This window comes from Gopherus flavomarginatus, chromosome 10, assembly GCF_025201925.1.
Source record: "Gopherus flavomarginatus isolate rGopFla2 chromosome 10, rGopFla2.mat.asm, whole genome shotgun sequence".
NCBI lineage: Eukaryota > Metazoa > Chordata > Testudines > Testudinidae > Gopherus > Gopherus flavomarginatus.
In genome coordinates this window covers 68745797-68804762 of record NC_066626.1, presented here as the reverse complement: position 1 = coordinate 68804762, position 58966 = coordinate 68745797, and the positions used below count along the sequence as shown (strand labels likewise).

The window sequence follows — 58966 nt, the reverse complement described above, 5'->3', positions numbered from 1 at the left end:
ACAAAAGTTGTTAGCATCCATTACTTCCAGTAGCCACTGTGAAATGGGTTACAGGTCTCTGTTCAATTCCTTACGGAATGGTCAGCCCATCACAAGAAAAGGCCACCACAGTTGGTACTCTGGTTTGTGGTCTTAGCAGAGGCCCTGACTAAATGGGTACGGAGATTGAACTAACATCTGATCAAAGGTGATTTCCCCATGGCAATGTGAGCTAGTTTGTACTGATTTTGCTTGTGCTCTCAGTCATTGTGGGGATAATGAGGACTTTACTTACCAGGGCTATCAACCTGTCATCTCTCACCAGCTCTAAATTAAACTATAAAACAAACAGAACTATAGTCTTTATCTTGAGTTGCTTTGATTTTAAATCAGCCTGAGGTTTACTGTCTGATGGATGGTGGAATGAATGGACCCTCCTGCAGAAGAAACAGATCCAGGACTTGTATGAGTCACAATAGTTGGGAAGGGATAGCTGCAATGGGAGAGGGCAGAGCCGGGGAATTTCTCACGGAGGGAGAAATGGCATCAGGGAGTGGAGGTTAGATGTTGACATGGGAAGATGGCTGCAGTGGGAGCAAAGAGGAAGTTTGAATGAGAAGGAATCGCCAGCATGAGCAGTGGTGCCTGGCTGAATAAATTCTCAGTTATAGCTAGTCAGCTGGATACAAAAACAGTCTTCAACTGTCCTAATTTTTACAATTAAAACTGTACTTTATTCGCTTAAAATACCTTTTGCAAATCTTGCTTGTGCAGGCATCTGAATTTTCCAGAGACAATTTTGTTACCTCCTGACAGTGATGCTGCTTTTCTATTTGTTAAGAAAAAATGGCTGGCATGGATATTTATAATGGGTATGTTAAATGCTCCCAATTGTTATGGGCTTAGACCCCTTCCTAGGGGAACTCTTTACCCTCTGTGAGTTATTTTGTTCTAGAGGAGATTTGCAAGTATAGAATGTAGAAGGATGAATGTTCCTTGTTTGGTTTTGTGGGCATTCAGCACACTACCTTACAATTAGTTCATTCGAAAAAATATGTGCAGTAACCGTTAGCATGTAGCACTTGTCACTGGTCTAGAACAGCTCTGGATTCTTGTCCTACTGGGCAAGGAGTAGGGAAACTGATTTCAGGCCTTGAGGAAGAGGGATCATTAAAGGGTGGGAATGTGATTATAGGACATGCTGTACTTGTCCATGCTTGGTCACATCAATAAGAAAATACATGGCTCTCTTTGAAGTTAGTGGCAGCAGGATTGCTATAAACACTTAGGCTGTGTCTACACAGGCAGAGTTTTTTCTCAGAGAGTTTGGTCGCTGATAAAAAAAAAAGCACTTAAAGAAAATTGCTGTTGTGTTCACATTGTCTTCCACTGGTGGCATAGGGCATTCACACTTGTGGCACTTGCATCGGCTATGAGAGCAGTACACTGTGCAGCTCTCCCTCTTCTGCTGCTAGGTCTTGTGGGAAGGCACAGGGGATCATGGCGCATCATGGGTCTGGGCTCAGTGCCCTGTGATGCACTGTTTTCCATCCCAGCATTCCATGTGCTTCTGTTGTCAGTTTGCGGCATTTTTCAATGCTCCTTGTGTGACATTGCACCCCATAATGCTTTATAGAAATATGCTTATGAGTGTAAATGTGATGTATGAAATATGTAGCAAGTGTGTCTGGCACAACCAGGCAGGGCACTGAAGTCCCAAGCTGCCAGGGAAAATGGGCTTAGAGGTAGTCTCAGCACATCAGTTGGCAGTTTCTGTGATTCACCCATCACATCTTGTTTTCTGCTAGCCCTGCCACATCTATCTGCAGGAATGGATTCTGTGCTGATCTCCACTGCTCTGCTAGCTCTTACTAGCACATCGCGAATAGCGGTGAAGTTATTCTTGGAGTTACGAAGGCAATGGCAGTCACAGTTGCCTGACGCAGTGTCCAACATGGAAAGCAGCAACATTAGATTGCTTTTGGCATTCATGGAACAGCTAATCAGAGTAGAACATCGCTTTTAGGCTCTGGAAACTAGCACAGAGTGGAGGGATTGCATCGTTATGCAGGTCTGGGTTGACGAGCAGTGGCTGCAGAACTTTTGGATGCAGAAAGCCACCTTCCTGGAACTGTGTGCTGAGCTCGCCCCGGCATGTGACACAAGGACTCCCAAATGAGAGCTGTCCTCTCAGTGGAGAAGCGCATGGCGATTGCAGTGTGGAAGCTGGCGACTGTTGATCGTGAACCAGTTTGGAGTGTGGAAATCGACTGTTGGGGCTGTGTTTAATGCAAGGGTGCAAGGCCATTAATCGCATCCTGCTGCGAAAGACCCATGACTCTTGGCAATATGTGTGAAATTGTGGATGGGTTTGCAGAAATGGGTTTCCCTGACTGCGGAGGGGCGACAAGGGGTTCTCACAACAAATCCTTTGGCCTCACCATGTGGCCACCAACTCTCACTGGTGGCTGCACTGACACTTTTTTCCTAAAATACTTAATTAACTTTAGGAAAAATAATTGAATATGAACAGATTCACATCCAGATCTTTTGTAATGTATATTTGTAGGGTTTTTTGGGAGACTCAATAACAAAAATAATGCTACCTCCTCCATCCAGGGCTTAGGGGGTCCTGGGGCTTGCTGTGAAAAGTGATATATGTATATTTGTTAATATCACAGCACACTTAGTAGCTACCTATCAGGCTGTGATAAGTGATATTAACAAACATACAATATCACTTTTCACAGATAGCTTGTAAATCTGCTGTGAAAAGTGATACTTGCATATTTGTTAATATCACTTTTCTCAGCAAGCTTCAGGACTCATTAAGCCCTGGATGCGGGGGCAGAAGGGGAAGGCAGCAGAGGCCAGCGGCAATGGTGGGATGGATGCACTGCTGGGGAGGTAGCGGTGACCTGGGGCAATGGGGGTGGGCGATGAGCCCCACAGTTGCGTGCCCAGAGCCAGTGCCTGGTATCTGCTGCCATGCGGCCAAGGCTGGGGCTTAGTATCCGTGGCCAGAACCCAGAGCTGGGGTTGGGAACTGCCTGGCTGGACTGAGGGATTGGAGCCCACTGCCACACAGCTGGAGCTGTGGGTCAGCACCCAGGGCTAGTGCCTGCCACTGCATGGCCAGAGCCGGGTGCTGGAGCTCAAGAGTGCATGGCTGGAGCCAGAAGGCAGCACTTGCCACTACGTGGCTGGAGCCAGTGCTCATTGCTGTGTGGCCAGAGCCAGGGGTCGGCACCATGTCCGTGTGGCCGGAGCCTGGGAACAGAGCTATGGGTTGGCGCCTGCTGCCATGTAGCTGGGGCAGGGGATCAGCACCAGGGGCTTAGGCCATGTGGCTGGAGCCCGGGGCCAGTGCCTGTCACTGCACAGCCAGAACTGGGGGCAAGAGGCCGACTGAAGCTCCGCGGCCAGAGCCGGGGGTCAGCAGCTGCTGCCCTGCAGCCAGAGCCAGGGATTGGTGCCCTAAGCCTCCTGTTTGGAGCCTTCTGCCCTGCAGCTGGGGCTGGGGTGTCAGCGCCTGCCACTGCACAGCTGGAGCCCGAGATTGGAGCCGGGAGCCAGCGCCTGCTGCCACGTAGCTGCAGCCAGGGGCTGGAGGCTGAAGCCCTGCAGCTGGAGGCCAGGGCCATTTGGCCAGAGCCAGGGTGTGTGGTCAGTATCCGCTGCCCTGCGGTCGGAGCCTGGGGCCACGTGGCCAGGTTCCTGAAGTCCCGCGTCTGGAGCCTGCCGCCCAAACCCCATTTCCCCAGTGTGGGTCAAAAACTCACTTTACGCCTGCAGCCTTGTGCCCCCACCTCTCTCCAGAGGCAGTGCAGGCGGTGCATCCAGGAGCAACAAGGCGGGAGGGGGAAGGGCCAATGCTTTGCCACCTCTCTCTTCCCCCACCCCCTTCTCGCCCAGGAGGTTGCATGAAAATCCCCTGGTGGCTGCATGCTGTCATGGTGGCCGCATTTCAGAAACATTGCAATAGATGGCAGGCATATTCCAATTCTGGCACCAAATCACCTTGAAACAGAGTACATCGATTGGAAGGAGTATTTCTCCATGGTTTTACAGGCACTTGTGGATCACCCTGGGCATTTCACTGACATCAACATGGTCCGGAAATGTGCATGACACCCGTATCTTTGGGAACATTGGCCTGTACAGAAAGCTGCAAGCAGGGACTTTCTTTCCAGACCAGAAGATCACCATAGGGGAATTTGAAATGCCCAGGGATCCTGGGAGACCTGGCGTACCTCTTAATGCTATGGCTCATGAAGCCGTACATAGGAAACCTAGATAACAGTAAGGTGCAGTTCAACAACAGCCTGAGTTAGGTGCAGAATGACTGTTGAATGTGCATTTGGCCGATTAAAGATGCGCTGGCGATGCCTGTATGGCAGGTTAGACCTTAATGAGCCGCATGTTGCACACTGCATAATATTTGTGAAGGGAAGGGTGAAAAATTTACTCAGGATGAACTGCCAAGGGCTATTAGAGGGGTGCAATGTGGGGCAATAAGAATAAGGGATGCCTTGAGGCAACACTTTGAAGATAAAAACCAGTAACATTTGTTGCTATGATTGGGACTGCAATGATTAATTAAATTTGATATGCTAGGAAGCAGTTGTGATTGTTAAGGCCTAGGATTCAATGTAAGGAACTGATAAAAGTGCCTGTTGATTTGCAGGTGCCATCTGTTATCATGGAAACAAAGAGTGCTTATAATTGAAAGAACTTTTCTTTTATTGCCAAATAAACAACAACCCAACACCATACACACAGACACACACAGATTCTTAGTGGGGGAGAAGGTACTGGGGTGTGTGTGACTTTCAGAGCTGAGCATAAGTCCAGCTTTTGTTTGAAACACTGTCTACAGAGGGTGGAGTTTAGAGGAGAGTGCAAAGTCTCAGAAAGCAGGAAGGAATGCCCCAGGAGAAGTCTGAATGTGCTGAAGGGGAGGGTGAGCACGCATCTGCTGAGTCTGGACCATTACAGGAGACTGAAGCAGGCCAGTTTGATGCTCCAAAATCTTTATCAGCCTCTCCGTCGTGTCCCTATTGTACAGCATCATTTTCTTTTCTTTCCTGCTTGTTGCTTTCCCTCCACTTCTTGCGTTCTGTCTTTTCTGCCTCTGACTGCAGCAGCACCTCCCAGAACATATCTTCCTTGCTCCATCTCAGGCATTTTCTTATCTGGCGCAGATGCTCTCCTGCTGTTGGAGGGGGTTCTCAAGGTCATGTCTAGAGAGGCATAATTAACAGTAAACAGAAACACTATTGTCAACTACATACCTATCACTTTCTCGGTGACCCTAAGCAAGCACACATGCCGGAGAACACCCCAAGAATGGAGAGTGAACCCAGAAAAGCAATGTGAAAGGGTCGCGGGGTATTTATGGGGGTCAACACTTTAAACTCTCCTACCGTTTTCCACAGGTGGGGGTGACTATGGAAAAAATCTCACTCCTGAGGAAGGAAGCAAAGGTGCATCTGCTGCATGCTTGCAACTTCTGCCCTGGTCCCTTCGTTGCTTGCCTGTGTGCAGCTTTGGTCCTTGCCCAAATAATTGAAGAGTGGTGCAGGAAAGTGTCTCTCAATGGGGGAAGGAACAAAGCAGCTCTGCCAAGGAACCTCTGGCAGAGAATCGCTGAGTACCTCCAGAAAAGTTTTTCTCTGGAGGAGTCTTGTGAAATCCTGGAGTGCATCAACTCCCTGTTCCGTCATTCTGCCTAGCTGCGTGTGGAAATGCCTAACACACAAACACAGCCAGCCTTGTACATTTCTCTGCCCTCAACCCGCTTCAGAACTTCACAAAGCAAAACCACTTATCAGGGGTCTCCAGGCTTGCCAGAGAGCGACTGCTGAGACTGGTGATCCACCACTGGAGTGAAGAACAGCTTCTGACTGGATGCACCCCCTGCCGTGGGCTCCACATCTTCAGCCTCCTCTTCATCAATGACTTCCTCCTCTGGGTTAGGACCACTTTCCACTGGCTCCAGACCTGACAAAGTATCCATGGTGCTCTTAGGGGTGGAGGCTGGGTCGCCACCTAGGGTAGAGTCCAACTCCTTATAAAAATGGAAGGTCTGGGGCACAGCACTGGAGCGATGGTTTGCCTCCCTTGTCTTGTGGTACGCGTTCCTCAGCTCCTTCATCTTTGCACTGCACTGCAGCTTGTCCCGATCATAGCCCTTTTTACGCAATCTGCACGCAATCTGGCCATAGATATTGAAATTCCTACAGCTGGTGCACTGCTGGGACTGGACAGCCTCCCCTCCCCACTCATCAGATTCAGTAGCTCTGCAGTAGTCAAAATGGGAGATGGTTTGCTGCGTGAAGCCTTATTGGAAAAACCTGGGAGGTGGGTGCAAGCCCGCCCATGTCTAAAGGCCCCTCTCCCAGCCCCGTGGGAGGGAGCACTGGACCCGGGTTCCAATGAGTACTTGGGACAACTAATGAAAAACGGGTAGGACTGTGGAGCCGCAGTGGTCACCAGGGAGGATGTGATGTGAGCTCCGCATGCTGAGCAAACAGGAAGGGGAATTTCAAAATTCCTAGGGCTTTAAAGGGGGAGGGGCAGAAGGTTTGGAACTGCTGACCAGAGTGATCAGCATGGGCATTGTGGGACACCTTCCGGAGGCCAAATACAGCACTAAAATCAGGCATGGTGTCTACACTGGCACTACGGCGATAAAGCCTTGGTGCAAAAAAGCCTTATGATTCTTGTCAACGTGGGTTTTTTTACAGCGCTGCAACTGAGGAGTGTCGGTGCAAAAAAGTGGCTTTGCAATGCATACACCTCTGCTGCCTTTTCGTGAACAAACTTGGCAGTGTAGACCAGCATTTAAATTACATACAAATGCAAAAGTTGTGTGTCTGTCTACACTGGCTTTATGGCTTATAACAACAATCTATAACCCACTAAAAGCTGCCCCCCCAGTTGTTGCCCCCCCCTTTCCTCCCTAGGACTGGAGGTGTTAATAGGCCACTTCACCTTGAATGGTCTTTTACAATATGTGTTAACTACTTAACGCTAAACAGTCTGTTTCACCTCGTATTTAGCTGTGACACTCGGTATCTATCCTGTCCAATGCAGCTGCGCCACTGTAAGATCTCTAGTATAGCTGCTCTGTGCCGACAATGCAAGAAAGCTCTCGCGTCGGCATAATTAATCCACCACCAAGGTGTGGCAGTGGGGTGTATTTTATTCACATCCCTGCGTGACATAAGTTACACGACATAAGTGGTAGTGTAGACATAGCCTACATTTCCCAGACCTGAAGAAGAGCTTGGTGTGGCTTCAAAGCGTGTGTCCAAAAATATATTACCTCGCCCACCTTGCCCCTCTTTATATATTGTCTGGCAGTGTTTCAAGGAGAGCTCTGCTTTTCTTTGAGACCGGATTTTTTCCCCATTATTTCTTTTTGCTGGACTTCTGCACAGAGACCTGCCAATTATGAATGAGCCTAGTAAAGAGGGGCAGGAGAGGTGAGACTTCTTTTTGCAGCTCTTTGTGGCACTGGACTGGTTGTTTCCTACCTTAGACAAGGTAACTTGTCAAGCCTTCCCTTTTCTGGCTCAATCCATTCAGTCCTTCCTTGTGCTTTTCTTCTTTTCCCTTCTTGCCCCCACCCCCCGCCCATGTCTTCACTGCAGCAGGTTTTCATGGATGCAGCATTTGCTGTACAGCTGGGACAGCAAAGGCTCACTCTAGTGGTGCACAACTCTTTTTTGCACCTATTAAGGGATGTGTGCCCTTCCCGAAACAGAAGGTATGTCCCAGCCATGACCTGAATGAGGAGAGTGTCAAAGGATCCTTCTGAAACAGGTACTCAGAAAATCGCGCATAACAAAACCCTGTCCACTTCTTGGTTTAAACATAGAGTTGTGTGCAATGAGTGGGGAGAACTATAACAAAGCCCAAGAGCTACTCGTGTGATGTATCTTTGTCTGAAGAGAAAGCCAGCAGGTGTCAGCACAGCCTGTTCTTCAATATTCCAACGCCTGCATGAGCAAGGAAATAGTTAGCATTTGTGAAGAACAGTTCTCTGTGAACTAGTTTTAACTTGCAGAGCCTGTGCTAGCTCTCTGGGGCCAAGCGCTGACGCTTTCCCTGCAGACAGTGTTGCATTTTAAATTGAAGTCAAAACGATGGTGTCAAATTGTAAATTTCTTCTGTTAGATTAAGAGCATCCTTTGCATAGCCAGTTCCAGCGTGTCTAAACCTTTGCACAGCCTGGATGTTAATCTCCCCATATCATTCATTTGGTGCGTTGTCTAGAAAATACCAGTTTTAATTTTCTGAGGCGTATTTATCTAGCTTTAAAATAAGCTGGTCTTAACTTCAAGGTGAAGCACCCAGAGCAAACACAAACATACGTGCAAAATCCATCACTAAATCTTCAGCAATACAACATAAACCAGAACAAACACATCATCTTAATGCCCTCCACCCTACTGTCCTGTTAGTCCCCGCTGTGCAGCGAAAAAAGAGGAATCTTGCATTGTGGCTTCCAGGCCATCACATCTGAGCTTTGATCAACTCAGGTGGGATGTGAATTCCGGTGCACAGAGGTGACAGGCTGCAGTGTTGTGAATTGATTCACTCAACTATGATGGCTGAAGTTCACATAGATTATGCCCAGATAATGGGCGACAAGTGGTGTATAAGGGAGTGTAATGGACTTCCTTACATTTAGTCTCCCATCTATCTACATGCATTAACTTACCAGTCAGGGGTGGCTCCAGGCCCCAGCACGCCAAGCGCATGCTTGGAGCGGCATGCCGTGGGGGGTGCTCTGCTGGTCACCAGGAGGGCGGCAGGCGGGCAGCCTTCGGCAGCATGCCTGCAGAGGGTCTGCTGTTCCCGCGGCTCCGGTGGAGCTGTGGGACCGGCAACCGGCAGAGCACCCCCCACGGCATGCCGCTATGCTTGGGGTGGCGAAATGTCTAGAGCCGCCCCTGTTACCAGTGCAAGGCTGGCTACAGAGGAGATGAAAGAAAGTAAAGTTGAAGTGTGGGTGTGGGCTGGCCTGTCTGATGTTTTTTCCTTAAATCTTCCAGTTTTGTTTCCCTTGCTTTATTCCTCTCTTCTGCCCTCATACTGTGGAAATTACACCAGAGATTTTCAACCTTTTTTGTGCATAAGCAAAAAATTGTCCTAGGCCCCCAGAATATCAGTTCAATAATCCACATGCCATTTAGTTCCCATTAGTGATGCATACTAAATTGTCAAATTTCATTTATATCCATCACCCCTAATCCACAAATGAGGTAGTAGGGGAATGTAGTGGGTGGGTTGCTGGTGGTGCCAATGGGGCGGTGAGGAGGATGGGGGAGTGTTCTCTATTTCCCCAGCAGCAGACTTGCTTCAAGAGTGTTGTGGGCCTGGCCCTGTTGGCATGTGAAACACAGCTCTCCCAAGAGCTGGGAAGGAAGAAAGAAGACTGAGGAGCAGATGTGAGATTGGGTTAGGGATAGAGCAAGAGGGACAGCAGGAAAAGTGAACTTTTGATACCTTCTTACACCCTCTGTTGCACCCTAGAACCCACGATTTTGTTTCACCCCACCTGCAATCCATGGGGTGCAGCCCAGCAGGCATCCCCTCATGATTCATTGGTGGGCTGAATCTTATGGCAAGTCCTGATTTACAGAAACCAATTCCTGTATAATGTAGAGGCCAAATTCAGAGGGGTGGAGGTAGGAACAGGGGCGGCTCTAGGTATTTTGCCGCCCCAAGCACGGCAGGAAGGCAGCCTTCGGCAGCTTGCCTGCGGGAGGTCCCCGGTCCTGCGGATTCGGTGGCACGCCTGCGGGAGGTCTACTGAAGCCGCAGGACCAGCGGACCCTTCGCAGGCATGCTTCCAAAGGCAACCTGCCTGCCACCCTCACGGTGACCGGCAGGGCACCCCCCGTGGCTTGCTGCCCCAGGCACGTGCTTGGTGTGCTGACGCCTGGAGCCGCTCCTGGGAAGGAGTGTAAATTGGATGCAAATCTAAGTTGGTTGTGGCTACACTGAAAAGACCAGAAGAAGGTGCACAGTATATCAACTTAGACTCACCTCTGCATTTGTCCCTAGGCCTCACATTCTGCCAGTGCGGCATGTAGTGCTGCACAGCTGAAAGTTTCCCTATAATCTGAGAGCTGCTTGTAGGCTCTCATTTCACATCACACTTGGGTCTCATTCTGCCAACGTTGTTATCCGCACCTATGGGGTCTATAGGGATGAGGGTGCAAATGGGCTGGGAAAACATGCCCAAGGCATCTATATTTCTCCTGCTCTATAGTCCATGTGTGCTGCTTAAGAGGCCAGATCAGGAAGCTACTTTGCTTCAATGGCCTTAACTTTAAAATGTCAAGTATTGGGCTATTTCCACATTGGTGTGCAGTCAAGCCTCAGGCTCAACGACCATCTAGCTGGCATGAACTGAATCGGATCCATGGTCTTTAATCAGTGACTTCATATAGAGTTAAACAAGTGGTGCAGAGAGGAAGGCCCTCCTATAAATCATTAGTATTAGCTGAGCCTCTGATTTTCTTTTTCCATTTTATCAGGGGGAAGATCTGGCTTAGCAGAAAGCAAATTTGGTTCTCTTCTAGCATCTGCTTTCCTACTGCTGCCTCTAGAGTACTGACTGATACATCTATTTAAGAGCAAATATTTGATAGTAGATGACTCTTTAATCCAGGAGAAAGAGGCATAACAGCTGATTTTGACTGGAAGTTGAAGCTAAATAAACTCAAATCAGAGGCAAACACAAATATTTTTAACAGTGAGGGTCACTAACCAGTGGAACAGCTGGACGTGGTAGATCCTCCATCACTTGCTGTCCTTAAATCAAGAGTGGACGTCTGTCTAAGACAGATGCTCTAGGTCAATTCCAAGCCATTGGGTTGTTGCAGGAATCACCAAATTACATGGTCAGTACTACACAGGTCAAGTTAGATTGTCATAATGATCCTTGCCAGCCCTACAACTATGAAAAGTGATTCATTTGCTCCATGAACAAGAACAGCAAATAAGGTTATATTGTACATCATGTTTAATTTAAATTATCTGGCTCTGAGTTTCACATACGTTCTTGGCAGTGGGAAACTAGTCTGTATAGGAGTTCTTAAAAACTGTCACTCACTAAACAATACATTGAACCAAACCTCCCTAGTGTAACAAATCCATTGTTTCAAAGCTAAGGCATGATCTACAGATTCCACTAACTTGATGCATGAAATTTTGGGATACAGAATACACAAACAGTGACAAAATGTTCAGATGTAACAGCTAGTGGACCTGTGCTAGTCTTCTTGGTGACTTGGAGAGATTTTATGAAATACACCTTATAGCAGTTTTCAAGCAATTGCGTGCCCCTTAAGATTTAACCATAGTTTGATAAATCACTTTGTAAGTAAATCCCTGAAGAGCGGGAGACCAAACACATTGCTAAAAGCCTTGTATAATAAGGAAAGTGTCAGAGAGCTGTACTTGCAGAGGCTAAACTTTAGCACAGGAATTTAAATTAACTCATTAAAATCAATTTACAAATTAGCTCATTAAAATGCAACACTGTGGATCTAGAAGTGGTAGATCTGTTATCCCACTTCCTTGAGGTAGTGACTAAAGCAGTGGCTCTCAAACTTTTTTACTGGTGACCCCTTTCACATAGCAAGCCTCTGAGTGCGCCTCCCCTTATAAATTAAAAACACTTTAAAATATATTTAACACCACTATAAATACTGGAGCAAAGAGGGGTTTGGGGTGGAGGTTGACAGCTCGCAACCCTCTCGTAATAACCTCGCAACCCCAAGGGGTCCCGACCCCCAGTTTGAGAACCCCTGGACTAAACGAACTGAGGCCAAAGAGGCAGTGTGAAAGATTGCATCTTTCCACTCTCATTAAACTCATCCATTGTCTCCTTTTTTAGCTCTATATTAAGGCAACTTTTTGCTTACTGAATTAAGCTCTGCTATTCCTGAGGTGCTACAGCTTGTACAATATCCATGGTCAGCACCCACAGAAGCCTATGTAATTAAACATCTATTACAGCTGTATCTAATGCAAATATGTGGAATATTCCCTCCTAGACTCATATGACACAGAACTGACACGTCTATCAGAACATTGATCCTTCTAGGTAGTATCTTCTCCCATCACAATAGCAAATACCAGCTGCTTACGTTAGTGTGTTTTGTTTCTCACATTTAAATCCTGGACAATCACGTCACTTTATCGATAGCTTTATTTAATAGAAAGATACTTTAGATTAACATGGAATTGTCTATAGAAAAAGAGACAGCACACAAGAATGAGTGAGTAACGATGCCATTATACAGGCACAGTCATTCTATCTTTATAGAGCTATAATTGTAAGACTAAGAGGGCAATGATGAAAGAGGATTAAAACTGGTCCTGTTCTCACAGCTTTGCAATAGCTTCTTATACCCCAAAGTAAGCAAAACAGAAAATAAAAATACAAACAGCTTGCCATTTCAGCTATAAATCTTGCAACAAAATATACAAACACCAAGTACAAAATAATAACAGTAACAAGGAAATGTTTAAGCTAACATTCCTCCATCCCCTAGCTACATCAAATAATGCAATGGGGAAAGAAGTTAAAAAGGCAAAGAGCATTTCCAAAGTTTTCTTTACACATTTTAAAAAATATTATTTCTACAAAGTCAGAATAAATTATTCAAAATTTTAGTATCAAGGATTTAGAATACAGACCCCAAAGAGTAGAGCCATTCTGAAAGTTGCATGAGTTAGGACTTAGGTTCTGTAGGTAGAAAAATTGGTCCCAGGGTAGTCAATTTTATTTTTTGTCAAGGTCCAAATTTCTTGATCAAGGTATAGGCAACATCCAGACTCCAAAGAAAATAATAAGAAACTCAACAATAACAATAATATGTCAATACAAATATTTTGGGATTTAATCAAAAGTGACAGGTGGTCCAGATTTGGCCCATGGCCCACCTATTGACTACCCTTGATCTACAGGTTCAGCCCTACCACTTCTTGTTCCATGAGTGGTCCTGTTGATGTCAAACCCTGTCTCTCAGTGCAAAAGTTATCTTGATATAAAAAAAAGGTTTTTTTGGTTTTTTTTAAAACACACACTGAAGACAAAGCCTAAGGCTCATGCAACTTTCTCTCCCCCTCCTCTTTTTTTGCTAACAGTGTAACAGTCTACCAGGTTGCCTGCTGCAGAGGAGTGAGAGGAAGCACAGATGTGAGAAGCATCAGAATCAGGATTCTTTACCTTAGCCAGAAAATGTGAAAACTAGTGATTTTATGTTGGTTTTGCCTGATGATGAAATACAGCAGGAGGCTGGAATGAGTAAGTGGACTGAATTCAAATTCACTTCCAGGAGTTAAATTGAAGTGGATGGAATTACACCAGAGGTGATTTTGGCTCAGACCTCTCGCAGAAGCTGTAATTTGCCATTCAGTTGCACATATTACTGTCAAATCTATCTGCTTTGTGAGTAACGTTAGCAGATAATGATCTGGGCATGGAGGGGTTCTCGATAATTCTCCCTGCCCTGTAAGGCACAACAGGGACACACAATAACTCCCTTCTTCTTGAAGGATTTATTATGTGATTGTGAAATCCAGCACACTGACTCGTCTTGATTTCCTTGTATTCATTAGGAAGATATGGTGTTTTGAGATTCCAGGGTGACTCTTACACAACAGCAGAAATACCTGAACATCATCGGGGGACTATTAGTAGCAGCTTGTAAGTCTTACTCTCTCCAACAGTTTAAGGCTGAACAGCAAGTTCTGATCAGCAGCAACTTTTAAAAATTCTCTGGTGATTCAGGTATTGACACCTGTCTTCAAGGCACTGTCCAACAGCAACTTGTGTACTTTACTCCATTGTAGGAAACAAGGTTATTACAACCAGATCCTAATATCTTACTTTGTTGTCATTCTTCTGTTTCCTCTTGATTCTCCTTTTTAAAGGATCTGTTGTAAAGCATGGCAATCGTTGTAGACAGACAAGTTGTAATCTCTATGGGTCAAAGACCGTGGATTTGTATGTGTTGTAAAGCCTCTATGACATTGGTTTGTTTTCAATCAAGAATGGTGTATTAATTTAGACTGTGGACAGTCTGAACAATTGTTGTGTTAAAGAAAAATGAATATCTCATTCTGATTCTCCACTGCCTTGCACAGAGTGTGGGCATCATTCACTCCTGTGCTAAGTAAGTGAGAAGTTCTGCCAAATGATGCTAGTATTTTTATTTTGCGTGTGCATAGGCATCTAGCTAAGCAATGGCATTTTCAGTGGCGTGATGCAGTTCTTCTAGGACACCGTTGACTTGACAACGTACGACATTGTCTGTGTTGTGCTGCAGCTGCACAAAGGGCTGTCACAAAGGCCCCAGTGATACTGGTTGGCTGCACAGAGACCTTGCCTGGTCCGGAACCTGTTCAACAGGGACCATTGGTGACGGGGCAGGTCAAAACCAAGCAAGCAAATTGAGGGGTTGGCGACGAGGGACTGGTTGGGGATTATAACAGATATCCATTTCTCTCGCCAGAATGTTTCCGCCCTAACATCCTGATGTGGCAGATGAGACCATAATGGATGATGTGATGGCAAACATGCAGCTGGTGGTTTAAAAAGGTCATTGTGCAGCGGCAGGCTTAAGTTGGCATGTACTTTCTCCAGTAACCTGCCAGTGGCAACCTCTCGTCTGATAGGAGGAGGAGCAATATTGCTCAGAACTGGAAACCGTGGGAGTGGAGTCGGACGCAGGGTGCCAGAGATGATACACATGGAGGCATGTAACAGCGTATGATGCTAGTGTATGATACTCACTTTGTAACTGAGTAAATGACTCTTGAAGGTGCAAGGTACTGGAGAATCAGGCCCATAATGTGTAGCTGTGTTGGTGTCCATTCCATGACTGAGACTTGGTCAGAGACAGATGAGTTTTAGCCTTTGTGAGAATGTTCACAGCTGTAAAGTCCCATTTTTTGGAGGTTCTGGATCTGTCACAGAGAGGGCAGACGTGTCATTGCTGGTGGTGAAACAAATACACCTGATAGTTGTTGTTGTAGATGTAGTTGGACACGTTGATTTGAGTTTAATAAGCGTAGTTTCAAACAGCGTTGCCCCATTATTCACTGCTAATTCAGCTGGCAGCTGTCATTCCCCCAGTGCCCAGAGTCAATATCGTGAAGCTGCGAGTCCTTTTGGAGCTTATCTTTACACACCTTCCATTAGGGGATGCACTGAACTTTGGTTTCACATCGCTGAGAACGTGTGATCGCAATGACCACTGCGGATTACACTAAGGTGTAAATGCACTTCAGGCACGGCGCTGTCTTCAAAATCTATTATAACTTTTGGAAATAAATCAACTCTTCCAACTGTACACATATGCACATGCATCGCCCACATCTACAAGATCAAAAAATGCACTGTTCACATTTGAGAAAGTAGTGACTACTGAGATGTGCCATCCAATTTGTTGTGTCCAGGGGTCAGGTTTGGAAGCAAATCCCACCGTTCTCCAAGTCACTGGATGTTTCTGCTATAGCGGCAGGAGTTAAGTAGTTTATGTTGAGATTTATACTGTCCTCATCCAGCTTCCCATGTGGAACAACCCCAGGGACTGCTCACGCTGCTTAGAACTATTGTTTTGGTTTAGCAGCAGAGTCAGATGGTCCATCAGGTCACATGCTGAAGGATTTCTTCATAATCATATGGGATACAAATTGTCCCCCCTGCTATTTAAAAAAGAGAGCAGCTGGGGCCCCAGCAGAGAAGCAGTACAGAGTACCACCAGCTACTATCTCAATTGACCAATATGACCTATAGAATTCCATTTGTTTTCTACATATATTTACAGCTGCTCTCTCAAATGTCATGATGATTTTTAAGGCAACAATCATGCTAGCAAATCAGCAATATATTTTAAATATTACTGCATAAACTAATTTAACAGTAACTGATTTTCTAAAGTCACCAACTATGAGTATCAACCCACAAGGCAATTATACCAAACATACACAATTATGAAAAACCTCAAGAAATCTTCATAGTGCTTTGAAATTCTCCATCATGAGAGAAGGCTTTGCTACACATTACTGGAACTTTCTCCACTTGAATATTCACCAGTTGCACTGGGCAGTGTGAATTTCATGTACCTTCCCTTTTCCCAGCCGTTCCGAATGCGCCGCAGTCTTTGGTGGATACAGGGCAAATGAAAGAATATTTTCGCTAAGATCACAGTACATGGCACTAGTAGTGTGAGTGTGTAACTTGGCGGCAGATAGAATTTGTATTGGTTTTCATCAAAGGCCCTTGTCCATCCAAAGGTGAGGGTGTGTAGGGTGCTGACTACCAGGGCAATAAATCCAAGGGTAGACTACAAGGAAAAGAGAAAAATGCTATTTACTGAGGTGCCACACTTCTCACAGTAGTAATACTTAGCGTAAATAAAGCCCTGAACACTTACATGGCGCTTTACTAAAGTAAGACATTCCCTGTCTGCAGGGCATAATAGCTAAAGATTCAAAATACCTTCCCACTGAAGTCAATGGGGGATTGGCCATTGGCATCGCTGTGAGCAGGACCGAGCTCTAGACAAGGCATGCATCTTCGATGCGCAGTATAACCATTAACAAACTCTCACCACCTCTGAATACGTGCTATCCTCCAGTTAGTGGTGGGGAAACTGGTGTACAGAGAGTGAGTGAATAATTGAAACAGAAACAAGCTGGTGTAAATGATGGCCTGCAGTGGTTTCCCTGTCTCCCTCTGGGTTTGTGCAGGTCCCACTGATAGCTGCAACTGGGACAAATCCCAAGTGTATGCTATGGTGGAAGCACACATTAAATGGCTCGTTTTTAAGAGGCCTGCACAGCCAGCATCTGCTGCAGAGCCACTTATTGAGGAGCCTAAATATTGACTTAGGCGCTTAACTTTAGCCCCCCAAAATCTTGATCAATGCTTCTTGTTAATCATAGCCAAGAAACACTGTCTTCCAGAAGCCAAGCTGGGTGATTGGGGAGTGCGCGGGAGGAGGGCAGCAGGAATGATGGGGTGGAGTAAAGATCAAATCATCCTATTTGGGAAACAAAAATCAGCTGGGAAACTGCTGCTTCTAAAATGTTTCCTCCTGGTTTGTGAATGTTAGTCGACAGTTATACCAGATTTCTCAAAAGTAACCTGGTTAATAATGACAAACAGACCAACTGTACCTGTTCCTCAGTGTAATTAACTGGGCATTTAAAAGGATTGGGAGGTGGAGTCTACTTCCCTATAAGTGGTATATAGCTAGCTAGTTAAATGACCCACATCATTCTGAGCACCTTAGAGGCATTACTGGATTTCATCCTTACAACACCATTATGATTTAGGTAAATATTATCCCCACATTACAGATGGGGAACGTATCCATGGTTCTACAGGAAGTCTGTGGCAGAGTTAGGACTCAAACATGGGTTTGCTGAATGCCATTGCAGCACTGTACCCCTAGAGCATCCTTCACACCAAACCCAGCCTTCCTTCCTACACAAAGTCTCATCAAATTCCTAAGCCTAAGCGATAACAACCCCCCCTCCCAACTAGATGAGGAGAGGTTCATCTTATTTGGAAAATTAAGAATGATAACTAGCCGGAATGTGCCCTGATTGCAGTTGTAAGAGACAGTGCTCCTAACAGCAGCAATCGAGTCATCATGGCTCATACATCATTTATTTGCTGTTAGCTCTCACCGGCAGCCAAAATTCCCTGGGTGAAAAGTGGCAGGAAGTACCAGCTTATGACTAATCTTTCAGAGAAAAGATTTAAAATGGGGAGGAAAAATATGTACCAAGTGAAGCAATAACATTCCGCATTAGGCAAGGTGTTCTTTTGGAGAGTTAATCCAAAAGGGTTTTCACATAACTTATGGCACTTGAGGCTGAAGTTAATTTTTCCCCCCCTTCAGTTTCTTTTTAAACAACTGCTGGTAGAAGTGAAGCAGAAGCAAAAGTTAGAACAAAAGGAGACAAAGTATCACAGTGGATCAGTTAGTATTAAATGAAAAAAAGCCTACCTTTAAATCACCCAAACCAAAACACTAATAGGCAAGGAATTCCTAGATAAGGCTGTAACTCAGTCCAGAAGCATAGAAGTTCCTTAGAATGCAACAGTGGGCTAATTCATTAGTTATACAAATGAGCGTCTATATAATAATATGATGTTTGAGCCTGATCCAACTTCCACAGCAATCAATGGGCATCTTTGATGGTCATGGGAGTTGTATTGGGCCCTCTGTCCTCCTGCAATATGTGTGTGTGTTGTGTGCTACTGCCCTCCACTGGCTAAAGTGTCAGTATGTGGGATCAGCACTGCCAAGTGGCTAAAACATGCACATAAGCTGAGACACCAAGTCATTCTAGGGTACATCACACAGCAACAGAAGACCTGTGGCAGTGAGTCTTAGAGCCTAAGTCAACTGACCGGGGCTTGCAGGGCTCTTGCTGCAGGACTAAATAGAGCAGTGTAGACATTTAGGCTCGGGCTGGAGCCTGGGCTCTGAAATCTGGCAAGCAGAGAGTGTCTCGGAGCACAGGCTCCAGCCTGAGCCCTAATGTCTACACAGCTGTTTTTAGCCCCACAGTGCAAGACCTGTGAGGATGAGTCATTTGACTCCAGCTCTGAGACTTGCTGCCATGTTCGTTTGCTTTGCTGTGCAGACGTATCCCTAGTAGGGTGACCAGATAGCAAGTGTGAAAAATCGGGACGGGGGTAGGGGGTAACTGGCAACTATAAAAGAAAAAGCCCCAAATATCAGCACTGTCCTACAAAATTGGGACATCTGGTCACCCTAATCCCTAGAGGCTGCTAAATGAATGCATAAGGTTGAAAGACTCACAGGTTACTGGCCTAATAGGATGAAGACACTGTCAAGCATCCTGGAAACACTTGTACTAGTTTGCCAGTGTTTCTAGCCTTGATAAAATATAGGATCTTGAAGTCATGTAATTCTTGCTCTCTTTCTCAGTTCAGTTTCTAGCTAGACACTATTTGATTAGCAATACAGCTTTTTATGCTGTTACCATATGGGTTTACTGCCCATGTAGGAGACCATTAAAACAACGTATGTTGAAGTACTCTAAAAAGTGCTATGTAAAAATAGTACCTCCTTACTCAATCAATCTGCTTCCCACGTGTCTTCTATTGTAGATAGGTTCTTATACCATCCTCATATCCATAGTACCTGGAGCTTTCCAGTAATGAGGCATCAATGACCATGGCTAACATCTGTCCCATGTGGCTTGTTTAGACTTGTCCGTACGCTGCAGTGTTCAGATTGATCTTTTGCTTCCTGATAAATCTACTACTTTTACTCCCATTAGCACTGTAGAGTCAATAGAGCAATGGGGGAGTGAGCTGGATTCCATTCTGGCTCTCTCATCATCAACGAAATGGTTAAAGAACTTCTGATAGCAGAGTCTTGATTTCTGGTGATGCATGAGCCAGAAAGAAGCCAGGTCAGACTGACCTTCAGATTCCAGGAGGGCTCTGCAGGGCTAGAAGTTAATAGGCAAAGACCCCCCGCCCACCTCCATACACACCCCTTGTTCAATCTGGAAGTCATTCCATGATGACAAAAATGGAAGCTCTGGGTGCCATTTGAGTCACAGTTTTTAAACTGAAACACCCTGGGGAAAACAAAACATACGGGAAGATGGAAAATGTCTCCACTTAAGTCAGGTTACACACATGTACCATTGTTAAAATAAAATGCAATGTCTATATCATGTATAGTTCCCATTAATCTTAAATATTGAGATATGCAAGGACTACTGTAAAATTGAACATTTAAAATATAAATCCTCTGGGTTTGTGCAGCAGCACAAGCGTAGTGTTGCTACTTTAAGGTTGCACATGCAAGCGAGTTTTTGGCCAGTTAAGCACCAAAAGCATATTTTAACAGAGTAGAGAGATCAAACACTACAAATATACGGTGCTCACACTACTGAATGAGGCCTGAAATGATCCAGATGAGAATTGGATACAAATAATGCCTGGATTTGTATTTTTAAAAATTGCTGATGGATAGAACTCTCAAAAGACCCTTGGCCAATTTTATTTGCCTCAAAGCAGGCAAATAAAGAGCACTGAACTTGGAATTTCATTTTAAACACATCACTGATGAGGCCAAGATGGGAGCAGAGCTTTGATACTGATAGATGCTCAATTTGCACCTTTTCAAATCTTTCAGTCTTTTCAAACATTTTGTACATCATTTTGAATATGAAGAACTATGTAAATCTCAAGTTCATTATAACTCCTAAACACTTCGGATGAAGTGTCTGCACTGTATAGTGACTGCATCCAGAGACAGTGAACAAGAATATTTTATATTCCACCATGCATTCATTTAGCAGGAAAAAATAAACATCTGCACGTGCACTTTCACTGCTAGTGTGCAAGGATAACAAATGCATCTATTACTGTTGTGTTAGTTTCTCCAGCTATCAGGAAATGCATTGCCAATTTGCTTAAACACTAATAATCCAAAAATTCCTCATTGAAAATCTAGAAATTAGCATTCCAAAAAAGTTTAAACTTGCTTCTCCAACAAGATACGTCCACAGGCAGGAAGTCTCAATACCTTCATTGCCTTTTCTGCATTCCAGTCAGCTGGGCAGCTTGTGTTACAAAGTCGTATTGTTATCCTGCACTTACAGAAATAGGTGTAAGCGTAGGGTTCCCATATTTGAACTTCCAAAAAACAGGACACTCCATGGGGGGAGGGTAGCCCTGCCCCCTATCCACTCCCTCCCACTTCCCGCCCCCTGACTGCCCCTCACAAAACCCCCAACTCATCCAACCCCCCCTGCACGTTTCTCCTGATTGCCCCCTCTGGGACCCTGCCCCTAAGTGCCCCCTGGGACCTCACCCCCATCTAAGCCTCCCTTCTCCTTGTCCCTGTCTGCCCCCTCCTGAGTGAGTGAGCTGAGATTTCCATACACTAAGCCAGCCAATCATAATGCAGGGGAGCCAGGAGCTATTTTGGGATAGGGAGTCATTTATTTGTTTGATACCAATGCTAACACATTGTTAGAATGAATTGAGGATGGTTGCCAAAGGGCCTGTACTATGCTCTTATTAAATGCACTAGTAAGAGACAGCTGTGCTGGCTTCCAGGACCGTGTGTGCATGGTATGTCTACACTGCGATAACAAACATGAGGACCAAGTCTCAGAGCTTGGGTCAGTTGACAGGGGCTCAGGCTGCAGGGCTAAAAATAGCAGTGTAGACGTTATGACTATTATTTTATGCTTATTCTGTTTTATTTAAGTTCTTCCACTAAGCCCATCACTGGGATAGATGAGCACTTTTTTCTGAGGCCATCAAAGCCAGACCCTTCTGGCCATTTAAAAAACAATCCCATAGCTACTAGGGGTTTGCAATGGAGAGACTCCTGTACGTTGATGACCCACCTACATGACAACCCAAACCCTGAAATGCAGACCAAAGGAGTGAACTGACCTGTTCTGCTCCCGTTCTGATGAGCGGCAGTGTGGTCTAATGAACACAGCCCTGCAAGAGGAATTCCCCCTCAAAGCCTGGCTGTATCACTGACTCGTGGGGTAGCTCTGGGTCAGTCACAGCCTTGCTGCCTGCCTTAACCCACTTGTACAATCAGGATAATGCTTGCCTGCCTCACGACAGTGCGGCTGTGAGGCTCAATTAGTCAGTGTTCGTTAAAGCGCTATGTGAGGGCCAAGCATTAGTAATGGAAATGCTACGTTATTCCTTTATGTGCTTCCAGTTGTTCATCTCCATGGGCTCAAGGTGCCATTACACAGATTACATAAGAACATAAGAACAGCCATACTGAGTCAGACCAAAGGTCCATCTAGCCCAGTATCCTGTCTTCTGACAGTGGCCAATGCCAGGTGCCCCAGAGGGAATGAACAGAACAGGTAATCAGCAAGTGATCCATCCCATCACCCATTCCCAGCTTCTGGCAAAGAGGCTAGGGACACATCCCTCTCCATCTTGGCTAATAGCCATTGATGGACCTATCCTCCATGAATTTATCTCGTTCTTTTTTTAACCCTGTTTTAGTCTTGGCCTTCACAACATCCTCTGGAAAGGAGTTCCACAGGTTGACTCTGCGTTGTGTGAAAAAATATTTCCTTTTGTTTGTTTTGATGTACCACCAACAATTCTCCAAGCGCAGGACTCAAATCTCAACTCCTTCCTCTATTTTTAAAATGTTGACATTGCAGTTAACTCCTCCGTGCCGGCAGGACTCAAGTTTGTGGTTTATTAGGCCTTTTGCAGGAGCACTTAACATTAGGGAATCCTGACTTATATCTAAGCCCCTTTACTTTCATAAAGCCCTATATGTATTTGTCACTATAGTTATTAGGATGGATAATATTAGGCAGAAGTTCCTTAGTTAAGACTTCAGTTAACATTGCAGGCTTGCCAGCCTAGGCCCCCAGCACACTACTTCTGCTGAATGCCTTTAACAAGCTGTCTTTTAGAAGCCCTAACAATCACAGATCTCTGCTTGCAGCAATCATAATCGCTTGCATTTCTTTCTATAGTGCCTTTCATCCTGATGTGTCTCAATGCTCTTTGCAAGCTCTACACTGCACGATCATCAGATTATGCGTGACTGAAACGCAGCCATCTCTGTGGGGGAAGAAGCCAACCAGAGGGAACGTTTTTACCCTGGCAGGGAGAGGGACTAAAATGAGCTAAAAGGCATTTTGCATTTCTAACTGCTATGAGTTTTTTAACAGTGCAGGGCAGCATCATGCAAGGGTGCAGGCTGGGAAGGGAAGGGGAATTCAACTGAACAGACAGGAGGAATTTTAGGCACGCAAAGCCTTTGCTGGAATGTTGCCAGGAAATCAGAGTTAATCCCTCTAAAGTGGCAAAGGAAAAACCAAAGGGAGAAAGTTTCAGACAAGACATTAAATGAGTAGCAGAGTCGCTCATGCGCACAAAGCCTGCCGTTAATCAGCATGCAGCTCACTAACAGACGGCACAGGATTGCACAGGGGCAAGAAGAAACCCAACACCTTTCAAAATAAAGGCTAGATCCTCCAGCGAGAGAGCAAAGCCCCAAACAGAGCAGACTGGAAATGTTTCTCCAGGCTGGGCGGTAGGATGTCCATGCAGGCAAGACTCCACGTCATCCCCTATCGGCCACAGAAAGCACTCACTGGGCAGGAGTGCGGTGGGACTGGCCAGGAATCCACTGGCCCAAAACATCATGTGGTGGGTGGAGCAGCAGACTGTGCCCCAGTTCTTCTCTCCACAGCCTGCTGTAGCAGCTGCCCGCTGGTACTGCTGGCTGCAGTGAAGATTCCATTTCCCAGCCCCCCATGCTCAGTTCCTGCAGACAAGGAAACAGGCTGCGGGCTCTGTTGGAGGATTTGGCTCTAATCCTGCCTTTAACCTCTGGAATAGGCAAATATTGACTTTACCTGAATGAAACTGAATTCCCTCCAGTTGAGAGAGTTTGCGATGGAGGGAAGTGAAGTTATGGCAAGTAATGACAGCAGGCCTAGGGCCATTATTCCAAAAGAGACGTAAATCTCCATTCTCCAGACCTCCTCCTCTATCCAGGCATCAGTCTTCTTCTCCATGACCTAGTACAACAATGAAGATTAAGCAGCTTTTTCTACAGGAAGTGGTTAGTGCCAGAGATCATTAGTTGACTGACTGATTCATTGAAAGCAGTTGTCTTGGATAAATGTTTGATTCTTATTTAATTAGACTAATACTTACTGTGAGGATGTCCCCTATAAAGAAGGCTTTATGGAATATGCTTATGATTGTATATGTGACATAACTAGAATATGTTTTAGACTACATATGCCATGTAACATGTCTATGTAAAGGTTATGATCTACTGAATCTATTCATCCTATTTGTATGCGTGTATCATTTTTGTATTCGAAGTTATGAATATTGGCTGGGTACTGGCTTGATTTTAACAAGCCTAGTAGAGCATTTGGTCAGCTTCTTGAGCAAAGTGCAAATTAAGTGCCCAGTCAAAAACCACTTAAGCCAACAATGAATTTAAAGATGCAAATCAACATCTGAGCCTTCCCAGGAATGTGGCTTGGCTAGTAAAAACTAAGTCATGCATGGACATGTGGTTTGCCCATGTGACTCCAAAACTCCATCCTGGAGCTGGACTTTGCATAGGAGTGAGGAGGGGATCTCCACCCACAAGAGAAAGTATATTTAAACCCCTGGGAGACCGCTCCATTTTGTCTTCAGCTGGCTAAAGAGAGAGCCTCTCAACCCCCAAGGATATCTGAAAGAAACTGGACCAAAGGACAGTAACTACTGGGGGTGTGAGTGATTGTTGGACCCAGATTAGCATGAGATTAGTCTGTAAAAGGAAGCTTACTGGAACTGGTGAGGTTTTATTTGCATTCAGTTTCTTAGACTTGTGCGTTCTATTTTATTTTACTTCGTAATTCACTTTGTTCTGTCTGCTATTACTTGGAACGACTCAAATCCTACTTTCTGTATTTAATAAAATCACTTTTTACTTATTAATTAACCCAGAGTATGTATTAATACGCGGGGGGAGGGGAGCAAACAGCTGTGCATATCTCTCTATCAGTGTTATAGAGGGAGAACAATTTATGAGTTTATCCTGTATAAGCTTTATACAGGGTGAAACGGATTTATTTGGGGTTTGGACCCCACTGGGAGTTGGGCATCTGAGTATTAAAGACAGGAACACTTCTGTAAACTGCTTTCAGCTAAGTCTGCAGCTTTGGGGCATGTGGTTCAGACCCTGAATCTGTGCTGGAGCAGTCTGGTGTGTCTGGCTCAACAAGAAAGGGTGCTGGAGTCTTAAGCTGGCAGGGAAAGCAGGGGCAGGAGTAGCCTTGGCACATCAGTTGGCAGTTCCCAGGGAGGTTTCTGTGATCCAACCCGTCACAATTACAATGAGCTGGCTAGCGTAACTGCACCACTGCCTTCTCGTGGATGGAATCAGAACTGCTTAACAGCATGTGTCATAGACCTCTCTACTGCGAGCGGAGAATCTCCTTTAGCTTTGTGTTTTTGAAGCAGTAGGAGTAGATATCTAACCTTGTGGTCATTTAGCCTCATAACAGGTGCAGAAGAAGGAGGGGAAGCTCCCCCACTCTCTCCTACCAACATGCCTCTTCTGGAGGAACTTTATTTGGGAGTAATGGGATAAGTTAGCCTTCATGATCCACTAAACCCAATTTACGGCCTGATGTTAAGAGGTGTCAAGTCTCCACAGCTCCCATTACCCTCCAGAAGACTTTCAGGTACTCAGCACCTTCAGGATCAAGCCCTGAAGTTGCATTTAGAACTGCAATTAACATGAAAAGTCAGTTTAAAGCCAAGAGCAAAAGTACAGATCTTTGAATACTTGAATACAAAGTGGCCTCCTAATGGTATTCATTTTAAGTGCACTTACGAGGAAAACTGTTCAAGCTAATTGAAGCCAAGATGAGATTTATACTGTATGGCAGAGGTCAACATTTAGAACAATCCATTTATCTCGTTAAATGGTCTTAATTCACTTAGCAAGGACATTGCTCGAAAATAGGAGGTGTAAGGGAAGTGAACACATAAATCCTGTCTGGCATTTATTTGTGACTGGCACAGATGAAAAGCACAGGTGAGAGTGAGAGCACCTCACCTCCCAAAAAGCAAAGATCATGGCACAGCCAGAGGCACCTCCCAAATAAAGCAATTTCCAGTGAGTAGAGTTAGTTTACTCTAGCATGAGTTTGCCCACTGGAATTAGTGCAATAACTTCTCCAAGAGAATCAGAGTAACACTAGCAGGATTTCCCTCCTCCCCAACCCCCACTCCCCTACACTTTACTTGAAAACATATTAAGAAAGAAACAGTGGAAAACCCCACAAAGGTTTTGGGAACTCAAAATTACATAGAATGGCACAAATAGTGTGTCCAGAATTAAAAGCCTGCAATCCTGCAAGTAACATGCAGTGGGAGAGAGCAAAATTCCAAACCTGGGGGAATCCCCCGCTCTCGTCCACTGGGTTAGGATTTCTGCCCCACTCTGCCTCCAGTACTTCCCCAACCTTACACAGGGCTCAGCAATCCCTGAAGACAGGAGGCGGATTCGGCTGACTTTACTCCTCTAAGGAGCAATGGGAAACTCGACTCTCTAACTTGACACAAGAGACTGGGAATGGCACTTATCATGGCTGATCAGAGTTCCAAGTACAGCTATCAGCTGGGCAGCAGAGCCTCAGCCAACCTGACCTGTTCTTCCACAGTGACCCAGTGTCACCTTTGGGAATGGGGCGTATGCACAGCTAATAACTCACATGAGACTGGGTTCACTCTGTGGGAAACACTGAAAGCTAAACATATGGCTCAAATCCTAAATCTGCTCCACAGGGTTTGGGCAGATGTATAAGATTATGCCATGCACTGATTGGGCGATGAAGGTATTACCTGCTTGACGGCTGCGTTAATTAACTGATACCGATGGGATCGGCGCATGGGCAAGCAGAGGCTGTACACGGCATGCAAGGCTGCACAAAAGAAACTCAGAAGGCCAATCTGCTTTCTGTGCTGCAGCCATTGGTCTAGCCAGTCTGGAAAGCGTCTGTACTTTGTGCCATAGTGCAGCTGGAAGGAGGCGGCCAGGACCCCGGGTAGATAAACGAGAGAGAGCATGACATAGGCTACGCAGGGCAGCGTGCTATTGATCACCTCCACTGGGATCTTGTAGAACTTGTTTTTCTGTTCCCAGATGTAAGGGTGTAAAACTTGTCTGATGAAGTTGTAGGTGTAGAAACAGAGAAAGAGACCCAGGGCCAAAAAGACAGGGATTTTCCAAGCTGGGAGGAGGCGCAGGGGAATGTTCTCGATCTCGCAGGCTGAAGACAAGGAGCCCATGTCCACAGGGGTGAACCCCATGACCTGAGCAATTTCAGCGACTGTACGCTTGGCTTCTTGATTATCACAGCAAATCAAGACCTGCAATTAACCAAAAGATACATTAACGGGCAAACAGAGACGTGAAGTGAAGGAAACAGACACTTGGGAAGGAATATGGATTAACAAGGGCCTGGACCCCTAACAGCAATGTAGCCATTTCATATTGTATTTTTAATGGATGCCAAGGGTGCAGGAAGCCCAGGAGAGGAATTCATTTAGATGTGTGTTTAAGTCCAAGTAAATACATACATAAATAATGTGTTGCACTTATATGGACTGTTCTCTCCTAAGATCACAAAGCGCTTTACAAAGCTAATTAAACCTTGCCCTAGCACTGTGAGCCAAGAAAGCGCTTTTATCCTCCTCTGATAGAGAAGGCACCAAGGAGATAAGGAAGTTAGGAAACTTCGAGTACTTTTGGTCATCTTCCTTCTTACTAAAACTGGCTGACAGAACCATTTTGGCCTAGATTGGGAAAAAAAAAAAAAATTTACATCTCACATTAAAATAGCAATGCTACTTAGCCACATGGTGTTTTTAGCAGCTGCTCACTACCTTACAAAATTAACAGCTCCACACAGCTTACTACTGTGAAGAGAAATAAAATGAATTTGTCCCAGGCCACAGACAGTTTCCACACTAGTGCTACGATTACATCTTAGCAATTTCTGGTTGTTGTCCCCGCCCCATTCTGTGTTCCATCCATTAGATCTCACTTTTCCCAGTAACGCACTTAACACACACAGTCAGATCCCAAATCCTGAAGTCCAGGTGAGTTTTGCCTGAGTAAGGTCTGTAGGATTTGGCCCTTAATAAAAGAAAACAATACCTGCTTATTCCCGTCTCTGGGACCTGTCTGTAAGGACCATGCGGATATCACATTAAATCCTTTGACGACAGTGCAGGCTGGGAAAAGAGAAGCCAAGTACTCGGCATTTGATTCTTTGTGATGGTTAATTTCAGTGTTGTTGCTGACATCCACCAGTATTTTGCCAGCCAGCACATCCGTCAGGTCACAGAGCGTGGAGTAATGTTCCCTGAAAACTGCCACAAAAATAACATCTGTCTTCTTTGCAGCATCCGCCTGGGCAGTTACTTCAGCTGCTGAAGGAAAGAGGCCTGCACAGCGCTTTGGATTGCGGCTTCCGACCACCACCTGGAAACCTGAGTACACCAGACGTGTAGCCAATGAGCGTGCAAAGTCTCCACTTCCCAGGATCCCTACGGTTCGGCCAGCAGCCGGGGCGAGATCTGGATTGCTCTCCATATTCCGGCGACCTAGGAGTGGTTTTGCCATGTCTCCTCCTGGCATTCCTTTAGGCAAAAGCACAAAGGACAAGTTCACTATAAACAGCATTTTCAAAACCGTATCTCCCTGTCTCAGTCTACGTACGATAGAAACAAACCTGCAGCAGTGTGGCGAATGCTACATGCCACACACACAGCCATTGCAAACAGGGTCTGTGTGGGAACCCACCATAGACTCAGAGAGGACGGAGTCCCCTGAAGCTGCAAACTGGTTTTATAATGCTGTGCCCTGGCAGGGCTCATTGGCAGCAGGGACTGAACCCAGAACCTCCGGATGTAAAAGCAGAACTGCTATTGCGTGAGCTCAGAGACCCACCTCTACTTGGCAAAGCTGTAGCAGGCTCATCCATCCATCTATACGCGGACCAGCCACTGCTAGTGGAGGATAGAGCGCCAGACCAAGTAGGTATGAGTTAAAGGAGCAAAGTAGCTATATGACTCCATTGTGACAGCCTCTAGACATGTGCAAAGATCCATGACCACTCCCCAATGCTGTCCTCTGCCTGCCTCTACCCTTGCCCCAAACCTACTCTCCGGGCTATAAAACCACAGCAGCCTTGACGCCTGTGGTGCGTGTGGGCCTGCCACACCATAACAGGGTGGTCTGGACCGTTTCCGGAGCAAGGGGGTTTGGGGCCAACCAGACCTGGTCCAGGGCATGGCCCCTTTAAGAACCTGGTGTTTAAGGGAGTAGTAGACAAGCTGGTGACTGGGGGGCCAGGTGTAACCAGTGAGCTACTTCCTGCACAGGATAAAAACCCAGCTGTTCACTGACTGAGGGCATAGGCGGCAGGTTGTATGGGCTCGAGGTGCCCGGGCTCCCGGAATATTCAGGGCCGGGTGCCCTGCTCCAGCAATATTTGGAGCTGGATCTCTCCCCCGGCCCTGCCTGGATCGGGTCCCGGCCCTGGTGGGTCTCCCCCCACCGCCAAAACCCCGCCGCGTCCCTGCCTGGAGCGGGTCCCGGCCTCCGCCTTCCACCCCTTCCCCTGCGTCCCCCCTCCGCCGCGTCCCTGCCTGCTTGTGCTGCCAGAGAACGGCTCCCGGCAGAACTGCTGTCTGCTGCCCCAGGGTCCTAGCGCCTGGCATCCGCTAATGGCAAGGCAAGCTGCCCTTACCCTGCTCTTCTGCCCTAGCCCTGAGCCTCTCCAATGCCCCAAACCCCTCATCCCCAGCCAGAGCCCTCATCCCTCTGCACCCTGATCCTCTTCCCCAGCCAGAGCCCTCATCCCCCTGCACCCTGATCCTCTTCCCCAGCCAGAGCCCTCATCCCCCTGCACCCTAATCCTCATCCCAGCCAGAGCCCTCATCCCCCCGCACCCTAATCCTCATCCCAGCCAGAGCCCTCATCTCCCTGCACCCTGATCCTCTTCCCCATCCAGAGCCCTCATCTCCCTGCACCCTGATCCTCTTCCTCAGCCAGAGCTCTCATCCCTCTGCACCCTAATCCTCATCCCCAGCAAGAGCCTTCATCCCCCTGCACCCTAATCCTCATCCCCAGCCAGAGCCCTCATCTCCCTGCACCCTGATCCTCTTCCCCAGCCAGAGCCCTCATCCCTCTGCACCCTAATCCTCATCCCCAGCAAGAGCCCTCACCCCCCGGCACCCTAATCCTCTGCCTCAGCCAGAGCCCTCATTCCCCTGCACCCTGATCCTCATCCCCAGCCAGAGCCCTCATCCCCCTGCACCCTAATCCTCATCCCCAGCCAGAGCCCTCATCCCCCTGCACCCTGATCCTCATCCCAGCCAGAGCCCTCATCCCCCTGCACTCGAATCCTCATCCCTAGCCAGAGCCCTCATCCCTCTGCACCCTGATCCTCATCCCCAGCCAGAGCCCTCATCCCCCTACACCCTAATCCTCATCCCCAGACAGAGCCCTCATCCCCCTGCACCCTAATCCTCATCCCCAGCCAGAGCCCTCATCCCCCTGCACCCTAATCCTCTGCCCCAGCCCTGAGCCCCCCTGCAGCACGAACCCCACATCCTCAGCCCCAACCCTTATTTCCCTGCAGCCAGATCCTCTGCCCCAGCGCACACCACCTCCCCCTTCCTACACCCCCACCCCCAGTCGAGCCTGCACCCAAACTCCGTCCCAAAGTCTGCACCCCTCACCCCCTCCTGCACACCCACCCCCTTGCCCCAGCCCAGAGCCTGCACCCAGCACCCAAACTCCCTCCCAGAGCCTGCTCCCCTCACTGCTTCCTACACCCCCACCACCAGCCTACAGCCTGCACCCAAACTCCGTCCCAAAGCCTGCAGCCCTCACCCCTCCTGCACACCCAACCCCTGCCCCAGCCCAGAGCCTGTACCCAGCACCCAAACTCCTTCCCAAAGCCTTTTCCCCCCTCCTGCACCCTAATCCTCAGCCCAGGACCTGCACTCCAGACCTCCCCCCTGAAACTCCGCCCAGAGCCTTAGGCAGGTGGAGGCGGAGTTTGAGGGGGCGGAGTTGGGGGGGCGGGTTCTGGGCACCACCAAAATTTCTACAAACTTGCCTCCCATGACTGAGGGAGAGAAAGGGAAGGTGGTTTGGAGTGTGCCTGGCTATGCAGCCTGGGCTCGAGGGCTGTGACGTTCTTTAGCCAGAGGGAAGCTGGGGGTGTGAGCTTGGGAATCTGGACAGGAGGAGAAAACAAAGAGAGTCAGAAGGACTGGCAGAGCTCCCTGGCTCAGAGATATCTGGAGGAGGAGCCAGGATTGAGGGCGAAGCTGGACAAGCAGGCTGCAGTTCCTAAAGGCGGAAAAAACTGAATCCCAGCAAAGGGAGCTTGACTTTACATAGTGGGTTGTGATCATGTAATAGCAGTGGAAGGAGGGGATTGAGGGTGGGTGCCTGTAAGGCTGTGCCTAGAGGGGCTGTGCTCTGGGAAGGCCCCCTACCCCACAGAGGGCAGGGACTCAGCATTTCCCTTACAGGCAGCAGGGAATGTGATGTTATAATCTACATAAGACAGACAGCAGACTTGTTGCATATAAGTGGACACTAGGCTGGTGGTATCCTCCCAATCCACATTTGGAGACTTTGAAAGAGCATCAAACAACTCAGCCTGGTTATTCAGATTTAGAACTGGACTCTAGACAGGGCATCTTGGGTCACAATGAAAGTGTCTGGGCAGAGGCACGTGATGCAGTTTACGCAGCACTTGCCTTCTCCAATTTCAGTCAAGTGTTTTTACCTCCAGACCTTGCATAAGCAATACAAATGTACCCCCCTCACTCACACACACAGACACACTCTTAAAAAATCCCCACATACAAAGGGCTTTACACCACCTAGGTCTCATTATTTGGCATATCTACAGCACCTTCCGTCCACGCAACCCTCTAAGCTTTACAAACGCTAATGACTGTCGTCTCCCAGCATTCACTGGGTTTTATCACCAATGGGGAGGCTGAGCCCCAAGAGGCTAAATGACTTGCCCAAGGCTACCCAGTATGACAGCAGCGCCACAAGTAGAACCCAAGTCAGTGCCAAGTCTGCTGCCTTAGTCCCCAAACCATCCCCTTTTCCTAATAAAATGTATGTACAAAATGTTAGTCTATAACAAAGACACACTTCTCTGGCTCTTAGGCAAATGAATGGAAATTAATATTCAGGGTGACAGAATGATTGTTACCTAGGGACTCATTTCATCATAGGTCTAAAGCCACCTCAAAAGCATTCTGAGAGCTCCCAAAGGGATTGTGAACTGTGCTGGAAGATAATCTTTTTGTAGTGTGACATTTCTGTCCTGCAACTGCCATTCAAAACAAACAGGGACATTTGCAATGTTCTAGGATAAACAGCATCTCTGTCTCCCGCTACTTGGGTTCAAAAGGAAGAGAAAAATAAAAGCATCACAGAATTAAACAGCGTTTGAAAATAAGACTGAGCAGAATATTTTAGAAACAAAGATATTTTCTAAAATTAAGTGTGGGGTTGCGCCCCGCTATTTCAGTCTTATATTATGAGCTCTTTGGGGCCAGGATCATCTTTTTGTTCTGTGTTTGTACAGCACCTTACACAATGGGGTCCTGGCCCATGTCCACGATTGGGGCTGCTAGGCTCTATGGTTGGGATCCATGAAGGGATTTAGGCACCTAAACCTGATGCTTAGGCACCTTAGCCTCAGATTTAGGTGCCCAGCTCCCAGTTTTGGCTCCACTGTGATCCACAAAACTTTCACTGATTCCTTTAGGTGCCTAAACTCACTTGGTGCCTAAGTTTTTCCAGAGTAAACATTCCCTAGGTGTCTAGATTTCTGCCTATGGGCATGCACACTGCTGCCTCCAGCTAGGCATCCAGACACCTATCTCCTGCCTAAGCCTTAGAGCAGTGGTCACCAATCGGTAGATCGCGATCGATTGGTCAATTGTGGAGCCTCTGCCAGTCAATCGCAGTCTCCGTCTGCCAAAACTCCGGCAGCGCAGCAGGGCTAAGGCAGGCTCCCTGTCTGCCCTGGCCTCATGTTGCTCCCAGAAGCAGCCAACAGCATATTCCTGCGGCCCCTACAGAGGGAAGGGGCAGGGGGTCTCCGTGCGCTGCTCCAGCCTGCAAGTACCGCCCCTGCAATTCCTATTGGCTGGAAATGGGGAACTGCAGTCAATGGAAGCTTTGGGGGCAGTACCTGCAAGGAGGGGCAGCGCGTGGAGCCATGTGCCCCCTCCCCTCCAGGGACTGCAGGGCCGTGCTGCTGGCCGCTTCTGGGAGCCGTGCGGGGCTGGGTCAGGCAGGGAACCTGCCTTAGCCTCGCTGACTGAGTGGGAGCCTGCATCCTGATCCTCTCCTGCACCCCAACCCTCTGCCGCAGCCCTGAGCCCACTTCCAAAGCCATTATCCCATACCCTCTCCTGCATCCCAAACTTCCTCCTGCACCCCAGCCCAGAGCCCCCTCTCAGAGCCAGCACCCCAAATTCCCTCCTGCACCCCAACCCCCTGCCCCAACCCGGTGAAAGTGAGTGAGGGTGGGGGAGAGCGAGCGATGGGGAGTGTCGGGTGGGATGGAGTGAGCAGGATGGGGCCTTGGGGGAAGGGATAGGATAGCCCTGGGTTGCACTTAAATTCAAAAAGTGATCTTGTGCTTTAAAAGGCTGGAGACCACTTCCCTAGAGCAATGCACAAGCTATGATAAGTCAGATGCTCGGCCACCTAAGTCAGGTGCAGGGCCCTATCAGATCCCATTCAACATAGGGAGGAGGAACCCACCCTAAACTCATAGCCCACTAGCTAGAGCACTCACCTGGAATGGTCAGTATCTTCCACTGGCAAGTTTAGGCAGCTCTGCACCAAATGCACAGGCTTTTGTGGATCACATTCTAAGGCACTTTTCTCCCCCCATCCAGGGCCGGTGCAACCATTTAGGCGAACTAGGCGGTTGCCTAGGGCGCCAAGATTTGAGGGCGCCAAAAAGCGGCGCCCTCAAAAAATTTTTTAAATGGTTGCAGCCGCTGCTGCTGGAGAGGCAGTCTGAGCTGCCCACGGCAGCAGCTGCCTGCCGCCGGCAGCCCGGGGCGCCCCCGGGGTCAGCGCGCAGCTGCTGCAGCCCGGCAGCCCAGGGCGCCCCCGGGATCAGCGCACTGCCGTGGCAGCCCGGGGCGCCCCCGGGGTCAGGACGCAGCCGCGGCAGCCCGGGGCGCCCCCGGGGTCAGGGCGGCAGCCCGACAGCCCGGGGCGCCCCCGGGGTCAGGACGCAGCCGCGGCAGCCCGGCAGCCCAGGGCGCCCCTGTCAGGGACCCGCCGCGGCAGCCCGGCAGCCCAGGGCACCCCCGGGGTCAGCGCGCCGCTGTGTGGCAGCCGGGCAGCCCGGGACACCCCCAGGGTCAGGACGCCGCCACGGCAGCCCGGCAGCCCAGGGCACCCCCGGGATCAGCGCACCGCCGCGGCAGCCCAAGGCACCCTCCAGGTCAGCACGCCGCCGCGCGGCAGCCCAGCAGCCCGGGGCATCCCCGGGGTCAGGACGCAGCCGCGGCAGCCCAGGGGGCCCCCAGGGTCAGGGTGGCAGCCCGGCTGCCCAGGGCGCCCCCGGGGTCAGGACGCAGCCGCAGCAGCCCAGGGCGCCCCCGGGGTCGGGGCGCTGGCGCAGCAGCCCGGCAGCCCAGGGCGCCCCCAGGGTCAAGGAGCCACTGGCAGCCCGGCAGCCCAGGGCGCCCCCGGGGTCAGCGCGCCGCCGCGGCAGCCCAGAGGTTCAGGCTGACCGCGGCTGCGCTGACCCAGGGGAATCCCTGAGCTGCAGGCAGAGGCTCAGAATCCCTCTCCCTCCCAGAGCAGGGGCTCCAGCCTCTGCAATTTTTCTCGTTGCTCGGTGCAGGCGCGGGCACCGGCAGCTGGGCAGAGCTGCGCAGCTCTGCTTAGGGCACATGGCAGGGACCCTGCAACAGGGGTGCAACACCAGGGCTTCGCTTCTGGAGGAAAGCCGCGGCTGCCCCCTGGCTCAGCCTCCATGTCAGCCCCAGCGAGGGGCACGGAGAAGAAAAAAGCCTCAGCAGTGCTCTGGTGGAGCGGAGGAAGAAAGAGGACCCTAGTGCTCATGCATTGGGCAAGGTAAGCAAGTGCCTCCCCACAGGTCAGCCTCAGGTGCCTGTGCTCCTGCCCCCTTGGTCCTTAGCTGGTCCCTGCTCCTGCTCCCCTTGTGCCTGGACAGCTGGAGAGAACAGTAGCCTGCAGAGCTGAGCTGCCCCAGTGCCCCCAGGCACCCCCCCTGACCCCATCCTCCCCACAGCCCTGACCCCCAGCTCCGAGCCCAGTCCCTCTGAGCCGGAAACCCCCTCGACCGCATCCCCCCCACAGCCCTGACCCCCAGCTGCGAGCCCAGTCCCTCTGAGCTGGAAACCCCCTGACCCCATCCCCCCAACAGCCCTGACCCCCAGCTCTGAGCCCAGCCCCTCTGAGCTGGCATGGGGGGGGGGGCGCAAGATGGAATTTTCGCCTAGGTCGGAAAATATCCTTGCACCGGCCCTGCCTCCATCCATTGTCTAGGAGCCTAGGTGCCTAGCTCGGCTTTGTGGATTGCAGTGTTGTTCCTTCTATTTTGTACATGTCTACAAGTTTAGGTGCCATGACACTCAGCACTGCAACATCTAAGTCCCTTCATGGATCCCACCCTACCTCAAAAGCACATCTAACAACAGTTTATGTTTAAATACTGGTGGGACGGGAGGAAATCTCTCTTAGATCTCCTGGTAAGCAGATTTCTCTGAGAGGCTCTAAATCTCAGACAAACTACATGACTGGGAACAGATTCCTTAAATAGCAATTGGGATTATTATAACTTCCATCTCTCCCCTGAACACACACCCTTCATTCCCCTGTATACCGCCACCCATGCTCTCCTTCCATCATCCCTTCTGCATGTTCTCCTGGGCTTTCCATGACTCCTGGGCTTCCCAGAATCCTGCATCTCCTTCCATGCCCTCTCTTCTATTGCCCCATCAACCCTCATACAATCCACCTCTGCTCAATGACTCCCCTTTCTCCCCTATACATCACTAGCCATGTCTGCTCTATTCTCCTGCACCCCCCCTTCATTCCTCTTCTGGTCCACTGCACCTGTGTCCAATCTACCCCATGCTCTCTCCCCTCTTTCCATACTCTGCTTGGCCCTTGGGATCCCCCTGCATACTCTTCCGTGTCCTACCAGCATCCTGCCCCCACTTCCTCTAGCATCCTGCCTGCCCACAGCCCCCCCCCCCCCCCGTTCTATGCCCCTGTCCCCCTCTCCATACACCACTCCCGGAATCCTACGCTAGGGTAATACCCGGTATCACTTACTCTTCTCCACCACCACCCCGAGCAATCCATGCCCCTCACCTTGGCCTGCAAGTCAGCAGCAAGTCCGTTTCTGTTTCACAAACCTTTATTATACTGACAGCGTCAATGCTGCTTTTTATACAAGTATGAACGGCTTGCACCTTTTTTAAACCACTCCACTAACTCTGTCCTCCAAATGGGAACCCAAGGTCAGCACAGACAAAACAAACAGGCGGTTTCTAGGCTAGCCTCACCATGCAGATATCCAGAGCCAGAGAAAGCCAAGATCCGCTTGAAAAGGAAAACAGATACATGTCGAGAACACTAACTTTAAAACTCCTTTGTCAATTGTCACCACACTTGCCAGAAAACAAGGCTACCTTGGGGTGAGATATGACGTGTGAAATTTCAGGAAGATCAGTTTCTTATTGAGGAAGTTACAAGGGCGGGGGAGGGACTAAAAATCAGGCTTGTTGTGGCAACCTAAACTGTGAAGCTGTTCCCACTCTTCTGTTACCAAAAGCCAACTCAACTCCTCCTCTAGCTAGGCTATTCATAGCTCTTTAGATCCTTCAATGTGAATAACTTCTGAAAATCTGATCTGTCTGTCCCTTTCTGCTGAGTACTTATTGCATTTCAGTTTTTATTTGTACCAGTGATAACACAGACTGGGGGCCCCACTGGGGTAGGCATTTCACAAACACATAGGAGGTGACACTCCCTGATGCAAAGAGCTTGCAGTCCAAATGAATCAGACAGCAAAGAGTGAGAGAAACTAAGTAATGTTATCCCCATTTGATAGGTGAAAGCACAGAGATAAAATGACTTGACCAAGGTCATGCAGGGAATCTCTGGTAGAGTCAGGAAAGGAATCCAGGTCTCTCAAGTCCAAATCGAGTTTGTTAACCAAAAGACCAGGCCTTTTTCCACTCATCTTGGATAACGAAAATAGGCTACTCAGTTTCATTTTTGTCTGTAGATTTTAATTAGGATAACTGAAGTTCCTATACACTGGCAGTGTGGTACAATCCCCTGCTGTGTTTCTATGTTGGCTATAAACAGGATCTACTTGTTTTTTTGGGGGGGGAGGAAGGGGGAATCAACGCACGCTTGTCTTGGTGCAGGTGCTTGTAAAAATAAAGTGAAAGATCTTAGTTTTAAAACATGTCGCTTTAATAGTAAGTTCAGTGTCATTCTACATGACAATGAGCCAAACTGTATCACCAAAGACTGTTGCAGTGATCTCAGTAAGTGCTATTTCAACACAATGATACAATATGGCCTAAGAAAATCAACTTTACTTTTCAAAGTCCTGTCTCTTACTATTGCTTTTACATAATTATCTTCAATTCAGCCTCTTGTTTCAAGGGTGACCTGTAATGTCTTGGCTAAAATGCCTGTATTTGTCTCTTCCACCCAGTCTACTGAAGGAGATAAGGGGAGGGCATTTTCAACTGGATATTTAAAAGTACACAGAGCCCCAACCACAGGTGCCCCTTACCCATGGACTGAACCAAATATGCATAGCTACAGATCCTCATCCGTGCTGAGTCAGACTCTATTTCTAGGGATCATTTTAGATAAAATGCTTCATTATGCAGATCTGCTAATAAGCACATTGCTTGAAGCAGAACAAAAGTAAAAAGCAATCACTATAGAAGTGCCCCAAGATGGTCCCTCTCAGCTATCAGATCATTTGCACTATATCAATTCCTAGAAGCCCTGGTCAGGATCATAGGTCCATTATTAGGGTGACCATATTTTCCCAGAGGGAAAATGGGACGCTACACGGGGCCAGCTTGAGGCCCCCCCCCCAAATTCGGGGCTAGCCCAAGTGCTAGGTGCTGAACAAACACAAAGGAAGACATGATCTCGTCCAATCTAATGCCCTGATCCTGTGATCAGAGAGTTGTGGACAGACCCCTGGACCCTCATGGACTTGATTGCAGAATTGGGATCTTTTTTGCCCCTACTAATTCACATTGCAAAACATCAACTTCCAGTGTTAGCTTCCCAGGTATTTACTATAAAGAAGTCAGATCTGGAAAGAAGCATTTGGATCCTAACGTTTACACTCATGAAATTAGCTTTCACTGTTTTCATTACCAGACGAAAATATTCACTCCTCACCTACAGCGGTTTTGTTACAAGTGAAAAGAAGCCATGTCGTTTCTTTCCCATACCTAAAGAGGCTTGCGCAGGCGAACACAGCAGGTGCCATGTACCTGTTGAAACTGGAATAGATTTAGCTAAGAAAAGGGCCTTTTATACAAAGCTGCTTGATCCTGAACTCTGTTGTACATTCCAGGAGTCCTTTCACTTCCATTCAGGTAGCAGGGCAATAACATGACTGGTATGCAAGAAGCTCAAAACATGAAGAAGCAACCAAGAGGGGGAAAGCAATACTTGTAATGGGAAGAAGTAATTTAGCCCTTTTTCCCCTCACCACAAAACATCAGTTGCCAAACAGTGCAAGGCAGGGAGGTGAAGTTAGGAAATGTCAGAATAGCCTGTGCAACTTTCATTGCACCCCTTGTGCATGTGCATTATGATACAGTCTTTGATTATAAGATCACATACCATTTTTTCCCACAGGACCCCTGCCTCATTCAGTCCAGCGTTCTCAAAGAAAGGTTGCCAGATTTTTTTAACAGGGGCAAAATACATTTTTCCCTAGCTTTGTTCTTGGAAATGGCTGAAGTGTTTCGGCTAAATTTGTCCAGAGTTATTCACCCCTAAGTAGACACCTGGCAGAGGAAATTTCAGCCCAAAGAGTTCAAGTTTGGCAAAGTTTTTTAAGCAACTGAAAACAGGGTCTCATAATGGGAATTGATAGGCAACCAGTAAGCAGCCCTGCGAGCCCTGCCTGTAATAAAGGCGGGTGACTAAGCAAAACTGGAATAATGAAAAACAAATAGACAGGAGTTTATGATTTTAGAGGGCTTTTTTTTTTTTTTAAGCAGGGTTACTAACAGGCTGTACCACACATCCTGAATCTCTGCTCTGCCAAATTCTGCTCAGGAAACTGATTCCCCTGATAGCCTGCACAGACATGGGAAAGGCAAAGGTCTCACTTTTATTCCTTTATGACAAAGGAGATGTTTACACAGTTTTCTTTGTTGCTCTACTGTAATGAAAGCGACCGTCTGCTGGATTTGCCGCGGGCATCCGGCGTACTGATATAATAATAAAATGCCTCCCCAGGATCTCTTTTCTAATAAAAGTTTCATAAAGTTGGAATCTGAGGATTTGGGGCACAAGTGTCCGGAGTTAATCTTCTGGTTAATGCAGCAAAATGAGTTTTGGTAAGGAGGTAAACGATGACTGAGGTGCAGAAGAGTCTCCAAACTGAAGAATGGTGGATCTAATGTTAATGCCTGTAATACTCTAACTCATCTGGCTGATGTAATGGCTAAGAAGACGACTATTTTCATGATTATTCTCATCTCACAGATGAGAGGTTTAGATGGGGGGAGGGATAGCTCAGTGGTTTGAGCATTGGCCTTCTAAACCCAGGGTTGTGAGTTCAATCCTTGACAGGGCAATTTGGGGATTGGTCCTGCTTTGAGCAGGAGGTTGGACTAGATGATCTCTTGAGGTCCCTTCCAACCCTAATAATCTATGATATTTTGCAAGAGCCTTGAGAACTTAAGTCCCTGTGGCTGCTATCATTTTCTTCTGTGGTCTTGGTTTCTTTGCTGCTCCTATCACGTTAATTACTATCTAATGGTGACTCACCCCTTTCTGAGCTTTTCCTCTGCAAAAAGCAGGAATAGCAGCTAAATGGAGGCATGGGGTATCAGGCTGACTACCTGAATGGAAGAAGCCTCTCAGAGGGATCTAAAAATACCCTGCAGTCTGTAGATAATGGGTGTGATGCAAGGATGCACTCCTTCCTGAGACTGTTAACAGAGAGCAAATCTTTTCCACTTTCATGCATGCAGATTGTGTTTGGAGTCAAGTTACATGCAAGCCCGAGTCCTGTCATTATTATCTGTGGAGAGTTCAGAGACAGCAAAACTTGTCTTCAGCAATCCCTCAAGTCAAGATCAAACCTGGGTTGCTTAACGAGGGGCGGGATGTGTCTAGTAAAGACACAGAAAAACTGCACTCAGTGAGTTCTTGGTGTGGCTATTTCTGGGTGGTCTCTTAAGACCATAAGTTGCCATAACCGGGTATGCCAGCCCTTTGAGACTTGTGGGAAATACTCCTAGACCAGCACTACCCCACATGCTGGGTTTTGTCTCTTAAACTTACTGTGGGTAGGTGATATGGAAAGAAAGGCAGTGGTTTGTGGGGGAGGCTGTTTGGGGATTGAGGGAAGAAAACTGTGCTGCTGCCTCTGCTTTTAAGAGAGAGAGCGTTGTTCCATGAGCAGGATCTCCCTCCCCATCTGCTCTCACTGGTGAGGGACAAGGCTGGCCCAGGGCAGTCCCCAGCCAGCCCCTCTCCGGGATCCCAGGGAGCAGGCTTGCTGGGGAAAGTAGTTCCGGGCTGTGGGATGGCATCCTGCGAAATAAGCCAGGGGAATAAGCCTGGTCTTCTCCCCGAGTGGAGGAGGCAGGTTGAAGTGCTGGTTTTGCTCTGAAACCTCTGGGCATGTGATTCCCACCTTTCCTTTGATTTGGAACATCTACGGGGCAGACCCATTAAAAAGGGCCAGAATCAAGTTCAAAGAGACTGTAGTTACGTTGAATTACCCTGCTTGTCTAACTGATACAAGGACCCTGGCAGGGGAAGGGTAGTTTCCTCCTCTTTTGCTTATGTTTGACCTGACACTGTCTCTTATACAGGTTTGGCCATGTTTTCAGGTTCCTTTATGATGCTTCGAAAGCACACAGCCGGATCCCTTCATTTGGGAGGAGCAGCTGTTCCCTATGCTCAGACACAAGAATCAATCTGATGCTAGCTGGTTTGGGACAGCAAACCAGTGTTTCCCGAGCCATCTTGGGGCTCTGAGAATCACTTTATTATTCCCTGTCTCAAGCTTGTGGAGGATGTGAGATGTCAATAGAAAAGAAGGCAGGATGCCTTCTTGGCCAGTCTACAGTGAAAACACCTGCTGAGTAAGCCACCTACCCAGAGAGGTCTACATGGTCAGACTGGCAGAAGAATGGTAGCTGAGAGAATCTGGAGTGTTCCGTTATGCAAAATGTGTTCAGAAATATTTCCTCTTTGCTCAATTGCAACCCAGGGTCTACCCCACCTCTTCCCCTTGCTCAATTACATCAGAACCTTCGCTGGGACACTTATACCAGACTGCCAACTGCCTGGCCCTCACTCAGGAGCTGGGATCCTTTCTATGTACACTTATGACTACAAGATTGCCTACTTCTTTATCTCTATCCCTCTCCCACCCCTGCTTAAGTGCATGGTACAACGGCATGACACTTAAACACTTCATCTATAAGGACGTGGGGAGAGGAGAATTATTGACACAGGGAACCATTCAGGGGAATCTAACGGGACTGAAGCAACGGAAAGTGGAGGATGGGATTGAAAAAAAAAACAACAGAAGGATGAAGGAGAGAGGTTACTCGGATTACATTACCTTAAACAAAACCCTTATATTACCACTCACTCTGTCTGCTTGTGTACTCCATCCATTCCCTGTGTCTTTCTCTATATAGATTGTATACACATCTGTGCAAGGATCTTATCTTCGTATGTGTCCAAGAAACACCCTGCACGCTTTTAGTGCCACATGTGCCTTTCCATACTGCTATGGACATTTACCAGCCCAGACACATAACCTCCTTGTTCACCCATTCCAACAATGATTAAAAAACCCCAAGCTCTAATATTTTAGTCACCTGTCAAAAATGTCTTGCCATCGGTGAGTTTGGCAAGGCTGTGCTACCCATAAATAAATTATGACTGTAGCTGTTGCCACTGTGGGGCGTTGCCGCAATGGCTGTGGTACAGCAGTGCTTTCTGCATGTCTGGCAGCATGCTCTGCGTACTGCAAGATTGGAGTTCCTATAGCACGTGCGTCCAAGCACCAGACTCTAGTCTTTGGTGCTCCCCATTAACACACACAATGCATTTTGAGTAAGTAACAGGACTGCCTGTTCCTAAAAGGTGCAAATACTCTAGGCACAACAACGTCAACAGTCACAACGAAAGCTCAGCCCAGACTCTAGGGGATGTCCATTGTGAAATAACTGCCCCATGGGATTCCCCAGGCCTAGTGCTAAGGATACTCCCTCCAGCCCATCCATTGCCTAGACAGGGTCAAGCCCTGGCCTACAGAGCCCACTAGAATTGACCTCTGGCTTTGCCCATGGTCTCCTGGTATCCACATGTGCATTTACCCCACTCCTGCTTGCACAATGCTGTCCTATATCCTCTTTCTCCTGGTGGGCTTCTGCCAGCAGCAGGCTGATGCTTTGACTGGCTCTTAACTTTTTAGTCCCAGCTCTCAGGCTGCTCACTGCCCAGCCTTCCTTCTGCAGCCAGCTCCTTCCGGTTCTGGCCTGCGGCTCCTGCTCTCACAGAGCCCCTGATTCTCTGCCGAGTCCACTCCCCCTCAGAAAGCTACTACTTTTACCTGCTCTCTAGTGTTGATGGAGCTGTCTACCGCTAGCAGTTGGACTGTGCAATATAGCGCCTTCTCCTGGCTAGATTTCAACACAGCACATTCAAGGTGGTGGTTACGACCCAGCAATTTCATTACAACAGCTTTCCATTTTAGGCTGTGGACTTTGATTCTTTTCAGCCGTAAGAAACAGGTACAAACAGCAGAGCCCAAGCCACCAGGCATATGCAAAAAGGAAGTCTTGCTACTCTTTGCACACTCTTTGAAGGCTGTAAACATGCCAAACCCCACCAGACAGAAGCAGCACCACGCCCAGTAAAATACCATCAGCGCCGAACAGACAGCGCTTTAGTCTGAGCTGTTTCCTCACAGTTCACCTGGTGAAGAGGTTCACTTGCCATTCAGATGGGACTTAAATCAGGGGAAAAAACAACCCAGAAAAACAGGTACTCCCTAGCTTTCTACTGGTGGCATCCGTCTAGCTGACCAATGATAGATCTTGAGTATATATATTGCCTTTTGAGCCAGGAGATGCCAAAGCCCCTTACTGATATGCAGCCAACTCTGAGGCGGAGAGCAGTTACCAGCTAGAGTCAAGCAATACCGTGGCACAGGGAGGGGATATTTTGGCCAAGGATCTTACATGGCAACCCCCTGTTGTTATGAAAAGTGCTATGGACTGAGGGTGTTAAATGCCTACACAAAAGACACAGGGCCTTGATGGTAAGGTCTCATCCCAAACACTTCAGCACCGCACTCTAATTACCCAGCCCAGAAGGGAGAAGACTGAGTCAGCCTGGCTGGGATGGGGACTGTGGTCCAAGGGAGTCCAGGTGTTTCAAATGTAAAGCTCTGGCCATTAAGCAAAGCATCCTCTGTGACAGCAGCACATCCATACGTACAAGCTTATTAGAGATCCTCTAGCCTGCTTTTTAGTGGCCGTCTTTGTATTGTCCAAATAGCCAACTTAAAGCTTTTCCAAAGCTACAGTCAAGAGCGAGCGAGGGGAAAGTGTAGCGAGAAAGACATCCCGCAAGGAAAAAGGGCGTGTGTGGTAGGCGGGTTGAACAGCATGAACCTAGGGAAGAGAGATAAGGGATATCAGAAGCAGCCAGAGTTTTCTTTCTGCTCGCAAAGAGAGGATTGGACGGTGCCGGTGAAGGCCAAAGAAGCGAACAGTTCAAAGGCAGATCTGTTGGAAGACAGTTAGAATTCAGTCTAACTTTGCTGAGTTGGGGGTCAGGAGGCATGTCTGGGAAGAAGGAAAGCTTGGTCTAAAAGCAGCAAATACTATGGTTGTATGTTCTCTGGGGCAGGGATGAACCTCAGATAAAAGAGCTCTAGAGCCACTGTGCTACCTATCTGACTACCGATGTGTGGACCTACTGGCTGGATCACTGCCCTGTCATTAAATGGGCAATCGCTTTTTCAGTGTATAATCCAGCTCCTTGTCCTCTACAACAGTGCTTCTCAAAGTGGAGGTCCACGGACCACTGCCGGTCCATGAGCCATCGGCTGCTGGTCTGTGGTGAGTTTCCTCATAAGAGTGTCGAATAGGATAATAATATGGCACCGGTCCCTGGCACATTGGAAAAAAAAATTGCTGGTCCCCCACATCAGATAGCTTGAGAAACAAACACAGCACTTGCCTACCACTCTACTCTCATCTCTTTAATCAGCCGACTGACCTACAAGACTCCTGCTTCCATCACCCCCTCTGCTACAGCAGGGAGCAGGCAAACCAATTACCAAGACAGAGAGATCTTTGGAGTTTTAACTTTAAAGCCCTTGCTGGAGTGAGTCCAAACACATTACTGATCATATAGCTCACTCTATACCATCTTGTCCTTAGGTCAGAGGGCAAGGCACTGCTGGACCTACGGATTGCAGAGACTGACAGAACATGGAACATACTTTTGTAGGCTCCGTGATCCCATTTTTGGTGAGGCAAAAGGAGGGTAATAGACCCCTTTTAAACTGTATTTTGTATTTCAGAGGGCCCTTAGCAAGATACATTAATTGCTGCTTTATTGCTTTTAGGTTCTATCCATCTGGTATTATTTTCTTGAGTCTTTAATACATATTTTATAGTTAAGTTTATTAGAGTGCTCCCTCTGGGAGAGAAATGTCCTGAAATAAGTTAATTCATTCTAAATAATAAATGATGCTTACTGATATGTGATGGTACTTTTTATTATAAATAATTGGTGCCCAGATACTTTGGTAATGGACACACTAGAAATGCCTTGTGCCCCAGTACATATGAGTAACTTTACATATGCAAGTACTTCCAGTGACTTCAGTGGAAATGCTCACATGGATAAAGGTGACCATGTATAAAATGTTTGCATGATCCAGGCTTCAGGTAGAGATTTTGAAAATCTGTTAGGAGAAGCTGGAGAACCAAAGGTGAATTGTGCTTTCTGTATTATTTTCTAAGACCTTGGTTAAAATGTTCAGAAGCTTCCAGGTGACTTGTTGCTTTTGAAAATGTTTCCCTTGTCTACACTAGGCTACACTGCTAATGCCCATTCAGCAAGAGAAGAGCCCTAGTCAGTGTAAGGAGGGAGGAGAAACCACACCATGAAGAACAGTAGCGTTTCAGTTTGAAAACCAATTAGCATCTACCTCCATTACTAGTTTGGCTTGGCGAATGTCATAATCAAGGATGATAAACTGATTCCTACAAAAGCTGGTGCTTATTTATTCTGGGAAGGTCATATTTCATCACCATAGCAATCAGCATCTTTTCCATTTCTCCAGCAAGTCGGTTTCATTAGTAACCTTGGCCAAATGGGTTTGAGAGAAGAAAATTTTCACTCCTTTTACTAGACTCTGAGGGTGTTTCTATGAGTTTTTTTATGTAAAGTTGCAAAGCCCAGTTCCTTATGAGGTGTGTGTATATGCTGAGTTTTTTTTAAAAAGCTTTTCAAATGGCACATTTTCCTGTGATTTCTTGCATAAGTATCTTTAAGTCATCACTTGCAACTTTTTTCTTTACAATTACACAGCAAATCAAACATGTATATTTAATATCAGATCTGGCTTTACTGTACCTGGTTTTTATGTCAACTGTAGTTTGTTAAAAGAGATGAGGAAACTAAGGCCTGGGGTGGTATTTAAATCTTATTTTAAAAATCCTAAATCAACAGGAATTTTGATACTATAAGCTACCTACTTTCTTCCTCCTCCCAGCATGTTTAGGTTTTATTTCTCTCCATAGGATGGCACTTTGCAATGCACAAATCTCATTTGGAAGATACCGATTTAAATGCCCATTGGTGCATTGTGATATGCTTGTGCCACACCCAGCTTGCAGGAGCAGGCCTCTAGCTGCTACTACTGCAATATAAATAATACATGCTTTCATGAACTTCCTGCCTTTTAACCAACAACTCACCGCACCTGGATCTCAGATCCTGTAAACTCTTATCTATGTGCTCAGGTCTACACAGAGTGGTCAGTTCTCTGGATGGTCCCACTGAAGTAATTTGAAGCGTACACTTGTCCTGCATGTCTGGCTCTCTGAATCACAGTCGGTTGGCTCTGTGATTCCTGCCTCCACCCAAGTTAGTGTTCTGTTGTTACTATACAAGGACAGCCCCGTGTTAACAATACATTTATGTATACATACACAGATGTAAATAGGAAAAAATCTTAAATCCTATGGACCTGATCCTGCAACTAGTTTGGCCTGTGCAGAGTCCCACTTAAGTCCATGTGGGCCTGCCTGCATGGAGCCAACTGCAAGATCAAGGCCTGTATTATATATGGTGCCCTTTCCCTCCCTTCCTTTTCTTGGAATATTTTTCTTTCAGCACATCTAACCTCCAAAAAAGGTTGCTCTCCTTGAGGAGCCTGAGCAGTGGTTCTCAACCTATTTACCATTGTGGGATGCATCCAATACTACCTGTATGGCATGGGTGGCGGGTGAACCCCCACTTCGGTGAGGCTAGTTCACAGGCCTCACCCCTTCTGCCTAAGGCTCCACCCTCCTGCACATCAGAGCCCCGACCCTCCCCCCACAACAGAAGGAGCTCTGAGGCCCCCTGTGACCAGAGGAGCCCTGGCTCGCCCACCCCAGCCACCCCGGGCCAGCCCCTCCAGCCCCAGCGCCACGCCGAGCGCCACACCGTGCCGCACCCAGTGCCAGGCTGTGCCGCTCTCCCTGCCTGAGCGCCAAGCCGAGCGGCTCCCCCCTGCCCACTCCCTGAGCACCAAGCCAAGATGCTCCCCTCATCTGAGCCAGTGGCCCCATGTCCAGCGGAGCTGCCTCACTCCCCTGCCAGACCCCCGCTCCTGCCGCTTACTTGCAGCGCCCCTTCTCACTCCCCTGCCCAAGGAGAAGTGATGCGGCAAGCAGCAGGGAGCTGGGGTGGAGAGGTGAGTGCAGGTAGGCAGGCAGTGGGGGGAGGCTGGGGGCCCTGGGAGCAGGCAGGACCACTGCAGCTGAGGGGTCCCACGGGAGTGGCTGCACCAGGAAGGCTTTGCCTTCCCTGGGCTGTTATACCTGCAGCCCATGCATGGGTGATGCATATAATAGGCTGGGGAAGACTGTGCCTCCCCAAACAGCCCAGCATGGCCCCGGCCACATCCTGCCCTAAAGTCCCCTCCTGCTGCTAGTTGGCCCCAGCCCAGGCAGGCTGCTCCTATTCTAGGAAGGGAAGCCTGCTGGGGCTAGGGCAGCTGGGACTTGGGGTGGCTAGGACTGCCCAGCGCTGGGGGGGGCCCTGGCATTGGGACCACATCACCCAGCGCTGGGTGAAGGGGCATGAAGGAAGGGCTGCATGCTGCCCACCCATCACTCTGGGGCTGGGTGGGGCGGGGATGTGTGCCACCTGCCCGTCTGGCACTCTGGAGCTGGGGGTGAGGGGGGCTGTGCCACCCACCGGGTGCTCTGCAATTGGATGTCCTCGGGTGACCTGCAAGTGTGGGGGGGGGCTGGCAGCTGCATGGAGAGGGCCTCTGGCTTTGGAGGGGAAGGGTCGGCTGGGCCTCAGGTGGAAAGAGTGGGCCAGGGTGGGGGCTAGCCTCCCCAAGCCCATGGCTCACCCACCGCCATGCTGTATGGCCCTGAGGATGTCACATGGGCTGCAGCTCTGTGCTGTGCTGACTGGCTGAGAATGACTGATTCTGAGGAACCCTACCAGGTGCCCCCATTTCTCCCTTCCTTCTCTTTCAGTGTTCTGCGAACAAGGTGTTAACCATCTGACAGGTAGGACAAACAGCCTACTCAAATGCCAGTGCCAATCCACTCAGTGGGTGTTCTGGAAGGAAATGTTTCTATAGCTAAGTGGTAGGCAAACTTCCTCCTTTTCCTGGATCACAAGCATGGCACTCAGAAATCTCCTGAGTTTCTACTGGCCTGGGCAAGGAACAAACGTCATTCCAGAATCAGACCACAACTCCCACACCGATTCTTTAATTTATACCCTGATATATTGTTCTTTGTTTCTAACTAATCTGAGACTGAACACAAACTAAACTCCCCTGTGGCCTTCAAGCATTCTTCCTTTTACAGAGCAGCTATGGTGATAATATAATTATTGCCATTATCTCTCTGTTCAAATGGAATTTCTATTCCTCCCTCTGCTATCGATGTGACCTTGGACAAGTCATCTCACTTCTGTGGCTTGTTTCCTCATCTAATACATGAAGATTGTAAAATTTGCAAAGCACTTTGGGGGCCCTGCATCAAAGTATATATCGTATAAGGGTAAATTATTGTTAAAGGGACACAGTCAATTTAAAATGTACAGATCTGTTTAGTGGTTTTTTTAAACCGACTGTTGACACATCTAAGATGGCTACAGCTGGGCTGGAGAAAAGCTATTTTATCTGGTTTCAGTCTATTTTCTGAGTCCATTTGACAGCACTTAATGTAGAGTCAGTTTCTCTTTTCCCCGATGTAGACTGTCAATCTCCCCTGCCCCCATTTGTCTGGGCGTTTCACACAGCAACAGTGAAGAATTTAAAAAAAAATAAAATGGAATATATAACTGTAAAACCACAGACTCTGGCAGGAGGATTCAGGGCAGATACTTCCCGAAAGCACTTCTAACTCTTTTCTAAATCAACTTCGTTTGAGTGGACGCTGTGATCTGAAAAAAAAAAAACCAAATACTTCCATCCCGAAAACCACGGACACCAGATGATGTCTCAAACACCCGTGAATTAATGCACAAATAACTAAGCAATTAAAGTTCAATACCATCTCCCTGATTTGAAACAAGTTACTTGAATACACCAACTAGAGTCACAGAGGGAAAAATCAGGCTCAAGATGTGTTGCTTGTGGCTCTTGCCCGGGGCGGTGCATGACCCAGACGCCCAGTCGCACCCCACTTGTTTTAAGAAAGCCAGGCCCCGGTGGCAGTAACAGCAGGCCATCCTGGTGGCCATCCGAGCGCCTAGGGCACAACGCCCACGGGCCGGGCCGGAGCGCTAACACTCCAGGACGAATGGAAAAGGACAGGGGTTGGCCACGTGCGATCCAGTCACACTGGAAGCAGGGTCTGGCCCCTCCACTTGTGTCCGGGGGCTTCTGAGCAGCCAGGAGGGGCTGTAGAGGGGGGAGAAACTCCCCTCACCCCAAAGCAGGGTGGGAGGAGAGCGCAGCCCGGCCACAGCTCCCCCCCCATTCGGTCAGGTGATCGGATGCGGGGTCGGGATCACCAGCCCCGCTCTCCCTGGAGCCCTGCACGGATCCGCGCGCCCCAGCCCCCGTCTGCCAGCCCGGGCAGCAGCAAAACTCCGGCTGCCCCCGCCCCGTCCCCATTTACCACCGAGGGCAGGCGGGCCGGCAAGGGGCGCGGCGCTACCCGCCCGGAGCCGGATCGGGCCCCGGGGCCGTGCACTCACCTCCGCCGGGGCCGGGCAGCGAGCGGGCAGCGCGGGGCGCCTACTTTGGGTAGTTGCGACTAACGCCCCGTGATGCGCGGCGCGGAGCTCCTCCTCCCGGGCGCCATGTGCCAGCCGCCGCACCCGCGTCCGGAGCCCGCCCCGGGCTCCTGCCCCTTGCTGCGGGCACGGGGCCAGGGGACTAGCCGGGGTGCAGGCCGGCCGAGCTGCGGGCTGGGGCTGGGGCACGAGGCAGGCTTCACGGTGACTGTCTCCGCCGGTTTCATCTCCGGGGCCAGCTCCTGGCTGTGAAGCCAGGCTGATCTGCTGCATGCCGCAGACCAGAGCCAGCCGGCTGGGAATGGAGCTTCTCCCTGGCTTCCCATGGTTTGCTCTGTCTATGGCAGTTGCCTGGTTCCTCATTGTGCCAGGCACTGTACAAGCCGCACCAAGAGACGGCCCAGTCTTCTTTCCTTCAGGTGGCCCAGATCAGGTGTGCAGCAGGGAAGCCCCAGGCTGCTTTGAAGTTGCTGCAATATTAAACACAAAACACCTCTCAAACACACATACTCTTTGTTAATGCTGGGATTTTGTGCTCATACTGGTAGGATTCAAGTATCGGGATAGCCATGTTAGTCTGGATCTGTAAAAAGTGACAAGAGTCTGGTGGCACCTTATAGACTGTATTGGAGCATAACCTTTCATGGGTGAATTCCCACTTCATCAGATGCAATCCTACTGGTAGGGTTGTGATTTTAGAGCAGGGGTAGGCAACCTATGGCACGTGTGCCGAAGGTGGTGCACTAGCTGATTTTCAGTGGCACTCACACTGCCTGGGTCCTGGCCACCGGTCCGGGGGGCTCTGCATTTTAATTTAATTTTTAAATGAAGCTTCTTAAACATTTTAAAAACCTTATTTACTTTACATACAATAATAATTTAGTTATATAATATATAGACTTATAGAGAGAGACCTAAAACACATTAAAATGTATTACCAACACACGAATCCTTAAATTAGAGTGAATAAATGAAGACTCGGCACAGCACTGCTGAAAGGTTGCCGATCCCTGTTTTAGAGGCACAAAGGCTTTTAACAGCCACTGTATTTCCCCTCTGCATTAGAGTCTTTGCTTGATAACAAAGCTATTGTTCGAGAGCAATGGGCGCTAACCAGAGTATGTGTATGACCCTATGTGATTTTTAAACCTGGTGTTTCTTTCCTGAGATCCAAGACTGGGCATTTGGAGCTCAAACTTTTCAGGAACTCCTCTTCTCCCTCACAGCTGCAAGGAATGTGACTTAGGAAAGTTTGGGCCTGAGTGGGCCTCCCCTTCAGTCCCCAGCCTGCAGGTTTCACAGCAATGACTGGCTAGCATGTTTTCCCTGAACTCTGGATTTGGGGCACAAACTGTTCAAAGCTGGTCACAGCCCTGTTGATCTCAAACCTTATCTAAATGTGGGCTTCCAATGTCTCCTCGAGCCTCCCTTCAGGTAAGTAGGGCTGGACTCTGCTGTGTACAGGTATAATGCCTAATGCTAGTAGCAGATCCATGGCCATGCAGAATTTCACAGAGTAACCAGTTAGAACTTAATGTGAGCAGCCGGGATGGGAGCTGGAACTTCCTGCCCCACAAGCATAAGCCTTTGCTACTTACCAAAGGAGAATTACTGTTAGCAGTATGAGCCCTATGGGCTGGTCTACACTACGGGGGGAAATCAATCTCAGATATGCAACTTCAGCTATGTGAATAACGTAGCTGAAGTCGAAGTATCTAAGATCGAATTACTCACCGTCCTCACGGTGAGGGATCGATGTCCGCGGCTCCCCATGTCGACTCCGCAACTCCGTTCGGGTTGGTGGAGTTCTGGAATTGATATAAGCGTGTTCGGAGATCGATATATCGCGTCTAGATGAGACGCAATATATCGATCCCCAAGCAATCGGTTGCTACCCGCCTATACAGTGGGGGATAGTGGCACTCATGCTAATTACAATATAATGCATATGGAATAGGGGTAATGATTTTTATTTTTGAAAAAAGAGGATTGAAGCCCTGCATTCTTTTCCTCTATTCCTCTATTAACAATTCAGACTAAATGATAATAGATGGTTCGTCCCTGACCTAGGTTAGACTTTACCATGTCCCTTAGTGTTTCCTTGATTTCTACACAGTGGGGACGTTCTCAAGTCCAGAATGGCTATCTGAGCACATAAGCAAAAAGCCCAGACTTCCTGTCTGTCTGTGCATGACCATCGCTTTTTTTATTTTACAGGAGGCAAAAAGTAAGAATTCAAAGGGGCCACAATAGATTTCAAAGAACAAATACCCACAGGTGTAAAAACAAGTAACAAGAGATTCTTTACGTGTACGAGAAGCAGGAAGCCTGTGAAAGAATTGGTGGGTATTCTTGATCCCTTGGGCTTAAAGGGAGTAATTAAGGCAATTAAAGATGAGTAATTAAGGACATTGCTGAGAAGCTCAAAGATTTCTTTGCATTAGCTTTCACCGCTGAGGATGATGGGTAGATTCCTACCATGGACCTGCTCTCGTCTGGTAACAAAGATGAAATGCTGTCAGAGACTGAGGTGTCAGGAAAAGAGCTGCTGGAGCAAACTGATAATTTAAAGCAGTAAGTCACCAGCCTCACGTGGTCTATCCAGCAGTCCTTAGGAGCTTACGTATGAAGTGGCTGAGCTGCAAATAAAAATATTCAGTCTGTCATTAAAAGCAGCCACTCTTCTAGTGGATTGGAGAGCAGCCAATGATGTCTCTATATTTAAAATTGGTTCTGGGGTCATCTGGCGAATTATAGACCAACAAGCCTTACAGCTGTACCTGGCAAATTGCTTGGAAAGATAATTAAAAACGGAACAACAAAATATCCAGAAGATTATGATGTGATAGGATCTAACCAGGATGGATTCTGCAAAGGAAAATGGTGTCCAACTAATCTATTGAATACTTTGAATGTGTCAATAACCTAGTGGATAAAGAAGAACTGGTTGCTATAATTTATGTAGATTTCCAAAAGGCATTGGACAAGGTCCTGCAGATGAGGCTACTGAGGAAGCTAAGTAGTCATGAGGCGAGAGAGAAAGTATTGCTGTGGATCAAAAATTGAGAAGAGATGGACTCAGGTTTGATCCAGTTTGGCAAGTGCTTTGTTTTTGCTGGTTCTCTTTCAGTTTGATTATTTACTGAGAATGATGCTAGAGTGCAATAGTGGAGTGACTAGTCCCCTTCTACCTGTAATATGACTGATGCAGAAAACCACCAAATATTGAGCCAGGTGCTACCCTCTGACTGAAAACCTGGAGGGTGAGAAAGAAAATGCCCCCTGTGCTCTGGCACAGCACTTGCAAAGTTAAAGTGATCTCTGGGGGAGGAGATTGGACCAGCCTGGAGGGCAGGAGGGTTCCAATCTCTGTGGGAAACTCAGAGGCTGACAGCACTGAGCTGGAGTGGAAGGGCATGCACAGTGTGTGAGTAGGAGTCACTGTCCTCATTTCGCCCATTTGCTGCCAAACCCACTTTGCTCCCCTCTGCAGCATGGGGCAGAGTAGAGGGGAGTGTGGAGCTCAGTGAGGCAGAGAGGAAAGCCATGCTTCTGTCCAGTGTCAGGCCCAGTGGCTCTTTACAGGTCTGCAAGCAGGAGGATGGGAAGAGAGCACAGAGGGCCATGCTCTGCTGTTCTCCTGCACAGACAGAGGGTACAGGCAGAACCTGGCAGGCATTCAGGGAGCACCAGGAATACACCAGTCTTGAGCCACTCCCAGCAGTCTAACCGCCTCTCCTCTCCCCCACAGAGAAGCAGAACACTCTGCACCCTTTCAAAGGGTGGCACCCAGGCCATGTCCTCCCTCTGGGTCTGGAGGCATCGAGCAAGTGCCAGGGTGGCATGCTCCTCTTCACTGTACCTGACCACAGACTAGGCTTGGAAGGCGAAACATGGCCCATAATGTGGCATTTGTGCTGATTCTGCTGTGTTATGCTCCTAGCTACCCAGTCACTTCGGGGAAAGGGAAATAGGTTGTTTCCAAGGACCAGATTACATGATGCGGAGTCTAGTCTAAAGTGCCCCCTGGATGTTAAATATGGAAGGTGGGATTATTGTCCTGTCAGTGTACTGGGTCGGACAGATCCTGTACCCGTTACAGGCGAGAGGCTGAAGCAGGCCTTCGTTTTCTGTTAGCAAGTGCATTTTAGAGTGCCAAGTGTTTTGTTTTGATGGGAGGGTGTGGTTTAGTGAGCCTCTGAACATGCTATCTCTGGCCATGCACTTACTGGCTCTTAAAAGCCCTGCAAGCAGCTGTGGGTGGAGATAATAGGTTCTACCCCTAGATGGGGAGAGAATTGGTGTATTAAAACAACCACATGTCACTAACAACTCACAGCTCAGTTCCATTATCCCAAAAGCTGGCACTGAAGGGAACCTTCATGGTTCAGGCAGAAACTCAGTGTCTCATCCTCAGTGACTGCAAAATAGTCTAATGAGAAATGAGTCTGATATAGTGTAGTCAGGCTGCTAGCAGATTAGGAGGCCAAATAGCATGAGCAGAGAAGAGATCTATTTGAAAACCAGTGACAATGTATGACTCATAGAATAAGGAAGGGAGGAGAGGATTTCCCCCCAATTTTTGTTCCTTTCTGTCTCCAAGGCTCACACTGCTGCTTCCCCAGCAGAGCTGGGGAGGAGTCTCTCTCCTCCAGTAGGATCGAAGCAGTAGGTGCAGAGGAAGAACAGCACAGTGGGGCTGCTCAGAAGCACATTACCCAAGGCCCCTACAGCTGAGTGACATTGTCTAGTTCTGTGCAGTCGGCCTGCTTTGCATTATTATTTTCATGCAGAAGTCAAAGGTCACCGTATAAGAGTGCTGTTCTTGGTAGCACTAGGCTAAATAAAGCTTGCCCATGGAACAGGCCACAAAAGATGTTATGGGTAAATATCTACACAGCAAAAAACCCTTCAGCAGCAAGTCTCAGAGCCTGGGTCAACTAACTCAAGCTTGTGGACTAAAGATAGCAGTGTAGATGTTTGGGCTTGGGCTGGTGTGTGGGCTCCGAGACCCTCCTCCCACACTGGGTTTCAGAGGTTAGGCACTAGCCTGAGCCCAAATGTCTACACTGCTATTTTTAGCCCCATAGTACGAGCCTGAGTCAGCTGACCCGGGCTCTGAGACTTGCTGCCATCAGGGCCGGCTCCAGGCCCCAGCGCGCCAAGCGCATGCTTGGGGCGGCATGCCGCGGGGGGTGCTCTGTCGGTTGCCGGGAGGGCGGCAGGCGGCTCCAGTGGACCTCCTGCAGGTGTGCCTGCGGAGGGTCTGCTGGTCCCGTGGCTCTGGTGGAGCATCCGCAGGCACGCCTGCGGGAGGTGCACCGGAGCCGCTGGACCAGCGGACCCTCCACAGGGACGCCTGCGGGAGGTCCACCGGAGCCGCGGGCCCGGCGAGTGGCAAAGCGCCCCCCGCGGCTTGCCGCCGTGCTTGGGGCGGCGAAATGGCTAGAGCCGGCCCTGGCTGCCATGGGTCTTTTTTTGCCGTACCCAACAACACGTGCATTTGGCCAAAGAACTCACTGGTTGAAACAGGAGAGTCACTCTGTTCTCAGAGAATTGACTCGCAAGATGGCTTAAAGAGGTTTGCGTTATTAAATTATCTGAGCATTTTAAAGTATCTTCCTGGAGCCAGTGGAAGAATGTTCATGCTGATTTCAACTTTTTAGAAGTGAGCTAACAATGCTCACTAGCAGGAGAAGCAAGGCTGTTGTGCCTCCCCGCATCTCTGGCTCTTTGTTATTCCTCCTTCCACCGCAACTGCAAAAGTAACATCAAAATGCAGTTAAGCTCTGGAGAGTGACTGTGGAAAAGATGTCCCCGTCTTTCTGAACAGCTCTGCTTTGGGTGTATTTGTATAAATGCCCATTTTGATGATTAAACCGTTTGCCTAGCAGGGCCACTGCGGTACCAAGAGAGTAGGCTGGATTCTTTCCTTCTTGTGCAGCAGCAACAGAATGGTTGGCTAAGTTCCCAAGAAAGGGTCAATCAGTCAGACCTGTGCAAATGTTTTGATAGCAGTGGAGTTGCACAGGTGTCTCTGAGGGCTTAGTTTGACTGGTGAGATCTTCTTTATTGGGGAGCCTATGCTAGAAGGAAAGAACCCAGCTTGACTTTCAGGTCTCGAGATGCGTTTAGCTGGCAAATGTCTCTTTATTTGTAACCGGATGTAGAAAATCATTGAGACACAATACATGTGGAATCTGCACTTTTCAGAGCCAGGCTGCATTTCTAAGGACTAACTTGTATCTGGTATGTAAATAAATTGACTGCCCCCCTGGCTCCCTCTTGTGGCCAAGGAATGCCCTGCCCTTTATTCTCCCTCATTCAGGTCCTTTTTCAGAGGCTCCAGCTCTTCCAATCCCCACCATTATTGGGGGTTCTGGGTTTATCCAGACAAATAACTCAAAAGTCAAACTCAAAGTCCCCCAAATCTGCCCTGAGGCAGGACTCTTACTTCAGAGCCTGGGGGACTTAAAGGGTTCCGCCAGAGAATCCTTCCCAGAGTCAGCCATGTCACACCAAGGAACCAGCTGCTTGAAATTCCCTGCCCATACCAGGTGTGGGGTTTAGCAAGCCTGCCCCAGGCTTCTCATCTCCTGCAGGCAGCTTTACCATCAGGCTTTGCCTACATGGGCAACTGAATGACAAAACTTTTGTTGTTCCCAGAGGTGTGAAAAACACACATACACACACACATGAAAGACAAAAGTTGCACCAGTGTGAACAGCTACCGCTGCTCTTGGGGGATGGAAGTTTTTTGTTGGTGGGAGAGCTCTCTCCTGCCAACACACAGCAGCTGCACTGTGCGCCTTTTAGCAGCACGGCGGTAGTGGCACAGCCATGTCGCTAAAAGCTGCATAGTGTAGACAAAGCCAAAGCCTCATTCCTTTTGCTGTCTCAGAGGAATCAGAAACATAGTCGAGTTGAAAAGGAATTTACTGTTTGCCAGTGACAGCAGCATTCACTCCCAGAACTGTGCATTGGTGCATGGATTCAGTAATAATAGTTTAGAAAGAGGCTGAAAAGCTAGAAGTGAGTGACTGTGATTCAGACAAAGAGTAAAAACAGCAAAGAATCCTGTGGCACTTTATAGACTAACAGACGTTTTGGAGCATGAGCTTTCATGAGTGAATACCCACTTCATCAGATGCATGTAGAAGGTGCCATAGGATTCTTTGCTGCTTTTACAGATCCAGACTAACACGGCTACCCCTCTGACACTAGACAAAGAGTAGGATCTAAAGTGTGAGTTAATTATTGCCAGAGAGGAGAGACGGGATATAAATCTAACTCCAGCCAGGAAAGAAAGAGCATGTGCAGAACGCGTGAACATGAGGTTAGAAAGTCTAACGGGGGAAGAAGTGCAATGCCTCAGCCTGGCTCAGAGCCTGGCAGCTCAGAACGCTGGCAAGAAATAGAGCACGAATGGCGGAGGAAGCACCTTCCAAACAACTCTAAAGAAGATTGCGGAAATATTTGGAAACCCTGGAGAATATACCCTGACCCTGATGACATCAGGGACCTGACTGCAGAGGAAAGGCGAACCAGATCGACATGGTGAGCCTGACCAAATCTGAAAGAAAACTAAACCAGGAACAAGCTAGAGGAGAGAAGCCCTGCGGTTCAGCTGAACTCTGCATGCCTCATCTGCTATGATATGACTTGCCTGCTTCCATTTCCCCAACTGTAAAATGAGGATGATACTTCTGCACCTACCTCACACGGGAGCCAGGAGGATTAATTATGTTTGCACAGTGCTTAGTACAGATTAAATGTCTCCACTCACACAAATCACAGCTCCCCCCCTACAAGCTGAAGAGGCAGTTATTTGTACTCAGCTGCAAGTCTCCCGGTGTCAGTCCACTAGGCTGAACCCGGTGTGTTCTCAGTATGTGGGCCTTGGCTCTGGAGCTTGTTCCCTTCAAGGTCTGCCAGAACTCAAGCTTGGCATCCTTTAGGATTCAGCACAAGACTCCTCTTGTCAGGCTGGCTTCTGAGCTGACGGGCTCAGTGTTGGATAGTGGTGGCTTTTCTATCGTCGGATGATTTATTGTCAGTGGGTGGGGATGAGAGGAGGGGAGTGTCATAAACAGATAGCTAAGGGTTAATGTCTCTTCCACCTGAAGCACCTGACCAGAGGACCAATCAGGAAACCGGATTTTTTCAACTCTGGGTGGAGGGAGTTTGTGTCTAAGTCTTTTGTCTTCCTGCTTTCTCTGAGCTTTGGAGAAGTAGTTCTACTTTCTAGTCTTCTGTTTCTAAGTGTAAGGACAAAGAGATCAGATAGTAAGTTCTGTGGTTTCTTTTCTTTGGTATTTGCATGAATATAAGTGCTGGAGTGCTTTGATTTGTATTCTTTTTGAATAAGGCTGTTTATTCAATATTCTTTTAAGCAATCGACCCTGTATTGTATCATCTTAATACAGAGAGCCCATTTGTATTTTTCTTTCTTTTTATATAAAGCTTTCTTTTAAGACCTGTTGGAGTTTTTCTTTACTTCAGGGAAATTGAGTCTGTACTCACCAGGGAATTGGTGGGAGAAAAAAGTCAAGGGAAGATCTGTGTGTTGGATTGCTAGCCTAATTTTGCATTCCCTCTGGGGGAATAGGAAAGTACTTTTGCTTCCAGGACTGGAAACAGAGAGGGGGAGTCACTCTGTGTAGTTTCACAGAGCTTGTGTCTGTGTATCTCTCCAGGAGCATCTGGAGGGGGGAAGGGAAAAAGGATTATTTCCCTTTGTTGTGAGACTCAAGGGATTTGGGTCTTGGGGTCCCCAGGGAAGGTTTTTCAGAGGGACCAGAGTGCCCCAAAACACTCTAATTTTTTGGGTGGTGGCAGCAGGTACCAGGTCCAAGCTGGTAACTAATCTTGGAGGTTTTCATGCTAACCCCCATATTTTGGACGCTAAGGTCCATATCTGGGACTAAGGTTATTACAGGGAGACGTCTCAGGTGCTTTTCATTTTGAGACGCATGCCTCATTTTGGGTCTGCGCCAACCTCACTGAAATCAATGGACTTTCGCTTTGGCCCATAAATTTGAATGTAGTCGTGAAAGGATAAGGCCTTTTCCTGTAGCCATCCATATTGTAAGGCCTAAGGCCTTTGTCTGCAGCTAGATTAGAAGGCAGCAGCCATTAGCTGAGAAGCAGGAAGTCACATCTTCACATTCCATCTAAATTACATTAAAACAATGTAATATCAGGCTGCTAAGAAGGAGACCCTGTCCTAACAGCACCCACTAGCACCAGATAAAGAAACAGATCTTAAGATGGTTAAAGAAAACTTAGTTTAATAGCATCCTGTCTGGCAAACAATCACTTATCAATAGTTGTTTGGAGCATGAGCTTTCGTGGGTGAATACCCACTTCCTCAGATGCATGTTCTGAGGAAGTGGGTATTCACCCACGAAAGCTCATGCTCCAAAACGTCTGTTAGTCTATAAGGTGCCACAGGATTCTCTGCTGCTTTTACAAATTCAGACTAACACGGCTACCCTCTGATACTTTATCAATAGTTGTGGTTGTGACATCCTGGTTTCTTTATTGTTTTGTCATTATGGTCC

At 48.0% G+C, this 58966-nt stretch overlaps 1 protein-coding gene across 7 annotated transcripts; it reads right to left on the bottom strand.

The window, feature by feature from the left end:
- Positions 1-4704: 4704 nt before the first annotated feature.
- On the bottom strand, positions 4705-49502 carry STEAP3 (STEAP3 metalloreductase). 7 transcript variants are annotated; one of them, XM_050916682.1, is made up of 7 exons: positions 49365-49502; positions 48520-48605; positions 27762-28246; positions 26444-26971; positions 23443-23607; positions 16141-16361; positions 5275-7985 (listed from the first exon to the last, which is right to left on the bottom strand). In XM_050916682.1, the coding sequence occupies exons 3-7, from the start codon at positions 28242-28244 to the stop codon at positions 7814-7816; spliced, it is 1569 nt and encodes a 522-aa protein (XP_050772639.1). In that variant the 5' UTR covers positions 28245-28246; positions 48520-48605; positions 49365-49502; the 3' UTR covers positions 5275-7813. The 7 variants fall into 7 exon arrangements, with proteins under 7 accessions (XP_050772642.1, XP_050772645.1, XP_050772639.1 ...); XM_050916683.1 differs by having other exon boundaries at positions 27762-28247; positions 48552-48605; XM_050916685.1 differs by lacking the exons at positions 5275-7985; positions 48520-48605 and adding an exon at positions 4705-5222 and having other exon boundaries at positions 49365-49493.
- Between the last annotated feature and the right edge of the window lie 9464 nt (positions 49503-58966).

Coding starts and splice junctions, on each gene's coding strand:
- STEAP3 (XM_050916682.1), bottom strand. CDS start 28,244: ATGCCAGGAGGAGACATGGCAAAACCACTCCTAGGTCGCCGGAATATG. Junction 26,972..27,761: donor CCAGAGACGGGAATAAGCAG/GTATTGTTTTCT, acceptor GGTTAATTGCAG/GTCTTGATTTGCTGTGATAA. Junction 23,608..26,443: donor TTAACGCAGCCGTCAAGCAG/GTAATACCTTCA, acceptor TTGTTGTACTAG/GTCATGGAGAAGAAGACTGA.